Here is a 70,043-nt window from a genome sequence, read left to right as displayed (position 1 = left end):
GTCTGTGGGGAGCAGAGGCGGTCCTAGAGGTCTCCTGCTGTGGACCATCCGGCGCTTCTGCAGCTTCAGCCTGGATCTCTGAATGCTTCCAGCCACGAGCTGCTTCCACATCATTGGACGCTGCGTGGATCCAGACACTCCCTCCACTACAGGTTCCCAGGCTGGGAGGAGGGGCTCTGTGGGTGGGGGGGCTGACTCTTATTCCCAGTTCCAGTTCCAAACTGGAGCCCAGTTCAAGCACAGAGCTGCGGTTCATCCTCCGCTTCGCTTCTTTTCTCTTCCTTTCTTTCAGTTTTCTGTGATCCTGATGAGCATCAGGCTGAAAGAACAAAGGTTCCAGTGTTAGAGTGTCAGGGTTAGTTAGGGTTAGTTAGGGTGATCTCCACCATCTTTACTCACCAACTAGTCCGACTCCATCACCTTCTGTTGGGGACCAACGAGGCCCCTGGAGAATTGGCCCCTTTCATGCACTGACATTTTCATTTTCCTTATTTGACAGAAGTCTAATGATGGTTCCAGTCTGACGTGATGCCAGGGGGGAGATTGGCTCCTGAAGACATTTAAATTCTATTCAATTTATTTCTATTGCGCCAATTCACTGTGAATTAATCCATTGACATGTTTAGTGATCTGGATGAATTTTTATAGATCCAGGTCAACCAGATCATCCAGTCAGATTGATTCAAAGTTTTCTATCTAAGGAAAACCAGCTGATTGCATCGACTCATTGACTCTTCAGCAATCCCTCACACTAAGCATGCTTGTAGCGACAGTGGAGAGGAAAAACTCCCTTTGAACAGGAAGAAACCTCCAGCAGAACCAGGCTCAGTGTGAGCGGCCATCTGCTGAGGCCCACTGGGGTTCAAGGAGACAGAAGCAGACATAGAAAAAGAAGCATAGATACAAAAGGCAACCAGCTCCACAGGCGGCCCCGTCCAGGAAACACACAGCCAGGCAGACGAGCTCCGAGCCAGCTCCCATGTCAGAGGATGAAGAGAGCACATCCAGTTAGTCACAGTCAGAGAAACAGGACTACACTGGAAAACAGGCCAATCTCCAACATCTAGAAACAAAGGTGTTGATGGCAGCAGCACAGCTGATATTTCTCTCCAGGATGGAGTCACAGCCAAACAGGAACAGACCAGATGAAGCTACTATGAGAAAAAGCAGAGAGAGCAGAACGTTAGAGATTGAACTAACAGATTCTGCAGAGTGGGAGAATAGAGATAGAATGAAGCAGAATGATGAAAAAGGGGTCCCTATGTCCTCCAGCAGTCTAAGCCTATAGCAGCAGAACTATAGAGATAGCTCAGGATAACCTGAGCCACTCTAACTAGAAGCTTTATCAAAAAGGAAAGTTTTAAGCCTAGCCTTAAAAGTAGACAGGGTGTCTGCCTCACGGACTAAAACTGGGAGTTGGTTCCACAGGAGAGGAGCCTGAGAACTAAAAGATCTGCCTCCCATTCTACTTTTAGAAATTCTAGGAACCACTAGTAAACCTGCAGATTGAGAGCGAAGTGCTCTGTTAGGAACATAAGGAACAATCAGATCTCTGATATCAGATGGAGCTTGGCCATTTAAGGCTTTATATGTGAGAAGGAGGATTTTAAATTCTATTCTGGATTTAACAGGAAGCCAATGAAGAGAAGCCAGGATAGGAGAGATATGATCTCTCTTTTTCATTTTCATTAGAACTCTGGCTGCAGCATTTTGGATCAGCTGAAGGCTTTTAACTACAGTTTGTGGACTTCCTGATAGTAAAGAATTACAATAGTCCAGCCTTGAAGTAACAAATGCATGGACTAGTTTCTCAGCATCACCCCTGGACAGGATATTTCTAATTTTTGCAATGTTCCTCAGATGAAAGAAGGAAATTCTAGAAACCTCTTTGATCTGGGATTTAAATGACAGGTCCTGATCAAAAATAACACCAAGATTTTTTACTTTATTATCTGAAATCAGTTTAATCCCATCCAGATGAAATGACTGACTAATCAGCTTCTTTTTCAGAGACTCTGGTCCAAAGACTATAACTTCTGTTTTGTCTGCATTCAGAAGCAGAAAGTTAAGAGTCATCCAGGTTTTTATGTCTTCAGACATGCCTGTAATCTATGTAATGGGTTAGCTTCATCTGGATTATAGACAGATATAGCTGGGTATCATCAGCATAACAGTGGAAATTAATCCCATGCTGTCTAATAACTCTACCAATTGGGAGCATGTATAAAGTAAAGAGAATTGGTCCTAGCACTGATCCCTGTGGTACTCCACAGGTAACCTTTGAGCGTGTTGAAGATCTATCATTAACATGAACAAACTGAATTTGATCGGATAGACAAGATTTAAACCAGTCTAGTGCTGTTCCTTTAATTCCAACAAAATATTCAAGTCTTTCTAAAAGAATATTATGGTCAACTGTATCAAATGCAGCACTAAGATCCAACAGGACGAGCACAGATACAAGTCCATTATCTGAGGCCATGAGAATATCATTAGTGACTTTCACCAGAGCTGTTTCAGTGCTATGATGAGCTCTAAAGCCAGACTGAAACTCTTCAAAAAGTTCATTATGGTGGAAGTGATCGCAAACTTGTTTGGCAACTACTTTCTCAAGAATTTTGGATAAGAAAGGAAGATTGGATATAGGTCTATAATTGACCAAGTCATCTGGGTCAAGAGACGGTTTCTTAAGCAGAGGTTTAATTACAGCAACCTTAAAAGCTTTAGGTACATATCCCTGTAACAGAGATAGATTAATCACATCTACCGTATTTTCGCGACTATAAGGCGCATATAAACGTCTTTTTTTCCCCTGAAAATATCCGGCGTGCCCCATAGTGCGGTGGGTGGTGCGCCCTATGTGTGTTGTTACTGTGGACATTGTTGAGACCGCCATGAGAACGTTAAAGGGGGAAGCGTGGGCGTGGATTGGCTGCCACACAAATGGACAGAAACTGACGCCTATGGTGATTTTTAAGAGAAAGACTTTGCCTAAAGAGACTTTTTTCAGCTGGAGTCGTTATTAAGGCAAATTAAAAAGGCTGGATGGATGAGGAGATGATGAAAGAGTGGCTGAGGGAGGTGAATGTAAGGAGACCAGGTGTTTTTTTCCACGCATCACCATCGCTGTTAATCTGTGACTCCATGCGTGCCCATCTCACAGCTGATGTGAAAAAAAGGTGAATCAAATGAACGCTGTGCTCGCCGTTATCCCAGGGGTCTGACAAAGGAACTTCAACCGCTCGACATCGGTGTGACGCGGCCGTTCAAAGTAAGGCTGCGAGCGGCGTGGGAGCGATGGATGACCGACGGAGACCACAGTTTCAGGAAAAGTGGAAGGCAGCGCTGGGCAAGTTACGCCACCGTTTGCGGATGGATTGTTGATGCTTGGACTAACGTGTCTGCTGGCTCTGTTGTTCAAGCTTTCGCAAAAGCCGGCATTATTTCTGAGGAGCCGCGCTGCACGGAAAGTGACTCTGACAGCGAAGAATGGGAAACTGGCATGTCTGATTTAGCGCAGCTCTTTAATTCAGAAACAGAGGATGATCACTTTGATGGGTTTGATTAATACTTTGTATTAAATACATGAATAAAGCACAATCATACTCAGTTTTGCTCCCTCTCTATTTTTAAATACGCAGTAGAGGTATTTAAAGGTAGTAGAGGACATGTACCGGTATATAAAACCCGCGCCCTATAATGCGGTGCGCCTTATGTGTGTGTTAAATACAATAATGGGACACATAACTGAGACTGCGCCTTTTAGTACGGTGCGCCTTATGGTCGGGAAAATACGGTACAATGGAGGAGGAGATCAAAGGGAATACCTCCTTAAATAACCTGGTTGGAACTGGATCTAACATCCAAGTTGAAGGATTAGATGAAGACAATAGTTTTGCTATCTCTGAAAGTTCAACTGGATCAAAGCAGTCTAAACCCGGTTCAGATTCCATGACTACCTCAGTTCTAGTTCTAGAGGCAGATCACTGGGCTCCTCCTGATCCTCATCAAACACCAGCTGCAGCAGTTTGATGCATGCTGACTAAAGCTTAACCTACCCCAGAAGCCCCTCTGAGCCTCTACGGTCTGTCCACCGTCTGGCTGTGGTCCTTCCAAGGATCTATAGTGAAGGAGCCTCTGCAGTAGAGAAAATGTCCAGAAGGACACACAGGTAGTGAAAGCTGCTCCACATGGAGCTACAGACATGACCAGTCAGATGTTCCCTGCTGGGTTCCTGGTTGCCCTCAGTAGGAAGGTCTGAGGATGTTTTCAGCTGTGTGTGGAAGGATGTTGGTCTGTACCAAAGAAGGCTGTGCTACAACAACCACTCTGACCAGTTCACCTCAGGCCACCTGAAGCTCCACATTGAAGCCTGACAGACTGAAGCAGAAGTTTCCTTCAGTTCAAATCCTTTTTCTGTTCTCGTACGTCAGCGTCACCGACCCCATGCTAGGATGTAACCACTGCGCTTGTAGAAGCCATTATGTACAAGCTCTATAAAATAAGGGAAATGATGTGTGTATGGGCGTGTTTCACCGGAAAAGGCAAATCGGTTTGACCGCTTGGCGAGGAAACGCTGTCAACTCACAGCTGGCTGTTGCATCTTTTTGTTTTGTTTTGTAAGCAGCAAGAGTGGGAATAGACCGGCCTTAGACAGCAGGAACAGCGTCTGGACATTTCCTGTTCACCATCTCACCCCGGCTGGTCAGCCTGCTCCAGGAGGTCAGCCTGCTCCAGGAGGTCAGCCTGCTCCAGGAGGTCAGTCTGCTCCTGGAGGTCAGTCTGCTCCATGAGGTCAGCCTGCTCCAGGAGGTCAGTCTGCTCCTGGAGGTCAGTCTGCTCCATGAGGTCAGCCTGCTCCAGGAGGTCAGTCTGCTCCAGGAGGTCAGTCTGCTCCTGGAGGTCAGTCTGCTCCATGAGGTCAGCCTGCTCCAGGAGGTCAGTCTGCTCCTGGAGGTCAGCCTGCTCCAGGAGGTCGGTCTGCTCCAGGAGGTCAGTCTGCTCCTGGAGGTCAGTCTGCTCCATGAGGTCAGCCTGCTCCAGGAGGTCAGTCTGCTCCTGGAGGTCAGTCTGCTCCATGAGGTCAGCCTGCTCCAGGAGGTCAGTCTGCTCCAGGAGGTCAGTCTGCTCCTGGAGGTCAGTCTGCTCCATGAGGTCAGCCTGCTCCAGGAGGTCAGCCTGCTCCAGGAGGTCGGTCTGCTCCAGGAGGTCAGTCTGCTCCTGGAGGTCAGTCTGCTCCATGAGGTCAGCCTGCTCCAGGAGGTCAGTCTGCTCCTGGAGGTCAGTCTGCTCCATGAGGTCAGCCTGCTCCAGGAGGTCGGTCTGCTCCAGGAGGTCAGTCTGCTCCTGGAGGTCAGTCTGCTCCATGAGGTCAGCCTGCTCCAGGAGGTCAGTCTGCTCCTGGAGGTCAGTCTGCTCCATGAGGTCAGCCTGCTCCAGGAGGTCAGTCTGCTCCAGGAGGTCAGTCTGCTCCTGGAGGTCAGTCTGCTCCATGAGGTCAGCCTGCTCCAGGAGGTCAGTCTGCTCCTGGAGGTCAGTCTGCTCCTGGAGGTCAGTCTGCTCCAGGAGGTCGGTCTGCTCCAGGAGGTCAGTCTGCTCCTGGAGGTCAGTCTGCTCCTGGAGGTCAGCCTGCTCCAGGAGGTCAGTCTGCTCCTGGAGGTCAGTCTGCTCCTGGAGGTCAGTCTGCTCCAGGAAGTCAGTCTGCTCCAGGAGGTCAGTCTGCTCCAGTAAGTTAGTCTGCTCCAGGAGGTCAGTCTGCTCCTGGAGGTCAGTCTGCTCCTGGAGGTCAGTCTGCTCCAGTAAGTTAGTCTGCTCCAGGAGGTCAGTCTGCTCCAGGAGGTCAGTCTGCTCCAGGAGGTCAGTCTGCTCCTGGAGGTCGGTCTGCTCCAGTAAGTTAGTCTGCTCCAGGAGGTCAGTCTGCTCCTGGAGGTCGGTCTGCTCCAGGAGGTCAGTCTGCTCCTGGAGGTCAGTCTGCTCCAGGAGGTCAGTCTGCTCCAGTAAGTTAGTCTGCTCCAGGAGGTCTCCAGGAGGCCTGTTCAAAGGGAGTTTTTCCTCTCCACTGTCGCTACAAGCATGCTTAGTGTGAGGGATTGCTGAAGAGTCAATGAGTCGATGCAATCAGCTGGTTTTCCTTAGATAGAAAACTTTGAATCAATCTGACTGGATGATCTGGTTGATCTGGATCTATAAAGTGACCTGAGATGACATGATGTGAATTGGAGCTATAGAAATAGACTGAATAGAATTGAATAGAGGACAGTCTGCTCAGGAGGAAGTGGATCTGTGGTCAAACTGGTTCCACTGAACCTGTACCATGGGGAGCATGACCGACCCGCTCTCTGCTCCCCTCATGTCACTCAGACGTAAAGACGTTGATCCAGTAGAAACCACAGCATTGTGCCGTTCCTGCGTTAATGAATACAGACTCAGTCATATCTGCAGCGAGCTTCAGTGGTGGAAGGGTTCATCCAGACGCTCTGACACATTTCTCTCCACCGTTCCTGACATCAAGAGGTTTAGCTAGCACTACCTGACACCTGCTGTTAATCCCATTTCAAGCTGAACTCTCAACCATGAAATCCACTCAGTAGAATGAAAACACGCTGATGCAGAGCAGAGGTGGAACATAGATAATCTGTCCCCTGACACCGTTCTTCACCTGCTTCAAAGCAACAAAAGCTCCTACAATTAAACCCGGGGGGGGGACTTCTTCCTGGGACTCGCCGTGGAAGAGAGGGGATGAAGCTGTGAGGGAAAAACAGAAAGGAGAATAGAATCATAGAGTCAGAGGGCTCTGCTGGACAGACGGCAGACTGGAACGCTTCTATCCAACACTCAGACCTTTAAACCTCCTGATGCTGCTACAGAGTTCATCCAACTAACTCCAGCAGGCCTGTAGTCTGCTGACTCACTGACCCCCAAACTCAGGCGCAGCTGAGGAAGGAAGTCTTTCTGTCCGTTCAGCTCTCTGAGAACGGTGCAGACCTACCCACAAGGACAGGAAGAAACCTCCAGCAGAACCAGGCTCAGTGTGAGCGGCCATCTGCTGAGGCCCACTGGGGTTCAAGGAGACAGAAACAGACATAGAAAAAGAACACAGAAGTTCAGATAAAGTCCTTCTATCTGAGAGAAAAGTTAGTTAAATTAATGACATGTTAGAAACCTGCAGAGCTTTCAATGTTGAAGCTTTGACTCCTGACCAGTTAAGCTCAGAGTTTAAACCACAGTTTAAACAGTTCTCAGCTCTGACTGCTGCTGATCTATGGAGGCAGACGGAGCTGAACGTTTGCAGCTGCTGCTTTGATTTGTTCTGATTAAAGGAGAAAACATGATGATGTTTCACCTGCTCCTGCCCTCCAGGTGTTTCTGCTTTATAATCCATCCTCTGCTGACCTTCATCACCTTTGGTTTCCGCTCTATGTGCAGGTTTCCTCCAGACGTACCAAGCTGCACCTAGAACCCGTCCTTTCCTGGAGCTGCCTGCGTTTTTATTCTTCCATCTGCAGCAAAACCCTAATTTATGAACATTTACATTCAAGGTTGTTTGTTTTCTAGAAAGAAATGAAACACAGAATAATAATAACTAGATTGTTGTCATTAGATCTAATGTGAGCCTCCTAACCATCACCCTAATCTGGATCCGGGTCAGGTGGCTCCAAACCATTTATGCTTCATGTTGGTAAAACTATAGAGCGAATTTTGAAGCCTTAATAGGATTAACTACTCCTTTCAGACATTTTTAGGGGCGTTTAGGAAGCTGGGGGGCTCAGCCGCCCTGAGAACCCGACGCTGACGTAGAAAAAGACTGAGCTGCAGACAGGAGGCCATTCTAACCATCCTTTCCTTCTACAGTCACACAGAAACAAGCTCCTTCTTCCAGAACAAGGAGGTGGATATTTTTGGACATAAAAGCCCAAATCTGAGCTGAGGCGCGTCTCAGACACCAAGCAGATAAAGGTGGACATGATCGGATGAAGGGCTGACAGGACAGAGCCAGCTGTGACAGCAGACGGACGGTGGGTGTCACCAGGTACCGTCTTCCTGTGTCCCCAAACGTTCCGCCTGGCTGCTCAGGAACGACAGGGACGCTGCTCCCAACCTTCACTCAGCTGTCATACCGGGTCACAGCGACCGGGGGGGCATGCAGTCACACATGGCGTACAGCCCCGGACACACGCCGTCAGTTTCACCGCCGCTCATCATTTGCAGCTCCGTGAGGGACCGGGCGTGGGCCGACAGGAAATGATTCTGGTTTAATTTGGCCACAGCTCGCATAATGGCGACGGTTTAATGCAACGGAGAGAAAATGGAAGAATTAAAACATAACAACTTGGATTAGAGAGAAAAAAACATGGAGTTCAGAGGGTCGTATATCATTAAGCAATTGAGAAAGTTAATTAGGCAGCTCTGATAATTATTGCCATGGCAACCTGAGCGCACTCATGCAGATTTGATTAACGAGGTGCCATTTAATGGCAGAGCCAAGCAGCAGGGCCTGCATAGAGCTGGAGGGACCCCTAAAGGTGGGAGATCTGAAACGTTTCTCACTTTGTCTTCGTTACATCTAAGATTCAGACAGTCTGGATCTAAAAAAGCAGAGAAATCTGCAAAGCTCCTCGCTTTATAAGTAGAACCAATAGAAGCAGAAACCAGATTTCCCAAACATTCCTCCACTGATGATGAGCAGAGGCTCCAGAAGGAAGAGGAAGGATTGGTAATACCAGTTCCCATGATGCCCTCTGCTGGATGAACAGCAACACCTCCAGCCTGCAGCCTCATCTGGCTGAGCAGCCTCACAATGCTGCTGGGGGGGGGGGGGGGGGGGGTCTCTGGAGATCTAGAACAGCTTTCCTTCTTTCCCAGCCTGATGATGCAACAAACGACTTCATGGGTTTAGAAAGTGTTTAGGAAACAGTTCATTTCCCTGCTGGAGACGCAGCCTCACATCTTCTGCTGGCCTGTGGGTGGAGGCAGCTGATGGAGGCGGCTGATGAAGGAGGCTGATGGAGGCGGCTGATGGAGGCGGCTGATGGAGGCAGCTGATGGAGGCGGCTGATGAAGGAGGCTGATGGAGGCGGCTGATGGAGGCGGCTGATGGAGGCTGCTGATGGAGGCGGCTGATGGAGGCGGCTGATGGAGGCGGCTGATGGAGGCGGCTGATGGAGGCTGCTGATGGAGGCGGCTGATGGAGGCGGCTGATGGAGGCGGCTGATGGAGGCGGCTGATGGAGGCGGCTGATGGAGGCGGCTGATGGAGGAGGCTGATGGAGGCTGCTGATGGAGGCGGCTGATGGAGGCGGCTGATGGAGGCGGCTGATGGAGGAGGCTGATGGAGGCGGCTGATGGAGGCGGCTGATGGAGGCGGCTGATGGAGGCTGCTGATGGAGGCGGCTGATGGAGGCGGCTGATGGAGGCGGCTGATGGAGGCGGCTGATGGAGGCGGCTGATGGAGGAGGCTGATGGAGGCAGCTGATGGAGGCGGCTGATGAAGGCTGCTGATGGAGGCGGCTGATGGAGGCGGCTGATGGAGGCTGCTGATGGAGGCGGCTGATGGAGGCGGCTGATGGAGGCGGCTGATGGAGGAGGCTGATGGAGGCAGCTGATGGAGGCGGCTGATGGAGGAGGCTGATGGAGGCAGCTGATGGAGGCGGCTGATGAAGGCGGCTGATGGAGGTGGCTGATGGAGGCGGCTGATGGAGGCGGCTGATGGAGGCAGGTGATGGAGGCGGCTGATGGAGGCGGCTGATGGAGGCGGCTGATGGAGGCGGCTGATGGAGGCGGCTGATGGAGGCAGGTGATGGAGGCAGGTGATGGAGGCGGCTGATGGAGGCGGCTGATGGAGGCGGCTGATGGAGGCAGCTGATGGAGGCGGCTGATGGAGGAGGCTGATGGAGGCGGCTGATGGAGGCGGCTGATGAAGGCGGCTGATGGAGGCGGCTGATGGAGGCGGCTGATGGAGGCGGCTGATGGAGGCAGGTGATGGAGGCAGGTGATGGAGGCGGCTGATGGAGGCGGCTGATGGAGGCTGCTGATGGAGGCGGCTGATGGAGGCGGCTGATGGAGGCGGCTGATGGAGGCGGCTGATGGAGGCGGCTGATGGAGGCGGCTGATGGAGGCGGCTGATGGAGGCTGCTGATGGAGGCGGCTGATGGAGGCGGCTGATGGAGGCAGCTGATGGAGGCAGCTGATGGAGGCAGCTGATGGAGGCGGCTGATGGAGGCAGCTGATGGAGGCGGCTGATGGAGGCAGCTGATGGAGGCAGGTGATGGAGGCGGCTGATGGAGGCAGCTGATGGAGGCAGCTGATGGAGGCGGCTGATGGAGGCTGCTGATGGAGGCGGCTGATGGAGGCGGCTGATGGAGGCGGCTGATGGAGGCGGCTGATGGAGGAGGCTGATGGAGGCTGCTGATGGAGGCGGCTGATGGAGGCGGCTGATGGAGGCGGCTGATGGAGGCAGGTGATGGAGGCAGGTGATGGAGGCGGCTGATGGAGGCAGCTGATGGAGGCAGGTGATGGAGGCAGCTGATGGAGGCGGCTGATGGAGGCGGCTGATGGAGGCGGCTGATGGAGGAGGCTGATGGAGGCAGCTGATGGAGGCGGCTGATGAAGGCTGCTGATGGAGGCTGCTGATGGAGGCGGCTGATGGAGGCGGCTGATGGAGGCGGCTGATGGAGGCAGGTGATGGAGGCAGCTGATGGAGGCGGCTGATGGAGGCAGGTGATGGAGGCAGCTGATGGAGGCAGCTGATGGAGGCAGGTGATGGAGGCAGGTGATGGAGGCGGCTGATGGAGGCAGCTGATGGAGGCAGGTGATGGAGGCAGCTGATGGAGGCGGCTGATGGAGGCGGCTGATGGAGGCGGCTGATGGAGGAGGCTGATGGAGGCAGCTGATGGAGGCGGCTGATGAAGGCGGCTGATGGAGGCTGCTGATGGAGGCGGCTGATGGAGGCGGCTGATGGAGGCGGCTGATGGAGGCAGGTGATGGAGGCAGGTGATGGAGGCGGCTGATGGAGGCTGCTGATGGAGGCGGCTGATGGAGGCGGCTGATGGAGGCTGCTGATGGAGGCGGCTGATGGAGGCGGCTGATGGAGGCGGCTGATGGAGGAGGCTGATGGAGGCGGCTGATGGAGGCTGCTGATGGAGGCGGCTGATGGAGGCGGCTGATGGAGGCAGGTGATGGAGGCAGCTGATGGAGGCAGCTGATGGAGGCAGGTGATGGAGGCGGCTGATGGAGGCAGCTGATGGAGGCGGCTGATGGAGGCGGCTGATGGAGGCAGCTGATGGAGGCGGCTGATGGAGGCAGCTGATGGAGGCGGCTGATGGAGGCGGCTGATGGAGGCAGCTGATGGAGGCGGCTGATGGAGGCGGCTGATGGAGGCAGCTGATGGAGGCAGGTGATGGAGGCAGCTGATGGAGGCGGCTGATGGAGGCGGCTGATGGAGGCAGGTGATGGAGGCGGCTGATGGAGGCAGGTGATGGAGGCGGCTGATGGAGGCGGCTGATGGAGGCAGCTGATGGAGGCAGGTGATGGAGGCAGGTGATGGAGGCAGCTGATGGAGGCAGGTGATGGAGGCAGGTGATGGAGGCGGCTGATGGAGGCGGCTGATGGAGGCGGCTGATGGAGGCGGCTGATGGAGGCGGCTGATGGAGGCAGCTGATGGAGGCGGCTGATGGAGGCTGCTGATGGAGGCGGCTGATGGAGGCGGCTGATGGAGGCAGGTGATGGAGGCGGCTGATGGAGGCAGCTGATGGAGGCAGGTGATGGAGGCGGCTGATGGAGGCAGGTGATGGAGGCGGCTGATGGAGGCGGCTGATGGAGGCAGCTGATGGAGGCAGGTGATGGAGGCAGGTGATGGAGGCAGCTGATGGAGGCAGGTGATGGAGGCAGGTGATGGAGGCAGCTGATGGAGGCGGCTGATGGAGGCAGGTGATGGAGGCAGGTGATGGAGGTGGCTGATGGAGGCGGCTGATGGAGGCGGCTGATGGAGGCGGCTGATGGAGGCAGGTGATGGAGGCGGCTGATGGAGGCAGGTGATGGAGGCGGCTGATGGAGGCGGCTGATGGAGGCAGCTGATGGAGGCAGCTGATGGAGGCAGGTGATGGAGGCAGGTGATGGAGGCGGCTGATGGAGGCGGCTGATGGAGGCAGGTGATGGAGGCAGGTGATGGAGGCAGCTGATGGAGGCAGGTGATGGAGGCAGGTGATGGAGGCGGCTGATGGAGGCGGCTGATGGAGGCAGGTGATGGAGGCAGCTGATGGAGGCAGGTGATGGAGGCAGGTGATGGAGGCGGCTGATGGAGGCGGCTGATGGAGGCAGGTGATGGAGGCAGGTGATGGAGGCGGCTGATGGAGGCGGCTGATGGAGGCGGCTGATGGAGGAGGCTGATGGAGGCGGCTGATGGAGGCTGCTGATGGAGGCGGCTGATGGAGGCGGCTGATGGAGGCAGGTGATGGAGGCGGCTGATGGAGGCAGCTGATGGAGGCAGCTGATGGAGGCAGGTGATGGAGGCAGGTGATGGAGGCGGCTGATGGAGGCAGCTGATGGAGGCAGGTGATGGAGGCAGGTGATGGAGGCAGCTGATGGAGGCGGCTGATGGAGGCAGCTGATGGAGGCAGGTGATGGAGGCAGGTGATGGAGGCGGCTGATGGAGGCAGGTGATGGAGGCAGGTGATGGAGGCGGCTGATGGAGGCAGCTGATGGAGGCAGCTGATGGAGGCGGCTGATGGAGGCGGCTGATGGAGGTGGCTGATGGAGGCGGCTGATGGAGGCGGCTGATGGAGGCGGCTGATGGAGGCAGGTGATGGAGGCAGGTGATGGAGGCGGCTGATGGAGGCGGCTGATGGAGGCGGCTGATGGAGGCAGGTGATGGAGGCAGGTGATGGAGGCGGCTGATGGAGGCAGGTGATGGAGGCAGGTGATGGAGGCAGCTGATGGAGGCGGCTGATGGAGGCAGCTGATGGAGGCAGCTGATGGAGGCGGCTGATGGAGGCGGCTGATGGAGGCAGGTGATGGAGGCGGCTGATGGAGGCAGCTGATGGAGGCGGCTGATGGAGGCAGCTGATGGAGGCAGCTGATGGAGGCAGGTGATGGAGGCGGCTGATGGAGGCGGCTGATGGAGGCAGGTGATGGAGGCGGCTGATGGAGGCGGCTGATGGAGGCAGCTGATGGAGGCAGCTGATGGAGGCAGCTGATGGAGGCAGGTGATGGAGGCGGCTGATGGAGGCAGCTGATGGAGGCGGCTGATGGAGGCGGCTGATGGAGGCAGCTGATGGAGGCAGCTGATGGAGGCAGGTGATGGAGGCGGCTGATGGAGGCAGCTGATGGAGGCAGGTGATGGAGGCGGCTGATGGAGGCAGGTGATGGAGGCAGGTGATGGAGGCAGCTGATGGAGGCGGCTGATGGAGACGGCTGATGGAGGCAGCTGATGGAGGCAGGTGATGGAGGCAGGTGATGGAGGCAGCTGATGGAGGCGGCTGATGGAGGCGGCTGATGGAGGCGGCTGATGGAGGCAGGTGATGGAGGCAGCTGATGGAGGCGGCTGATGGAGGCAGGTGATGGAGGCAGGTGATGGAGGCAGGTGATGGAGGCAGCTGATGGAGGCGGCTGATGGAGGCGGCTGATGGAGGCAGGTGATGGAGGCGGCTGATGGAGGCAGCTTATGGAGGCAGGTGATGGAGGCAGGTGATGGAGGCAGCTGATGGAGGCAGCTGATGGAGGCAGGTGATGGAGGCAGGTGATGGAGGCGGCTGATGGAGGCAGCTGATGGAGGCAGGTGATGGAGGCAGCTGATGGAGGCGGCTGATGGAGGCGGCTGATGGAGGCAGGTGATGGAGGCGGCTGATGGAGGCAGGTGATGGAGGCGGCTGATGGAGGCGGCTGATGGAGGCAGCTGATGGAGGCAGGTGATGGAGGCAGGTGATGGAGGCGGCTGATGGAGGCGGCTGATGGAGGCAGGTGATGGAGGCAGGTGATGGAGGCGGCTGATGGAGGCGGCTGATGGAGGCGGCTGATGGAGGAGGCTGATGGAGGCAGCTGATGGAGGCAGCTTATGGAGGCAGGTGATGGAGGAGGCTGATGGAGGCGGCTGATGGAGGCTGCTGATGGAGGCAGCTTATGGAGGCAGGTGATGGAGGAGGCTGATGGAGGCGGCTGATGGAGGCTGCTGATGGAGGCGGCTGATGGAGGCAGGTGATGGAGGAGGCTGATGGAGGCGGCTGATGGAGGCTGCTGATGGAGGCAGCTTATGGAGGCAGGTGATGGAGGCGGCTGATGGAGGAGGCTGATGGAGGCAGCTGATGGAGGCAGCTTATGGAGGCAGGTGATGGAGGAGGCTGATGGAGGCGGCTGATGGAGGCTGCTGATGGAGGCGGCTGATGGAGGCGGCTGATGGAGGCAGGTGATGGAGGCGGCTGATGGAGGCAGCTGATGGAGGCAGCTGATGGAGGCAGGTGATGGAGGCAGGTGATGGAGGCGGCTGATGGAGGCACTTGATGGAGGCAGGTGATGGAGGCAGGTGATGGAGGCAGCTGATGGAGGCGGCTGATGGAGGCAGCTGATGGAGGCAGCTGATGGAGGCAGGTGATGGAGGCGGCTGATGGAGGCAGCTGATGGAGGCGGCTGATGGAGGCAGGTGATGGAGGCGGCTGATGGAGGCGGCTGATGGAGGCAGCTGATGGAGGCAGCTGATGGAGGCAGCTGATGGAGGCAGGTGATGGAGGCGGCTGATGGAGGCAGCTGATGGAGGCGGCTGATGGAGGCAGCTGATGGAGGCGGCTGATGGAGGCGGCTGATGAAGGCGGCTGATGGAGGCAGCTGATGGAGGCAGCTGATGGAGGCGGCTGATGGAGGCAGCTGATGGAGGCGGCTGATGGAGGCGGCTGATGAAGGCGGCTGATGGAGGCAGGTGATGGAGGCGGCTGATGGAGGCGGCTGATGGAGGCAGCTGATGGAGGCAGGTGATGGAGGCAGGTGATGGAGGCGGCTGATGGAGGCGGCTGATGGAGGCAGGTGATGGAGGCAGGTGATGGAGGCGGCTGATGGAGGCGGCTGATGGAGGCGGCTGATGGAGGAGGCTGATGGAGGCGGCTGATGGAGGCGGCTGATGGAGGCGGCTGATGGAGGCGGCTGATGGAGGCGGCTGATGAAGGCGGCTGATGGAGGCGGCTGATGGAGGCGGCTGATGGAGGCGGCTGATGGAGGCGGCTGATGAAGGCGGCTGATGGAGGCGGCTGATGAAGGCGGCTGATGAAGGCGGCTGATGGAGGCAGCTGATGGAGGCGGCTGATGGAGGCGGCTGATGGAGGCGGCTGATGGAGGCGGCTGATGGAGGCGGCTGATGAAGGCGGCTGATGGAGGCGGCTGATGAAGGCGGCTGATGGAGGCGGCTGATGAAGGCGGCTGATGAAGGCGGCTGATGGAGGCGGCTGATGGAGGCGGCTGATGGAGGCGGCTGATGGAGGCGGCTGATGAAGGCGGCTGATGGAGGCGGCTGATGAAGGCGGCTGATGAAGGCGGCTGATGGAGGCAGCTGATGGAGGCGGCTGATGGAGGCGGCTGATGAAGGCGGCTGATGGAGGCAGGTGATGGAGGCGGCTGATGGAGGCGGCTGATGGAGGCGGCTGATGAAGGCGGCTGATGGAGGCGGCTGATGGAGGCGGCTGATGGAGGCGGCTGATGGAGGCGGCTGATGAAGGCGGCTGATGGAGGCGGCTGATGAAGGCGGCTGATGAAGGCGGCTGATGGAGGCAGCTGATGGAGGCGGCTGATGGAGGCGGCTGATGGAGGCGGCTGATGAAGGCGGCTGATGGAGGCGGCTGATGAAGGCGGCTGATGGAGGCGGCTGATGGAGGCGGCTGATGGAGGCGGCTGATGAAGGCGGCTGATGGAGGCGGCTGATGAAGGCGGCTGATGGAGGCGGCTGATGAAGGCGGCTGATGGAGGCAGCTGATGGAGGCAGCTGATGGAGGCAGGTGATGGAGGCAGGTGATGGAGGCGGCTGATGGAGGCAGCTGATGGAGGCAGGTGATGGAGGCAGGTGATGGAGGCAGCTGATGGAGGCGGCTGATGGAGGCAGCTGATGGAGGCAGCTGATGGAGGCAGGTGATGGAGGCGGCTGATGGAGGCAGCTGATGGAGGCGGCTGATGGAGGCAGGTGATGGAGGCGGCTGATGGAGGCGGCTGATGGAGGCAGCTGATGGAGGCAGCTGATGGAGGCAGCTGATGGAGGCAGGTGATGGAGGCGGCTGATGGAGGCAGCTGATGGAGGCGGCTGATGGAGGCAGCTGATGGAGGCGGCTGATGGAGGCGGCTGATGAAGGCAGCTGATGGAGGCGGCTGATGGAGGCTGCTGATGGAGGCGGCTGATGGAGGCTGCTGATGGAGGCGGCTGATGGAGGCGGCTGATGGAGGCTGCTGATGAAGGCGGCTGATGGAGGCGGCTGATGAAGGCGGCTGATGGAGGCGGCTGATGGAGGCGGCTGATGGAGGCGGCTGATGGAGGCGGCTGATGGAGGCAGCTGATGGAGGCGGCTGATGGAGGCGGCTGATGAAGGCGGCTGATGGAGGCGGCTGATGAAGGCGGCTGATGGAGGCGGCTGATGAAGGCGGCTGATGGAGGCGGCTGATGGAGGCGGCTGATGGAGGCGGCTGATGAAGGCGGCTGATGGAGGCGGCTGATGGAGGCGGCTGATGAAGGCGGCTGATGGAGGCAGCTGATGAAGGCGGCTGATGGAGGCGGCTGATGGAGGCGGCTGATGGAGGCGGCTGATGAAGGCGGCTGATGGAGGCAGCTGATGGAGGCAGCTGATGGAGGCAGCTGATGGAGGCGGCTGATGAAGGCGGCTGATGGAGGCGGCTGATGGAGGCGGCTGATGGAGGCGGCTGATGAAGGCGGCTGATGGAGGCGGCTGATGAAGGCGGCTGATGGAGGCGGCTGATGGAGGCGGCTGATGAAGGCGGCTGATGGAGGCGGCTGATGAAGGCGGCTGATGGAGGCGGCTGATGGAGGCGGCTGATGGAGGCGGCTGATGGAGGCGGCTGATGAAGGCGGCTGATGGAGGCGGCTGATGAAGGCGGCTGATGGAGGCGGCTGATGAAGGCGGCTGATGGAGGCGGCTGATGAAGGCAGCTGATGGAGGCGGCTGATGGAGGCTGCTGATGGAGGCGGCTGATGGAGGCTGCTGATGGAGGCGGCTGATGGAGGCGGCTGATGGAGGCTGCTGATGGAGGCGGCTGATGGAGGTGGGTGATGGAGGGGGCTGATGGAGGTTAACTCAGGTGTGGGTGGTGATGAGGACAGGGCTGCAGATCAATCTGTCAGGATTCAGTCAGAATGACGCCACTGGACACTTTAAACAGAGGCTGCTGTGAACCATGGTTATCTCTAAAGAAACACCTGCAGTCATCATTGCACTGCACAAAGATGGCCGACCAGGAAAGAGAATGGCAGCTAGAGAGATTGCACCTCAGTCAGCAATCTATGGCATCATCAACAACTTCAAGGAGAGAGGTTCCATTGCTGCCAAAAAGGCTCCAAGAAAGACCAGCGAGCGCCAGGACCGTCTCTGAAAAGTGTTTCAGCTGGGGGATGGGGCTGCCAGCGGTGCAGAGCTTGCTCAGGAATGGCAGCAGGCAGGTGTGAGTGCATCTGCACTGTGAGGCGAAGACTCTTGGAGCAAGGCCTGGTCTGAAGGAGGGCAGCAAAGAAGCCACTTCTCTCCAGGAAAACCATCAGGGACAGACTGATATTCTGCTAAAGGTCCAGGGAGGGGACAGCTGAGGACTGGGGGAAAGTCATCTTCTCTCAGCAATCCCCTTTTCCATTGTTTGGGACATCTGGAAAACATCTGGTTGGGAGAAGACCAGGTGAGCGCTACCAGCAGTCTGGTCTCATGCCGACTGTAAAGCATCCTGAAACCATTCATGGTGGGGTTGCTTCTCAGCCAAGGGAGTCGGCTCTCTCCCAGTCTGACCTAAAAACAGCCATGAATAAAGAACGGAACCAGAATGTCCTCCCAGAGCAACTTCTCCCAACCGTCCCAGAGCAGTTTGGTGATGAATGATGCCTTTTCCAGCATGATGGAGCACCTCGCCATAAAGCAAAGCTGGTATCTAACTGGCTCAGGGAACAAAACAGAGAGATGTTGGGTCCATGGCTTGGAAACTCCCCTCATCTTAATCCCATTGGAAACTTGAGGTCAATCATCAGGAGACGGCGGACAAACGGAAACCTTCTGACTAAATGCAAACATTGATGGAGCAGAATGGACGCTATCAGTCAGGATTTGGTCCAGAAGCTGATTGACAGCAGCCAGGGAGAAATGTCCTGAAGAAGAGGAGTCACCACTGCAGATATTGACCTGCTGCTTTAACTCATTCTGTCATTAAAAGCTTTGGTTGCTCAGAATATGATGCAACATCTGACATGAACACCAGAGGGCAGCAGATCAGCTGAAAATAGAATATTTCACATGATAATCTGACATCCTGCACATGCATGACTGTGGGTATGCTGGTCTGACGGGGTATGCTGGTCTGATGGGGTATGCTGATCTGACGGGGTATGCTGGTCTGATGGGGTATGCTGATCTGATGGGGTATGCTGATCTGAGAGGGTATGCTGGTCTGACAGGGTATGCTGGTCTGACGGGGTATGCTGGTCTGATGGGGTATGCTGATCTGACGGGGTATGCTGGTCTGACAGCGTATGCTGGTCTGATTGGGTATGCTGGTCTGATGGGGTATGCTGATCTGACAGGGTATGCTGGTCTGACAGCGTATGCTGGTCTGATGGGGTATGCTGGTCTGACGGGGTATGCTGGTCTGACGGGGTATGCTGGTCTGTTGGGGTATGCTGATCTGACAGGGTATGCTGATCTGATGGGGTATGCTGATCTGATGGGGTATGCTGGTCTGATGGGGTATGCTGATCTGATGGGGTATGCTGGTCTGATGGGGTATGCTGATCTGACAGGGTATGCTGGTCTGTTGGGGTATGCTGGTCTGACAGCGTATGCTGGTCTGATGGGGTATGCTGGTCTGACAGGGTATGCTGGTCTGACGGGGTATGCTGATCTGACAGGGTATGCTGGTCTGACAGGGTATGCTGATCTGACAGGGTATGCTGATCTGACGGGGTATGCTGGTCTGACAGGGTATGCTGGTCTGACGGGGTATGCTGATCTGACAGGGTATGCTGGTCTGACAGGGTATGCTGGTCTGACGGGGTATGCTGATCTGACAGGGTATGCTGGTCTGACAGGGTATGCTGGTCTGACGGGGTATGCTGATCTGACAGGGTATGCTGGTCTGACAGGGTATGCTGGTCTGACAAGGTATGCTGGTCTCACAGGGTATGCTGATCTGATGGGGTATGCTGGTCTGATGGGGTATGCTGGTCTGATGGGGTATGCTGATCTGACAGGGTATGCTGGTCTGACGGGGTATGCTGGTCTGACGGGGTATGCTGATCTGACAGGGTATGCTGGTCTGACAGCGCATGCTGGTCTGATTGGGTATGCTGGTCTGATGGGGTATGCTGATCTGACAGGGTATGCTGGTCTGACGGGGTATGCTGGTCTGATGGGGTATGCTGGTCTGACGGGGTATGCTGATCTGACGGGGTATGCTGGTCTGATGGGGTATGCTGATCTGACAGCATATGCTGGTCTGACGGGGTATGCTGGTCTGACAGCATATGCTGGTCTGATGGGGTATGCTGGTCTGACAGGGTATGCTGGTCTGATGGGGTATGCTGATCTGATGGGGTATGCTGATCTGATGGGGTATGCTGGTCTGATGGGGTATGCTGATCTGACAGGGTATGCTGGTCTGACGGGGTATGCTGGTCTGACAGCGTATGCTGGTCTGATGGGGTATGCTGGTCTGATGGGGTATGCTGGTCTGACAGCGTATGCTGGTCTGATGGGGTATGCTGATCTGACAGGGTATGCTGGTCTGACAGGGTATGCTGGTCTGACAGCGTATGCTGGTCTGATGGGGTATGCTGGTCTGAAGGGGTATGCTGGTCTGACGGGGTATGCTGGTCTGACAGCGTATGCTGGTCTGATGGGGTATGCTGGTCTGAAGGGGTATGCTGGTCTGAAGGGGTATGCTGGTCTGACAGCATATGCTGGTCTGACGGGGTATGCTGGTCTGACAGCATATGCTGGTCTGATGGGGTATGCTGGTCTGACAGGGTATGCTGGTCTGATGGGGTATGCTGATCTGATGGGGTATGCTGATCTGATGGGGTATGCTGGTCTGATGGGGTATGCTGATCTGACAGGGTATGCTGGTCTGACGGGGTATGCTGGTCTGACAGCGTATGCTGGTCTGATGGGGTATGCTGGTCTGATGGGGTATGCTGGTCTGACAGCGTATGCTGGTCTGATGGGGTATGCTGATCTGACAGGGTATGCTGGTCTGACAGGGTATGCTGATCTGACAGGGTATGCTGATCTGACAGGGTATGCTGGTCTGACGGGGTATGCTGGTCTGACAGCGTATGCTGGTCTGATGGGGTATGCTGGTCTGATGGGGTATGCTGATCTGACGGGGTATGCTGGTCTGACAGCATATGCTGGTCTGATGGGGTATGCTGGTCTGACAGCATATGCTGGTCTGACCGGGTATGCTGATCTGACAGGGTATGCTGGTCTGACAGGGTATGCTGATCTGACAGGGTATGCTGATCTGACAGGGTATGCTGGTCTGACGGGGTATGCTGGTCTGACAGCGTATGCTGGTCTGATGGGGTATGCTGGTCTGAAGGGGTATGCTGATCTGACGGGGTATGCTGGTCTGACAGCATATGCTGGTCTAATGGGGTATGCTGGTCTGAAGGGGTATGCTGGTCTGAAGGGGTATGCTGGTCTGACGGGGTATGCTGGTCTGACAGCGTATGCTGGTCTGATGGGGTATGCTGGTCTGAAGGGGTATGCTGGTCTGAAGGGGTATGCTGGTCTTACAGCATATGCTGGTCTGACAGGGTATGCTGGTCTGATGGGGTATGCTGGTCTGATGGGGTATGCTGGTCTGACAGCATATGCTGGTCTGACGGGGTATGCTGATCTGACAGGGTATGCTGGTCTGACGGGGTATGCTGGTCTGACAGCATATGCTGGTCTGACGGGGTATGCTGATCTGACAGGGTATGCTGGTCTGACGGGGTATGCTGGTCTGACAGCATATGCTGGTCTGACGGGGTATGCTGATCTGACAGGGTATGCTGGTCTGACAGCGTATGCTGGTCTGACAGGGTATGCTGGTCTGACGGGGTATGCTGGTCTGACGGGGTATGCTGATCTGACAGAACACTGGGGTGGATCTGGGATGCTGGAGTTTCTCCAACCATCAGTCTGCTCCAGATGTTTCTGGAGGCCATCTCTACATAAAGATGTCTCTGAATTCGTCTCTTCCTGCTCCATCTGTTCTAGAATAAAAACTCTGCTCAGGCCTCTAAGATCTACACCTGATGCTCAGTCCAGATTCATGCAATAATCCAGACCTCCTCCTCAGAGCTCATGCTCATGGTTCTGGTGCAGCTCCCTGAAAGAGTCACACCATGACTGGGCGTCAATGGAAGGCTGCACTAGTAGAGCTCCAACGCCCAGCAGGTTCTATAGCTAACATAATAGCTGCCTTCCAGCCTGGATCAGAGATCACTGATGGATCTGATGCTAAATGGACGTGAAGCAGCCGGAACCATCCATGATCCTCAGCAGCGTGAGGCCTGTGGCTCGGTCCGGTCCGGTCCGGTCCCAGGGCTGATTATGAGCGCCTCAGAGGCAATGATGGACATTCATCTAAAAACAGTCAGTATTTATACCAGCTAAGGCTTGACTTCGACCTCTGTGATGGAAATCCATACATCAGCTTTATGCTCTTTAATCTATTTTTTTAGTATTGGGGTTTAGAAAAATATCCCTTTGAAAAAGAACCTAAAAATAATGATGGTCTCCAGGTAACCATGAATAAAGTCCAATAGGTGATCTGAGCTCAGATGAAGCTGTCAGAACTGAGGACAGAAAGGAGAGGGGCTCTGGATCTTCACTGGATATTTTTATCAACACATTAAGACCATTATCATAACCAGCTAGCTTAGAAATAGAGAAAAATGTATAAATTAGCATCCCCAGGGCTTTCTATTAGCATAGACAGCAGCACTCAGCCTAAAGGAGAAAGATGGAAGAAATGGAAGCTCAGCAGGAGGTCCCTCCAGGGAATTACTGATCCTCCATCGTTCCTCACTCTCTGATTTTACTTTAATACAAAGATTAGAGACAGATGAGCACCAAGAGGAGTCACTTCATTGGTTCATCACTGCGTGGCTGCAGGATGGATGGATGGATGGATGGATGATGGATGGATGGATGGATGGATGATGGACACACCCAGCTTCATAACAACCATAGAAATAAAATGTATAGAACTGAGTAAGAGCAGCAATAACCTGACTGAAGGCAGTGAAGCTAAAGAAGATTAACAGGCAGCTTCAGAGCTACTAGAACCTCCTGGACCTCCTGAGTCTGCAGACCTTTGCACCAGGAGCACCACCAGCATCAACGATGCAGGAACAAAGGAAAGCTTTCCGCTGACAGATGAAGATTTAAAAACAAAGACTCCAAGCTGCTCAAAAAACAAACTAAAGTTTTAATATTTCAATGAATTTCAAACAGATCAGGAACCGGGATCAAAGAAAAACTCTAAACAAAGATGGCCGCTTCTGGCAGAAAGCGCTAAATAATCATTGATTGCTTTGTTTCAGAACTGGTCCAGGACCAGTTTCCTTCATCTTCCACTGGGAGCCGATCTTATGCAGACTTGAAATGATTCTCATCAATGGTGTAAAAGATGTGACCTTCGTTTAGGAGGAACTCCAAGGAAGACCTGAATGAACAAGAACAGATTAAATTAGTTAGAACATCTGGGTCTGACTGTAGATTAGAGACCAATGTCCTGTTAGCTGCCTGCTAACGCACAGCCAGGAATCCCATCATTGGTAGAGTTCAGCAGTTAATCAGAGGGTGGATCTGATGGGTGGGAAACCAGTCTAAACCAGAACATTCCAGACCATCACATCCAAACATCTCTTGTTGCTCACAGAGGCAGAGTTAGAATCCAGCGGCTGCGTCCTCCGAAGGTCAGATTCACAGGCTGATTACATCATAGCTCGTCGCCGAAGCGCCTGATCGGATTGGAGGACCTCCCGTTATGCGGCCGATAAACGCAGCCATCGTTTTGAAGGATGGGTCCGCTGTCACCTCCATAGCCTTGGATATCCCATGATTCATTGCGAGTCCAAGCAAGCCGTCTGCTCCGTGGTCAGAGGAAAAAGGGGAAATGGCGCCAAACAGTGGTGAGTATTGGAAGTTTAGATTAATATAATCCAGTCAGTGAATAAGTTCCGTCTGAAATGAATGAAAATAGTTGTTTTAATGGTTATTGAGTCAGATATTTGACGGGTAAAGATTAGTTTATCTAAAGTTTTTATCTTTCCCTAAATGGTTCTGGCTGTAATTGAAGCTCAGATTCTAATATCTGTGCAGAGTGGGGATTATAGATGTGATATCTGAGAGGACAGCACTGCTGCTGAAGCTCCTCAGGAAAGTAATCAGCACCCAGAACAGCAAGGAGGACTTTAGCACCCATTCTTTCCCTGCTGTGTGTGGCAATGGTCACGGTTGCTAGGCAACAGAACGAACGTAGAGTGAGGGGTGGGTTAGGCTGCAGAAGGCTGGACCTGTTTGATTCCATAGCTGAACTCACAGCAGACCCAGTCCAAGTATCCAGGTAGACCGGGTCCTTGGAGGACGCAGCTGCCGGATTCTAACAGAGATTATCCTGATCGGAACAAATCTTTGTTTTGATTTCATGGCGTTCTGCTTTGTTCATGTCGAATCTTTCCAAAGCTTTAAAGACAGACTTCTGGCTGCTGGAAAGTAGCGACTGAAAAGTTTGAACATTCGTGGAGGTTTGTCAGCCGTCTGACAGCCAGGAAGTTTAACTACAGCTGGTTAATAACGGCGGGGGGGTACCTGATGTCTGTCATGCTGATGTGATCCAGCTGAGTTCTCAGGTAAGACAAAGCAATGCCTTCATCGTGGACAGAGAACACCCGGATCAGATGCAGAACCTCAGAGGAAAAGACAAGAAAACAGATCAGTTGTTACTCCCTCAGTCCGCTATGCACTGTTGGAAATCATCAGGACCCCACTAAACCATCATTCATTCATTCATTCCTGATGATTGAATTTTTCAGAGCTAACGTATAAACAGGTAGCAGAGGGAGGGAGGGAGGGAGGGAGGGGATAATTAAAGGGACGGTCTAAACTTCTAAAGCTGAGGTCTGCTTCAGGTTTAATGAAAACTCTGCTTATCAAACATAAGATAAAAAGTTTTTCCTTTCTCTAAGAAAGTTATGCACCTCAACAATTCAAACAAAATACATTTTTTTATACCTAAAAGAAACATTCTGGGTGTCTAAAAATAAATGGCAGATCTCTTTATTCCCATCATTTTTATTATTTTAGAAATACATACATTTATTCAAGTCGATTAATGTGAAAACAGCCTGCCGTAGCTGACTAGATACTTAGACGTTAACTCACTGGAAACCTATTTTATTGATCTACAGATGGAAAAACAGCAGCTTAATAAATGACACAGCTGCTTGCCATAATATGCCAGATATAAACCTGCTGCCATCTTGTCCTGCTGCATCTCCTGCAGCTTTAGAACTGTTGCTCTTTTTAATCTCATGCTCCAATATTTTCGTTATTGTCATGGATTACAGTCTGAGTTTGATGAAGATGCTTTGTAAAAAAGACCCTTATAAGTTCAGAGGTCCGGGTGGTCAGCACAGGGCAGGGACACTTTAACGGGTCGGGGACATGTCTACAGGACAGGGACATCTTTACCGGGTGGGGGGGCGTCTTTACAGGGCGGGGACACTTTAACGGGTCGGGGACATGTCTACAGGACAGGGACATCTTTACACAAACTCAAGTTCTCAGAAAGCAGAACGGATCCCAGGCCTATTTTATTTTAATATCCAAGAAATAAAATATTTTCATTTACCCCTTGCAATACCCTGGCAGACCACTAGGGGTCCGTGCATCGCCGGCTGGGAAACTGATTTCACTTCTGGTTGTACGCACACTTTTGAAATCCTTGATCTGCCCCTGGCTTGCAGTCGGGTGGAGGGGATAGAAGGGCGTGGCTGGCATGCCGCGCTCGGCTTAGGGGGGCTGGGTCCCCGGACAGTGCTTGCCTGGGGCTCCTCTCCTAAAGTAGGGTCTGGTGTGTTGTGTTCAGGGCAAGGGTACTTGGATTCTTGTCCCTTTGGTTGGGGTCCAGGCCCTCATCAGGTCTACCTTGGACATCACGGGCTGCCATGGACCTGTGGGACCACAGCAATATGGCCTCTGGGGATTGGCCCCTCGAGGACTGGGTCCCTTTGGGTTTGGCCCCCTCGGGGGTCGGTCTCCGGGGGCTCTCGTCTGCCCTTCTCTGGTGGGTGTGGCCATCCTTATGAATGCCCTCCTTGTGTCCCAGTGATCTGGGTCCCACTGGGTATCTGGGGCCAGGATCACCCATTTATCCTTAGATAGAAACTTTGAATCAGTCTGACTGGATGATCTGTTGAACTGGAAAGTGACCTGAGATGACATGATGTGAATTGGAGCTATAGAAATAAACTGAATAGAATAGAATTGAATCCATCCTGGGCCCTGTAGGGCGAGTCTGGGGCCACTCACACCTGTTATTAAGTCATATTTTTAGGTTTTTTTCTCTCCCTTTAGTTCTTATCCCTCCTTTCTGTCTCAGTCTCTGTTGTACGATTTTACTTCCTAAATACGTTTTAATAAAGTTTCACGTTGAACTACCAAGCAAAACCTTATGTCAGCAATAAAGCAGTTAGCTATCAGCTAGCTCTGGAACATCTACTGCCAGAGCCATATTGGCTAAACAGGACATAAAGATAAAATAATGAGGCAGGTATAGACATATTTTTACAGCATAAACTGGAGGTTCTGGTTGAACTTTCCTTCTGAAACCACTAACCTGGTCCTGGACCGTGGACAGACCCGCTTGGAGATGCACCCCGCTGCTCCAGTCAGGCCGCGGCACCACGGTGCTGTTCATGTTCACATCAAAGACCTGAAGCAAACAAACAGGAACCTGCAAAACCAGTTGCTGTCCAACACATACTGGTAACCATAAAGTTATGATCCAGAGACCAGAAAACATGGCTTCAGTTGATGCTTTCCAATCCCATCGGCAGAGCAGACAGGAACAGCCTTATTCCAAAGAATAAAAAGGGTTATTGAGAAAAACTTTCAGTCTAGTCCCAGATGGCCAATCAGCAGCCAAATTGGTAACAGAACCAGTTTGGAAATTGGTCTGTGGGCCAACCTGTCATCAGGAAACTTAGAAAGACTTGTTAAGACTCACGGCCAAAACGTCTTTGGTTCCACCATCAACTGCCAAATAATCTAAACACCCACAAACAAACGGTGAGCATAAAGAAATGAGAAAAGTTCTGATTTTCCAGCGTCCTGCTGCAGCCAGCCGTGCATCAGTGTCAGCCCTCTGTGGTTCTGCTTAAATGGCTGTAATTCTCATTACTGTTAAGCTGTAATACCCATCGGCCACCCCCAGGGGTCAGCAGCCCAGGAAGCAGCTATGCTGCAGCGACCTGCAGGCGCTGTGCTGTTACACACATACCGTCTGCTTAATCCATGCTCCCAGCAGAAGAACATGGCGGCGGCTCAGAGATCAGCTGGGCTGAACTGTGACTCTGAGCAGTTAGTCTTAGTTCTGCAGTAGTTATTACCTTCCTGCTGAGGTGCAGATGAGCGTGCACCACTTCCAACATGTGGGAGCTGATCTCGTTCAAGTCTGAGACGCACCGGATGTTCATGGCCAGCAGAGACCTTTGTCCCTGTTGATGGAGAGAAGAAAGGCCATGGTGGCATTTATTTTCCCGCTGCTGACAGCCTGCTTTGCTAGGTTAGCTTACAGCGTGGGTGCGTAGGCTTCCGATGACCTTAACATACGAGCCTGGAGAAGCTGAGGCTGGCAGACAGTCCTGTAAAGACCAGAGTTTAGAACCGAGCCTGGCTTCGCCCAGCGTCCTGCTGTCTATAGTAAACCAGTCAGACACTGACTTCCATGGTAATCCACAGCTTCACATTCATGGGGGGACCGGTCATGTCGTCCACCAAGTACTGAACATTGGTCAGAAACGGAGCGAATCCTCTCACGATTCCAACAATAGAAACCTGAAATAGGAGAAAAGAAGCTGAAGCTGAGAGACGTGATAAACAGCAGAATAAAGACAACATGATGCTGGAGGTGATGGGGATCTGCTGCTGCGCCGTGGACCGCTGGGCCCTCTGGGTCCTGGTGGGGTTTGGGACTTGGACCGCTGGGCCCTCTGGGTCCTGGTGGGGTTTGGGACTTGGACCGTTGGGCCCTCTGGGTCCTGGTGGGGTTTGGGACTTGGACCGTTGGGCCCTCGGGGTCCTGGTGGGGTTTGGGCCTCAGACCGCTGGGCCCTCTGGGTCCTGGTGGGGTTTGGGCCTCAGATTGTTGGGCCCTCGGGGGTCCTGGTGGGGTTTGGGACTTGGACCGTTGGGCCCTCTGGGTCCTGGTGGGGTTTGGGCCTCAGACTGTTGGGCCCTCGGGGGTCCTGGTGGGGTTTGGGACTTGGACCGTTGGGCCCTCTGGGTCCTGGTGGGGTTTGGGCCTCGGACTGTTGGGCCCTCTGGGTCCTGGTGGGGTTTGGGACTTGGACCGTTGGGCCCTCGGGGTCCTGGTGGGGTTTGGGACTTGGACCGTTGGGCCCTCGGGGTCCTGGTGGGGTTTGGGCCTCAGACTGTTGGGCCCTCGGGGGTCCTGGTGGGGTTTGGGCCTCAGACTGTTGGGCCCTCGGGGGTCCTGGTGGGGTTTGGGACTTGGACCGTTGGGCCCTCTGGGTCCTGGTGGGGTTTGGGACTCGGACCGTTGGGCCCTCGGGGGTCCTGGTGGGGTTTGGGACTCGGACCGTTGGGCCCTCTGGGTCCTGGTGGGGTTTGGGACTTGGACCGTTGGGCCCTCTGGGTCCTGGTGGGGTTTGGGCCTCAGACGGTTGGGCCCTCGGGGGTCCTGGTGGGGTTTGGGCCTCAGACTGTTGGGCCCTCGGGGTCCTGGTGGGGTTTGGGCCTCGGACCGTTGGGCCCTCTGGGTCCTGGTGGGGTTTGGGACTTGGACCGTTGGGCCCTCTGGGTCCTGGTGGGGTTTGGGCCTCAGACTGTTGGGCCCTCTGGGTCCTGGTGGGGTTTGGGCCTCAGACTGTTGGGCCCTCTGGGGTCCTGGTGGGGTTTGGGCCTCGGACCGTTGGGCCCTCTGGGTCCTGGTGGGGTTTGGGACTTGGACCGTTGGGCCCTCTGGGTCCTGGTGGGGTTTGGGCCTCAGACTGTTGGGCCCTCGGGGGTCCTGGTGGGGTTTGGGACTCGGACCGTTGGGCCCTCTGGGTCCTGGTGGGGTTTGGGCCTCAGACTGTTGGGCCCTCGGGGGTCCTGGTGGGGTTTGGGCCTCGGACCGTTGGGCCCTCTGGGTCCTGGTGGGGTTTGGGACTTGGACCGTTGGGCCCTCTGGGTCCTGGTGGGGTTTGGGCCTCAGACTGTTGGGCCCTCGGGGGTCCTGGTGGGGTTTGGGACTCGGACCGTTGGGCCCTCTGGGTCCTGGTGGGGTTTGGGACTTGGACCGTTGGGCCCTCTGGGTCCTGGTGGGGTTTGGGCCTCAGACTGTTGGGCCCTCGGGGGTCCTGGTGGGGTTTGGGCCTCAGACTGTTGGGCCCTCGGGGGTCCTGGTGGGGTTTGGGACTTGGACCGTTGGGCCCTCTGGGTCCTGGTGGGGTTTGGGCCTCAGACTGTTGGGCCCTCGGGGGTCCTGGTGGGGTTTGGGACTCGGACCGTTGGGCCCTCTGGGTCCTGGTGGGGTTTGGGACTTGGACCGCTGGGCCCTCTGGATCCTGGTGGGTTTGCAGTCAAAGGGTGATTGTGTCTCTGATCCCTCCTTGCTGCTCCAAAGTTTCTTGGTTCTAGAGTGAAGGTCCGGATGCATCCAGAGCGTCTCCAGGAGAATCAACCACCCACCGACACATTATGACTCCCATTCATTTCAATGGCCTGACCAAGCCAGTAGAACTATAGAAAGTAGATCAGACAGCTGATCCAGACGCTGCTGCCTGCCTCCTCACTAGAACTATAGAAAGTAGATCAGACAGTTGATCCAGATGCTGCTGCCTGCTTCCTCACTAGAACTATAGAAAGTAGATCAGACAGCTGATCCAGACGCTGCTGCCTGCGTCCTCACTAGAACTATAGAAAGTAGATCAGACGGCTGATCCAGACGCTGCTGCCTGCCTCCTCACTAGAACTATAGAAAGTAGATCAGACAGCTGATCCAGATGCTGCTGCCTGCTTCCTCACTAGAACTATAGAAAGTAGATCAGACGGCTGATCCAGACGCTGCTGCCTGCGTCCTCACTAGAACTATAGAAAGTAGATTTTGTTCAGATTTTAAAATCCTTCTGTCAGTCTAGAAATCACTGAATGGCTAAATTACACAATCCATTCCAGACTGGTTGGCAGGGGATCAACAGCCAGACCTATGAGGTCTACTGGATCAGAACCAAACATGGAGAAGCAGCATTTAGTTCTTCTGCTCCAATTATCTAGAATAATCTTCCAGAAAACTGTAGATGCTCTGAATTCCACTACTGGATTAAATGTAGATTAAAAACGTAGCTGAAACCTCTAACTGATATCTGAACATTATCCACCATTTTTATACTTAAGTAATCTTCTCATTTTAATTGAACCAGATTTTCATTAATCGTTTGATTTAGTTTCACTGCCACATACATCTGAGGCTCTATGTTTTCCTTGTTCAGAACTTTAAACGGCTTCTTAAACGTTCTACTGAAATAATCCTGCCTCGCTTGAACCACTCGTTCCCCAGCAGTCGGCCATCACGACCTTATATATGAAACTGATCCTGTTCAAATGAAATCATTATTCCCATTTTAGCAAACTATAAAAACAGAACCAATAAAACCTCTCTGAGGGGTTCGTGGGGCGCTGAGCTGCTCTAGGTTTGGTTTCTAGAACAGACAGATGAGCAGAGAGCTGCAGTGGTTAGCAGTGACCAGTCGGCCATGCTGGGAGGCCCCAACGCAGTCAGACAGGAAGAGCCTCAAACTGCGCTTTTCATTATCCTCATTTTTTTCATCTCAATTTAAATACAAATAATATTATATTACATCAGTAAATCAATCATTAAATTATCTATGGTGATAAAGTTAATCAGACTTTTTTTCCCTCCGAGTCTTGGCCCCCCTTTAGGGCCCTCAGGGGCCACAGCCCCCACTTACACTGGCTATCCTAAAGCTGCTATAGGCTCATGCTGCCGGAGGACATGGGGACCTCCTGGCGTCTGAGTCACAGGTGTTCCTCTGCTCAGTAGGGCGGACTGTGGCGGTTAGTGAAGATGAAGGACATCATACAGCAGGGCAGCAGCTACCAGAAGCTACACTCCCTCCTAGCTTAAAGACATATGATTAAACAACTGATAAATATATGTTTATCCTTTACTGAAGTAATCAGGGTGGATTGCTGCGGTTTTTTCAAGGCTGATCCTTAATATCTCCAAGCTAGCCCAGTTTAGCCTTCCTGGGTTTCAGCTCAGGTTTAACTGCAGTTAAACCTCCTCTCTGGTCAAACTTACCGAGTCGTTTTTAAAGGGCTGCTAACATGCTAACAGTTAGCCTATTCTGCACAGGTGAAAAAGGTGTGCAAGGAAAAATAAACTGATGTTTCCAAGGTGAGAACGGAGACAAATTAACTTGGAAATGTTACCAAGAGCTCTTTATAAAGTTAGTTGGAAAAAAGCAAACTTATTGGAGATGTTTTCATCACATCAGGATTTTGAAGTGAATTCTTTCAATCCAATGAAAGCAGTGGAGACCCTGCAGCTTTATTCAGAGTGGCGGAACCACAGGGACTTTCTCCACTAGACAGAGTTTAGACGTATGGACTTGGATGAAAGGAGGACTGACCTGGTTGAGCTCAAAGTCCCAGACTGAGAAGCAGTCATTGCTGAGCTGAGCGGCAGTGTGCAGCTGGGACACGGTGCAGGGGAAGACCTGAAGGTGGGCCCTCTGTGCTCAGAGAGAGGACAGCAGGAACAGGTGAGATGTTCCTCTGAGAAATCAAAGGTGGTGTTACTACATGCAGCAGACATCTACCTTTGAGGGAGCAGCTTTCTGGCTGGAGTGACTGCAGCCTGTTGGAGCAACAAGGGTCTGAAGAGGTCCAGCAGGTGTCTGAGATGATGATGATGTTCCACTCACCTGGATCCCACATGTCCACCAGGACCAAACAGCCTGAAGCATCTAACAGAGGAGCTGACTGAGCAGGCAGCTCAGCAGCAGCTGGGTGGAGTTAAAGCAATCAGACAGCAGAGCCTGCTGACTGGCTCTGGTTCTCTGAACGTTCCTCTGGTTCCCTGAACGTTCCTCTGGTTCTCTGAATGTTCCTCCTGTTCTCTGAATGTTCCTCTGAACGTTTCTTCTGTTCTCTGAACGTTCCTGACTTCTACAGCACAACAGATCAATGAACTTTCATCATTCTGCTTCATTCTCTCTCTGTTCTCCTATTCTGCAGAATCTGTTAGTTCAATCTCTAACCTTCTGCTCTCTCTGCTTTTCCTCAGAGTAGCTTTGCCTCGTCTGTTCCTGTTTGGCTGTGACGTCATCCTGGAAAAAAACATCAGCTGTGCTGCTTCTATCAACACCCTTGTTAATAGATGTTGGAGATCGGCCTGTTTTCCAGTGTGGTCCTGTTTCTCTGACCGTGACTGAGTGGATGTGCTCTCTTCGTCCTCTGGCATGGGAGCTGCCTTGGAGCTCGTCTGCCTGGCTGTGTGTTTCCTGGACGGGGCCGCCTTTTACAGCTGCTTTTTGTATCTCTGCTTCTGTCTCCTTGAACCCCAGTCGGCCTCAGCAGATGGCCGCTCACACTGAGCCTGGTTCTGCTGGAGGTTTCTTCCTGTTAAAAGGGAGTTTTTCCTCTCCACTGTCGCTACAAGCATGCTTAGTGTGAGGGATTGCTGAAGAGTCAATGAGTCGATGCAATCAGCTGGTTTTCCTTAGATAGAAAACTTTGTATCAATTTGACTGTATGATCTGGTTGAACTGTAAAGTGCCTTGAGATGACATGATGTGAATTTGGCGCTATATAAATAAACTGAATTGAATTGAACTTTTATCTTCATTAATTTGTTATCTTCAAAGGAGGCCGATCAGTTAGATGATCAGGAGGCGCCTTTGATCTCATTTTAATGACATCATAAAAGAGTCAGAGATAATCTGATAATAAATCTTTAAAAGACCAAAAAACATTTTATAACCTTTCAGATTTTACAGTTTTATTCACATTAAAAACCATTTAAGTTGAACTCAAACTGGATGAAATATTAATATGATAAATACGTTTTATATTATAACATATTATACAAATTTATAAGATACTTATACAGAATTTTGTTATTCAGTATTTTAAGGATTGCTCTTTGATCAGTTTTCTGATCTTCAGTGGAAATGTAACTAATGTGATTTACAAAATTAAGTTATTTTTTTCATTGTCCTGACTTCTTGTGAAATCACTGAATGCTAAATTTATGTGTCAAACTAAAAGGTTTTTTTCCTTATGGTTGTCTAAATTTTCTATTATTTATGGAAATGTGAACCTTTCTTGTTGAATCATTAATGTGACGCAGGTCCAGAGTCTCCCTGATGTAAACAGTCGTTCACTGATGCCGGCAGATCAGAGAAATGATCTGAGTTTAGACTCTGCCAGGTGGAGCTTTATGCTGGTGGAAGCTCTGATCAACCAGTGATCCAGGACACTGGTTGATCAGAGCTGATTGGATCAGTCGCAGAAGTTCCTCTGGTTCCTCTCTGGCAGGGGCGGAGCTACAGCTGCAGTTTATATCAAAGCTGATGGAACATCGAGCTAAGATGATGGAAAATAAAATAAAGTTCTGACCTTGCTGTGAAATCAGCAGGTAAAGTTTGCTGCTGGGATTTTATAGATGTTGATCACCTGATGGCTGAAAACATCTAATCAGCATAAAATAATCGATCTAATCAGCATAAAATCCACCCTGGACATTTTGGCAAAATTAGTGATGAAAAATAAACTCAAAAGGATGTAACTGGAAAAAGGAACGAGATGATGGATGTAATGCAGCCAAATTTGATATTTCTAAACGTGTGAGCGATGAAATGACTGAAAAATGGAGCTAAATGAGCCAAAATAATAGTTCATTATTAAAGGTTATTAGCAGGTCTGCTTCACCTGCTCAACAGCCTCAACAAATGATGGATGCTGCAGACAGCAAGAGGTGGGGGAGGGGGGAGCCGGTTCCAGGTCAGTGCTGCAGAGGAGGAACAATGAAGCAAGAATGTTTTTAAAAACCCACTTTATTTCAGAAACGACCCGATCAGGCAGAAAGCTTCATCCATCTTTACATCTGATGTTTCTGACACCAAACCACAAACATCCAGCATCCTGGGGGGGCCGGGGCCCTGATGCACAGGGGGGCCGATGCACCTGGAGCCCCGATGCACCGGGGGCCTCGATGCACCTGGAGCCCCGATGCACCTGGAGCCCTGATGCACAGGGGGCCTCGATGCACCTGGAGCCCCGATGCACCGGGGGCCTCGATGCACCTGGAGCCCCGATGCACCGGGGGGCCGATGCACCGGGGGGCCCCGATGCACAGGGGGGCCGATGCACCGGGGGGCCGATGCACCGGGGGGCCCTGATGCACCTGGAGCCCCGATGCACCGGGGGACCCGATGCACCCGGAGCCCCGATGCACCTGGAGCCCCGATGCACAGGGGGGCCGATGCACCGGGGGGCCCTGATGCACCTGGAGCCCCGATGCACCGGGGGGCCGATGCACCGGGGGGCCCCGATGCACAGGGGGGCCGATGCACAGGGGGGCCGATGCACAGGGGGGCCGATGCACCGGGGGGCCCTGATGCACCTGGAGCCCCGATGCACCGGGGGCCTCGATGCAGAGTCAAAGAAAAGCAAAGTGAAGAACTGAAACATTGAGGCTCTTGAAAACAGAGCTCAGCATCAGTCCAGGATCTGTACAATATTTACACTGTGCAAAACAAATCAATGGGGGGGGGATTACCCATCATGCTCTGCTCTGCGTGGAGCTCAGAGGATGACGGGTGAAGCACCTGGAGAAGGAACAGAGCAGCAGCTTAGAAGGGCTGAACAGAACGTTCCACTAGAACCCAGCAGGTTCTGGTTCAGCTGTCAGGGAGCATGAGGAACCGGTCCGGTCCGGTTTGGTCCGATCCGGCCTCAGAACGTCTCCTCCTCCTCCTGAGGACCTCCATGATGGTCCACCTGCAGCTTCTACTTCATATTATTACAGCAGCTTCTGAAGAAACACTGAAGGACGCCTCCGTTTCCTGTCATGGTTCTGATCCGATCCGCTGCAGCGTCACCACAGTCTGACAGAACCAGCGGCTCAGCCTGGACCCGTTGGTCCTCTGCTGTGGTCCGTGACCCGGCTGGACCTGGATGTGTTCTGTCCTGTTGGCCTGGTACTGGTCCTCCAGAACAGCCCAGCTCTGTTCACCATCACAGAGTTCACTGAGCTCACAAGCGTTTCCTCATTTAACTGTTCAGGCCCGGTTCTATTCGCTCCAGAACCAGGAACCAGGAACCACAAGGTCCAGAGACGAATGGAGCGAGCTACAGAAGCAGACAGCGGTCGATTGGTTAGCTTAGAACGTTAAGACTGGGATAGTGCTAACCGTGCTAATGTTTAGACTGGGCTGGCGCTAACTGTGCTAATGTTTAGACTGGGCTGGCGCTAACTGTGCTAATGTTTAGACTGGGCTGGCGCTAACTGTGCTAATGTTTAGACTGGGCTGGCGCTAACCGTGCTAATGTTTAGACTGGGCTGGCGCTAACCGTGCTAATGTTTAGACTGGGCTGGCGCTAACCGTGCTAATGTTTAGGCTGGTTAGAATAGACGCCTCTTTTCGAAAAAGTCAGTTATTGTAGTTTAGGACAATCATCAATTCTTTTGACTGAGACAACATTCCCAAAAGGGAACACAGGCTGGGATAGAACCAGCCGCGATGAGCTTAGAACCAGCCGCGATGAGCTTAGAACCAGCCGCGATGAGCTTAGAACCAGCCGCGATGAGCTTAGAACCAGCCGCGATGAGCTTAGAACCAGCCGCGATGAGATTAGAACCAGCCGCGATGAGATTAGAACCAGCCGCGATGAGATTAGAACCAGCCGCGATGAGATTAGAACCAGCCGCGATAAGATTAGAACCCGCCGCGATGAGCTTAGAACCAGCCGCGATGAGCTTAGAACCAGCCGCGATGAGATTAGAACCAGCCGCGATGAGCTTAGAACCAGCCGCGATGAGCTTAGAACCAGCCGCGATGAGATTAGAACCAGCCGCGATGAGCTTAGAACCAGCCGCGATGAGCTTAGAACCAGCCGCGATGAGCTTAGAACCAGCCGCGATGAGATTAGAACCAGCCGCGATGAGATTAGAACCAGCCGCGATGAGATTAGAACCAGCCGCGATGAGATTAGAACCAGCCGCGATGAGATTAGAACCAGCCGCGATGAGATTAGAACCCGCCGCGATGAGATTAGAACCCGCCGCGATGAGCTTAGAACCCGCCGCGATGAGCTTAGAACCAGCCGCGATGAGCTTAGAACCAGCCGCGATGAGCTTAGAACCAGCCGCGATGAGATTAGAACCAGCCGCGATGAGATTAGAACCCGCCGCGATGAGCTTAGAACCCGCCGCGATGAGCTTAGAACCCGCCGCGATGAGCTTAGAACCAGCCGCGATGAGCTTAGAACCAGCCGCGATGAGCTTAGAACCAGCCGCGATGAGCTTAGAACCAGCCGCGATGAGCTTAGAACCAGCCGCGATGAGCTTAGAACCAGCCGCGATGAGCTTAGAACCAGCCGCGATGAGCTTAGAACCAGCCGCGATGAGCTTAGAACCAGCCGCGATGAGCTTAGAACCAGCCGCGATGAGATTAGAACCAGCCGCGATGAGCTTAGAACCAGCCGCGATGAGATTAGAACCAGCCGCGATGAGATTAGAACCCGCCGCGATGAGCTTAGAACCCGCCGCGATGAGCTTAGAACCCGCCGCGATGAGCTTAGAACCAGCCGCGATGAGCTTAGAACCAGCCGCGATGAGATTAGAACCAGCCGCGATGAGCTTAGAACCAGCCGCGATGAGCTTAGAACCAGCCGCGATGAGCTTAGAACCAGCCGCGATGAGATTAGAACCAGCCGCGATGAGCTTAGAACCAGCCGCGATGAGATTAGAACCAGCCGCGATGAGATTAGAACCCGCCGCGATGAGCTTAGAACCAGCCGCGATGAGATTAGAACCAGCCGCGATGAGCTTCGAACCAGCCGCGATGAGCTTCGAACCAGCCGCGATGAGCTTAGAACCAGCCGCGATGAGCTTAGAACCACCCGCGATGAGCTTAGAACCAGCCGCGATGAGCTTAGAACCAGCCGCGATGAGCTTAGAACCAGCCGCGATGAGCTTAGAACCAGCCGCGATGAGCTTAGAACCAGCCGCGATGAGCTTAGAACCAGCCGCGATGAGCTTAGAACCAGCCGCGATGAGATTAGAACCCGCCGCGATGAGCTTAGAACCAGCCGCGATGAGCTTCGAACCAGCCGCGATGAGCTTCGAACCAGCCGCGATGAGCTTAGAACCAGCCGCGATGAGATTAGAACCAGCCGCGATGAGCTTAGAACCAGCCGCGATGAGATTAGAACCAGCCGCGATGAGCTTAGAACCAGCCGCGATGAGATTAGAACCCGCCGCGATGAGCTTAGAACCAGCCGCGATGAGATTAGAACCAGCCGCGATGAGCTTAGAACCAGCCGCGATGAGCTTAGAACCAGCCGCGATGAGCTTAGAACCAGCCGCGATGAGATTAGAACCAGCCGCGATGAGCTTAGAACCAGCCGCGATGAGATTAGAACCCGCCGCGATGAGCTTAGAACCAGCCGCGATGAGATTAGAACCCGCCGCGATGAGCTTAGAACCAGCCGCGATGAGATTAGAACCAGCCGCGATGAGCTTAGAACCAGCCGCGATGAGCTTAGAACCCGCCGCGATGAGCTTAGAACCAGCCGCGATGAGCTTAGAACCCGCCGCGATGAGCTTAGAACCAGCCGCGATGAGATTAGAACCAGCCGCGATGAGCTTAGAACCAGCCGCGATGAGCTTAGAACCAGCCGCGATGAGCTTAGAACCAGCCGCGATGAGATTAGAACCAGCCGCGATGAGATTAGAGCCAGCCGCGATGAGCTTAGAACCAGCCGCGATGAGCTTAGAACCCGCCGCGATGACCTTAGAACCCGCCGCGATGAGCTTAGAACCAGCCGCGATGAGCTTAGAACCAGCCGCGATGAGCTTAGAACCCGCCGCGATGAGCTTAGAACCAGCCGCGATGAGCTTAGAACCAGCCGCGATGAGCTTAGAACCCGCCGCGATGAGCTTAGAACCCGCCGCGATGAGCTTAGAACCCGCCGCGATGAGCTTAGAACCCGCCGCGATGAGCTTAGAACCAGCCAGTTCAGCTTCCCTGGACGCCTCTGAGGCTGGGACCTTGTGCCTTCTGGTCAGCTGCTTCTGGAACCGGCCCACTGGTCCAGGTTAGGAGAACGCTGTGATTCCAGAACCACTGGTTTGGGTCCAAAATCCAAAACAAACACTGATACCAGAGAGGACACCTGTCTGCAGACAGCATCGTGTTCACAGCACCTGAGCTTTAGAGAAGAACTGGATCTGAGCCCAAACCGTCCCCCTGCTGATGGTGCAGACCGGACTGAGAGGGTTCTGACCCGGCCCAGCGGACACAGCAGAACCACAGGACTGTGTCACGTATTGCATTTAGTAGGAATGATGGTACCTGCAGACAAGTGGAGGAACTGTGGGGCGGTTCTGTTGGACTAAGAGGTGGGTGGCGGTCTGGAGCCGCAGCTGTGGCCCCTCCCTGGTCTTTCAGCTAGCAGAGACAGGGGTGGGACAGAGACAGGGGTGGGACAGAGACAGGGGTGGGACAGTGAGTGGACGTCTGACTGGGCAGAACCTCGCAGGTTAACTCGCTCTTTATGTCCAGCAGCAGAGGAGAGGTGTTGAGGCGCTCCACGCGCCCCGTTCATGGCGCGCCCCGTTCATGGCGCGCCCCGTCCATGGCGCGCCCCGTTCATCACGTGTCCCAGTCCAGCTCTCTGCAGGCGATCCGGACCAGCCGCAGCTCCAGCTCGAAGGCGTCGGGCCGCTCCTGAGGGTTGGCGGCCAGCATCTCCCGGATCAGCTGCTTCATGTGGCTGTTCATGCTCTTCTTGCGGGCCGGGATCAGCAGCTCCATCTTGGGGTTCTCCAGCAGGGCCTCCCCCAGGGGGACGATCTCGGAGCCCTGCTGGACGTAGCTCCCCAGCAGCTCCTTCTGCGTCTCCACGTCCACGAAGGTGATGCGCTCCACCATGGCCCAGAAGATGACGCCCAGGGCGAAGATGTCTGCTTTGGCCGTGTAGTGGCCCTCCCAGACCTCCGGCGCCATGTAGAAGTCCGTCCCGCAGGCCGTGGACAGGAAGCACTTGTTGACGCTGGCCGGCTCCTCGGCGTTGAGCCCCGAGGCGGAGCAGACCTTGCTGAGGCCGAAGTCCGCCACCTTGAGGGTGGGCTCCGAGGAGCCGGCGGGCGTGCACGCCTGCGAGATGAGGATGTTGTCTGGTTTGAGGTCTCGGTGGATGATCTGGTTCCGGTGCAGGAAGGCCAGGGCGCTGCCCAGCTGCAGCATGAAGCTGGTGTTGGTCTTCCTGCTGGGCTTCCGGGACAGAAGGTAGGCGTTCATGTCTCCTCCGTCACAGAAGTCCATGACGAACCACAGGTAGTAGGCACAGCAGGGGTCAAAGGTTATCTCACCCTTCAGGGAGGTCTCCACCAGCTGCAACACAGAACCACAGGAGAGGGGTTACAGACCGCCCTCTGGATCAGAACCACAGGAGAGAGGGGTTACAGACCGCCCTCTGGATCAGAACCACAGGAGAGGGGTTACAGACCGCCCTCTGGATCAGAACCACAGGAGAGAGGGGTTACAGACCGCCCTCTGGATCAGAACCACAGGAGAGGGGTTACAGACCGCCCTCTGGATCAGAACCACAGGAGAGAGGGGTTACAGACCGCCCTCTGGATCAGAACCACAGGAGAGGGGTTACAGACCGCCCTCTGGATCAGAACCACAGGAGAGGGGTTACAGACCGCCCTCTGGATCAGAACCACAGGAGAGAGGGGTTACAGACCGCCCTCTGGATCAGAACCACAGGAGAGAGGGGTTACAGACCGCCCTCTGGATCAGAACCACAGGAGAGGGGTTACAGACCGCCCTCTGGATCAGAACCACAGGAGAGAGGGGTTACAGACCGCCCTCTGGATCAGAACCACAGGAGAGGGGGGTTACAGACCGCCCTCTGGATCAGAACCACAGGAGAGAGGGGTTACAGACCGCCCTCTGGATCAGAACCACAGGAGAGGGGTTACAGACCGCCCTATGGATCAGAACCACAGGAGAGAGGGGTTACAGACCGCCCTCTGGATCAGAACCACAGGAGAGAGGGGTTACAGACCGCCCTCTGGATCAGAACCACAGGACAGTAGGTTACAGACTGCCCTATTGGATTAGAACCACAGGAGAGCAGGTTACAGACCGCCCTCTGGATCAGAACCACAGGAGAGAGGGGTTACAGACCGCCCTCTGGATCAGAACCACAGGAGAGGGGGGTTACAGACCGCCCTCTGGATCAGAACCACAGGAGAGAGGGGTTACAGACCGCCCTCTGGATCAGAACCACAGGAGAGAGGGGTTACAGACCGCCCTCTGGATCAGAACCACAGGAGAGGGGTTACAGACCGCCCTCTGGATCAGAACCACAGGAGAGAGGGGTTACAGACCGCCCTCTGGATCAGAACCACAGGAGAGGGGGGTTACAGACCGCCCTCTGGATCAGAACCACAGGAGAGAGGGGTTACAGACCGCCCTCTGGATCAGAACCACAGGAGAGGGGTTACAGACCGCCCTATGGATCAGAACCACAGGAGAGAGGGGTTACAGACCGCCCTCTGGATCAGAACCACAGGAGAGAGGGGTTACAGACCGCCCTCTGGATCAGAACCACAGGACAGTAGGTTACAGACTGCCCTATTGGATTAGAACCACAGGAGAGCAGGTTACAGACCGCCCTCTGGATCAGAACCACAGGAGAGAGGGGTTACAGACCGCCCTCTGGATCAGAACCACAGGAGAGAGGGGTTACAGACCGCCCTCTGGATCAGAACCACAGGAGAGGGGTTACAGACCGCCCTCTGGATCAGAACCACAGGAGAGGGGTTACAGACAGTCCTATTGGATCAGAACCACAGGAGAGAGGGGTTACAGACTGCCCTATTGGATTAGAACCACAGGACAGTAGGTTACAGACCGCCCTCTGGATCAGAACCACAGGAGAGAGGGGTTACAGACTGCCCTATTGGATTAGAACCACAGGACAGTAGGTTACAGACCGCCCTCTGGATCAGAACCACAGGAGAGAGGGGTTACAGACCGCCCTCTGGATCAGAACCACAGGAGAGAGGGGTTACAGACCGCCCTCTGGATCAGAACCACAGGACAGTAGGTTACAGACTGCCCTATTGGATTAGAACCACAGGAGAGCAGGTTACAGACCGCCCTCTGGATCAGAACCACAGGACAGTAGGTTACAGACTGCCCTATTGGATTAGAACCACAGGAGAGCAGGTTACAGACCGCCCTCTGGATCAGAACCACAGACGAGAGAGGTTACAGACCGCCCTCTGGATCAGAACCACAGGACAGTAGGTTACAGACTGCCCTATTGGATTAGAACCACAGGAGAGCAGGTTACAGACCGCCCTCTGGATCAGAACCACAGGACAGTAGGTTACAGACCGCCCTCTGGATCAGAACCACAGGAGAGAGGGGTTACAGACCGCCCTCTGGATCAGAACCACAGGAGAGCAGGTTACAGACCGCCCTCTGGATCAGAACCACAGGAGAGAGGGGTTACAGACCGCCCTCTGGATCAGAACCACAGGAGAGGGGTTACAGACCGCCCTATGGATCAGAACCACAGGACAGTAGGTTACAGACCGCCCTCTGGATCAGAACCACAGGAGAGAGGGGTTACAGACCGCCCTCTGGATCAGAACCACAGGAGAGCAGGTTACAGACCGCCCTCTGGATCAGAACCACAGGAGAGAGGGGTTACAGACCGCCCTCTGGATCAGAACCACAGGAGAGCAGGTTACAGACCGCCCTCTGGATCAGAACCACAGGAGAGAGGGGTTACAGACCGCCCTCTGGATCAGAACCACAGGACAGTAGGTTACAGACTGCCCTATTGGATTAGAACCACAGGAGAGAGGGGTTACAGACCGCCCTCTGGATCAGAACCACAGGAGAGAGGGGTTACAGACCGCCCTCTGGATCAGAACCACAGGACAGTAGGTTACAGACTGCCCTATTGGATTAGAACCACAGGACATTTCATCACAGCGCTGTGTGTCCCGAGCCCGTAATATCATCAAAGACCCCTCACACCCCCACCATGGACTGTTCTCCCTGCTGCCCTCTGGAAAGAGGTTCCGCAGCATCCGCTGCAGATCCACCAGGTTGTGCAACAGCTTCTTCCCCACTGCCATCAGACTGTTGAACCTTTGATCCACAATCCGAACTCTGCACCTATTGCACATTATCGGGCATCAAATGCTGCTGAACTTTTAACTTTTAGCCCTTTAAATTGTTCATCTCATTGTATTTTTCAATAACGCATTTTTTGCACAAATGCCATTTTGCACTGAACCACTGCAACTTGCACACTGTCTCTTATCCTCTGCACTGTTCACACTTTGACCACTGCTGCACTTTTTGTATTTTTCTATAACTCGTGCCATTGTGAAATATCAATGCAACGTTCATAAGCTGTATGTAACGCAATTTCGTTCTGTATGCACCCTGTGCATACAAAATGACAAATAAAGAAGTCTAAGTCTAAGTCTAAGACAGTAGGTTACAGACTGCCCTATTGGATTAGAACCACAGGAGAGAGCAGGTTACAGACCGCCCTCTGGATCAGAACCACAGGAGAGGGGTTACAGACCGCCCTATGGATCAGAACCACAGGAGAGAGGGGTTACAGACCGCCCTCTGGATCAGAACCACAGGACAGTAGGTTACAGACTGCCCTATTGGATTAGAACCACAGGACAGTAGGTTACAGACCGCCCTCTGGATCAGAACCACAGGAGAGAGGGGCTACAGACCGCCCTCTGGATCAGAACCACAGGAGAGCAGGTTACAGACCGCCCTCTGGATCAGAACCACAGGAGAGAGGGGTTACAGACCGCCCTCTGGATCAGAACCACAGGAGAGCAGGTTACAGACCGCCCTCTGGATCAGAACCACAGGAGAGCAGGTTACAGACCGCCCTCTGGATCAGAACCACAGGAGAGAGGGGTTACAGACCGCCCTCTGGATCAGAACCACAGGACAGTAGGTTACAGACTGCCCTATTGGATTAGAACCACAGGAGAGAGGGGTTACAGACCGCCCTCTGGATCAGAACCACAGGAGAGCCGGTTACAGACCGCCCTCTGGATCAGAACCACAGGACAGTAGGTTACAGACTGCCCTATTGGATTAGAACCACAGGAGAGAGCAGGTTACAGACCGCCCTCTGGATCAGAACCACAGGAGAGGGGTTACAGACCGCCCTATGGATCAGAACCACAGGACAGTAGGTTACAGACCGCCCTCTGGATCAGAACCACAGGAGAGAGGGGTTACAGACCGCCCTCTGGATCAGAACCACAGGAGAGCAGGTTACAGACCGCCCTCTGGATCAGAACCACAGGAGAGAGGGGTTACAGACCGCCCTCTGGATCAGAACCACAGGAGAGCAGGTTACAGACCGCCCTCTGGATCAGAACCACAGGAGAGAGGGGTTACAGACCGCCCTCTGGATCAGAACCACAGGACAGTAGGTTACAGACTGCCCTATTGGATTAGAACCACAGGAGAGAGGGGTTACAGACCGCCCTCTGGATCAGAACCACAGGAGAGCCGGTTACAGACCGCCCTCTGGATCAGAACCACAGGACAGTAGGTTACAGACTGCCCTCTGGATCAGAACCACAGGAGAGAGGGGTTACAGACCGCCCTCTGGATCAGAACCACAGACGAGAGAGGTTACAGACCGCCCTCTGGATCAGAACCACAGGAGAGAGGGGTTACAGACCGCCCTCTGGATCAGAACCACAGACGAGAGAGGTTACAGACCGCCCTCTCGATCAGAACCACAGGAGAGGGGTTACAGACCGCCCTCTGGATCAGAACCACAGACGAGAGAGGTTACAGACCGCCCTCTGGATCAGAACCACAGGAGAGGGGTTACAGACCGCCCTATGGATCAGAACCACAGGAGAGAGGGGTTACAGACCGCCCTCTGGATCAGAACCACAGACGAGAGAGGTTACAGACCGCCCTCTGGATCAGAACCACAGGAGAGGGGTTACAGACCGCCCTATGGATCAGAACCACAGGAGAGAGGGGTTACAGACCGCCCTATTGGATTAGAACCACAGGAGAGAGGGGTTACAGACCGCCCTCTGGATCAGAACCACAGGACAGCAGGTTACAGACCGCCCTATTGGATTAGAACCACAGGACAGCAGGTTACAGACCGCCCTATTGGATTAGAACCACAGGAGAGGGGTTACAGACCGCCCTCTGGATCAGAACCACAGGAGAGAGAGGTTACAGACCGCCCTCTGGATCAGAACCACAGGAGAGAGAGGTTACAGACCGCCCTCTGGATCAGAACCACAGGACAGTAGGTTACAGACCGCCCTCTGGATCAGAACCACAGGAGAGAGAGGTTACAGACCGCCCTCTGGATCAGAACCACAGGAGAGCAGGTCACAGACCGCCCTCTGGCGGACAGATGAGGCCATAGAGGCGGCGGCGCCCTAGAAGCCAGCAGAAGCGGCGTCCTGCCTCCTCCTCACCTCCAGGTAGAGCGGCGAGCTGGATCCGTGGTTCATCCTCTGGGCCAACTGGTCCCGCTGCAGGATGCACTCCTCCAGGTGGATGACGTTAGGATGCTGACTCTGGATGCTGCTCAGGGCCCAGAACTCCCTGAGGGCCAGCTCTACGTTCTCTGGAGAGTGGCAGCGGATCTTCTTCACCGCCACCCGGGCCCCCGAACGCCTCACCGCCGCCTCATAGACCACGCCGTAGCTGCCGCGCCCCACCTCCTGGATCAGCTCGTACTTCGGCTGGCTGCTTACCATCCTTCCATCGTCTCTGTGGAGACAGAGAGGGACAGGTGAGGACAGGAAGAGGCGGTCTGCAGGGAGGGACAGGTGAGGACAGGAAGAGACGGTCTGCAGGGAGGGACAGGTGAGGACAGGAAGAGACGGTCTGCAGGGAGGGACATGTGAGGACAGGAAGAGACGGTCTGCAGAGAGGGACAGGTGAGGACAGGAAGAGACGGTCTGCAGGGAGGGACAGGTGAGGACAGGAAGAGACGGTCTGCAGGGAGGGACAGGTGAGGACAGGAAGAGGCGGTCTGCAGGGAGGGACAGGTGAGGACAGGAAGAGACGGTCTGCAGGGAGGGATAGGTGAGGACAGGAAGAGATGGTCTGCAGAGAGGGACAGGTGAGGACAGGAGGAGACTGTCTGCAGGGAGGGACAGGTTAGGACAGGAAGAGATGGTCTGCAGGGAGGGACAGGTGAGGACAGGAAGAGACGGTCTGCAGGGAGGGACAGGTGAGGACAGGAAGAGACGGTCTGCAGGGAGGGACAGGTGAGGACAGGAAGAGACGGTCTGCAGGGAGGGACATGTGAGGACAGGAAGAGACGGTCTGCAGAGAGGGACAGGTGAGGACAGGAAGAGACGGTCTGCAGGGAGGGACAGGTGAGGACAGGAAGAGACGGTCTGCAGGGAGGGACAGGTGAGGACAGGAAGAGGCGGTCTGCAGGGAGGGACAGGTGAGGACAGGAAGAGACGGTCTGCAGGGAGGGATAGGTGAGGACAGGAAGAGACGGTCTGCAGAGAGGGACAGGTGAGGACAGGAGGAGACTGTCTGCAGGGAGGGACAGGTTAGGACAGGAAGAGATGGTCTGCAGGGAGGGACAGGTTAGGACAGGAGGAGACTGTCTGCAGGGAGGGACAGGTTAGGACAGGAAGAGGCGGTCTGCAGGGAGGGACAGGTGAGGACAGGAAGAGACGGTCTGCAGGGAGGGACAGGTGAGGACAGGAAGAGACGGTCTGCAGAGAGGGACAGGTGAGGACAGGAAGAGATGGTCTGCAGGGAGGGACAGATCTGAGGACGCACAGCTCCTGATCAAAGGAGTGTGGAGGAAGGTGGAGGAGCTTCTGGTTGGTCGTAGTAAAATCAGAGCTCCTCCCTGATTGGACTGCCAGGTGTATGGCAAACCATTAAACATTCATTCCCCCCACAGAACAACCCAGAGACCAGCAGCTTCCCCTGGTTGTTCTGACAGCAGAATGGGATGAGTGATGCTGCGGGCCGTTACAAAGACCTCTGAACGCCACGAGTCAGCAGCTGAGCTAATCCACTGGTTCAACTGTTCACTCAGAACAAAGCCGCTGAGGTCCATGAGTTCACATCCCTGGTAAAGATGGCGGCATGGACCCCTGAAACAGAGCTGCGTGTTTGAGCGTCTGGCTGAGTTCCCGCTGCGCCGATTCCTCCTGATCTACTTCCTCATTTTATCACGTAAACAGAGGAAGAAACAGAAGGACGGACTTTAGGAATCAGCACAGGAGAAAAACTGATCAGCCCTAAACTGATTAATTGACTTTATTGATCTGACAGCAGAGAAATTTACTGATTTAGGAGGACAAAGATGGATGATATGTAGACAATATGCAGCAGGTCCTCAGAGGACGGCTTAAGGACCTGCAGGTCCTCAGAGGACGGCTTAAGGACCTGCAGGTCCTCAGAGGACGGCTTAAGGACCTGCTGGTCCTCAGAGGACGGCTTAAGGACCTGCTGGTCCTCAGAGGACGGCTTAAGGACCTGCAGGTCCTCAGAGGACGGCTTAAGGACCTGCAGGTCCTCAGAGGACGGCTTAAGGACCTGCTGGTCCTCAGAGGACGGCTTAAGGACCTGCTGGTCCTCAGAGGACGGCTTAAGGACCTGCAGGTCCTCAGAGGACGGCTTAAGGACCTGCTGGTCCTCAGAGGACGGCTTAAGGACCTGCTGGTCCTCAGAGGACGGCTTAAGGACCTGCTGGTCCTCAGAGGACGGCTTAAGGACCTGCTGGTCCTCAGAGGACGGCTTAAGGACCTGCTGGTCCTCAGAGGACGGCTTAAGGACCTGCTGGTCCTCAGAGGACGGCTTAAGGACCTGCTGGTCCTCAGAGGACGGCTTAAGGACCTGCTGGTCCTCAGAGGACGGCTTAAGGACCTGCTGGTCCTCAGAGGACGGCTTTACTTATTGAACTTCTGAGAGCCTCTGAAGTTTGTTTCTGAACATTTTATTTTCTCAGAGAAATAAACAACTAAAATGAGGTAAAATGTTTCAGGACTGCTTCCCAACATCTTGGCTTAGCATCTCTGCATCCTTTCATCTTTATCCACTCAGGAAAACATTTTAACCTCTAGATTTAATGAGCAATAATTTCACTCTTAGCATCACTAGAAATATAATCCTACAGTAGATTCCACTTTGAATCAAACCAGTCAGCAGACCGACAGGCAGACCTCCCACTCCGGGTATCCTGCTCCTTGACCTGAGGGACAGGTGGACCAGCAGAGGGGGTGTCCTCCTCCTCCCTGACCTGGGGGACAGGGGGACCAGCAGAGGGGGTGTCCTCCTCCTCCCTGACCTGGGGGACAGGGGGACCAGCAGAGGGGGTGTCCTCTTCCTTCTCCTCCTCCCTGACAGACAGCTCAGCCTGCGGGCTGATGAGGCTCTGACCTCGGTGTTTGGCTAACAGCTAACAGCTAGCAGCCTGGCCGTTAGCTGCTAGCTGTTAGCTCCGCAGCTCCAGCAGCTAACAAAGCGTCCAGCGGCTCCTTCACACCCAGAAAACGGCCTCTGCTTCAGGCTGCGCTGCTTCCCTGCCGGACCCGTCGGTCCGCGGCTTCCCGCAGGACCACCCATGCTAACCGGACAGGGGGCGCTTCATTGTCCGCTCTACGTGCCTCTGCTAGCGGATCCGGGACACCTGCCAGCCGGGCGGAGCGGGGAGGACAGGGACAGTCAGCGGGGACATGTCCCGGTGGGACAGCGGCTCACCTGAGAGTGTCTTCTCGGAGGTTCATTGGTTGTCTTCCTCCCTTCCTTCGGCAGCCATTACAGCCGCTCCGCTGCTCGGGGTGTCAGACGCTGGACGTGAGCGCGTGCAGCTGCTGCGCCGCCCGTGAAGCGCACAGCGCGAGCGGCGGTGACAGCTTCCGGTTCTTTTCAAAATAAACTCGGACTGCTAGCTTCCGGCTCTTTTCAAAATAAACTCGGACTGCTAGCTTCCGGCTCTTTTCAAAATAAACTCCGACTGCTAGCTTCCGGTTCTTTTCAAAATAAACTCGGACTGCTAGCTTCCGGCTCTTTTCAAAATAAACTCCGACTGCTAGCTTCCGGTTCTTTTCAAAATAAACTCGGACTGCTAGCTTCCGGTTCTTTTCAAAATAAACTCGGACTGCTAGCTTCCGGCTCTTTTCAAAATAAACTCCGACTGCTAGCTTCCGGTTCTTTTCAAAATAAACTCGGACTGATAGCTTCCGGCTCTTTTCAAAATAAACTCCGACTGCTGCCTGAAGGCTCCTGTATTCCTGGTCTTTATCTAACTAGATGTTCTTTTCATTTCGGGTCAGAGTTCAGAAACATGTTTTCTACAGTTTATTTCTTTCTTTGCTGTCCTTCTTCTCTGAAGTATACAGCGGCCTCCATCTGAGCTTCAGACAGAAGGCATGTCCAGGGGAATCTGGCTGTTATGCAACCTTCCGCCAGCAGGTGTCGCCTTTGAGCAGATGAAGCGGGCTCATTAAGGGCAGAATATTTCCAGCAGTCCAATTCCCAGGAGGATCAGATTCAGAGAAGCTTTAATTTTTAGTTCTGTCAGTTAAACAAAAACCGCTTTGATTAAATGAAATATATAGAAGTTTAACAGAAACCTTAGAAATGTTTGACCTCTTGACAAACTAATTAATGCCAAAAACAGAGAGAAAACACAAAGAGCTACAAATCAAATAAAAACTCTAAGAAAGAGTTATGCTGAAATATTCCCTCCATTTTTTGACTTTCTTAACGATTAAAATACTTTACAGTATTTTATTATTTATCTTTTAACTCTTCACTATTATGTTATTCTTATACATTTTTCTAAGGTCAACATTTGGTCGACCATTTTTTCTATAATCTTTTTGCTGCTGGAAACACCAGAAATTCCCCACTGAGGAACAATTAAGGGATTTTTTATTCTATCAACTATTTCAGACAAATAGGTTGGTAAACCATACCGACTTTACCTTTGATGCTCCGTATCATCTCTAAAATGCTGTATAAACATAAATCTGGCAAATTTGTAAAAACGTATGTTTATAGGCTGAAAAATTTAGACCTATTCAAACATTGTGTTCTGAGGTATGCAGGTGTTTTTCTAAATTGTTAACGTTCTATTGAGTCCAAAGAAGCTCCAAATGAAGCCATTTCATGTCATCATATCAGATAAAATCAGGTCTTTGTCGAACCGTTCCTTTCTGAAGATGGATTTAGGATGAAGCCTGATTACTCTGGGCTTCCATAGGGGGGAGCTATGGGGGGGAAAGCTGTGGGTCAAAATCATTTTCCAAAACTTAAATATTTCAGTTCTATTCAGTTTATTTCTATAGCTCCAGTTCACATCATGTCATCTCAGGTCACTTTATAGATCCAGATCAACCAGATCATCCAGTCAGATTGATTCAAAGTTTTCTAAGGAAAACCAGCTGATTGCATCGACTCATTGACTCTTCAGCAATCCCTCACACTAAGCATGCTTGTAGCGACAGTGGAGAGGAAAAACTCCCTTTGAACAGGAAGAAACCTCCAGCAGAACCAGGCTCAGTGTGAGCGGCCATCTGCTGAGGCCCACTGGGGTTCAAGGAGACAGAAGCAGACATAGAAAAAGAAGCATAGATACAAAAGGCAACTGTCAACCAGCTCCACAGGCGGCCCCGTCCAGGAAACACACAGCCAGGCAGACGAGCTCCGAGCCAGCTCCCATGTCAGAGGATGAAGAGAGCACCTCCAGTTAGTCACAGTCAGAGAAACAGGACTATACTGGAAAACAGGCCAAGCTCCAACATCTAGAAACAAAGGTGTTAATGGTCTATTTTGATATAAATTCAAAATAGACATATACCAAAAACCAATCGAACGTATACTAAGTTATCACACCTGTATATTTATTTGAGTGCCAAAAAAAAAAAAAAAAAAAAAAATTATAAAAACACTATAAAATTAAAACAATTTCCCATCCAGCTTTACATTTAGTCCGAAAATCTTTCCCTTCTGAGGCTTTGTGAAGGTAAATCCAACATTGTGTCACAAACCTAAAATTATAATGTACCAGTTTAATAAAGGAGAAGCTATTAGTCAGCTTTAGATTTTTGTAATATATAAAAACTGTTTATTTTCTGAGAATGTGTTTATTTAAAAGCAACTATTCAACTGAACAAACATCTAGAAAAAGTAGACTATTTCTATTATTTTCCATGTGAATCCCAGATTGTTCATTCTTCTTTGCCTTTTCTAAAAGTGTTTTAGATCGGGTGTGCTTTGGTGGCGCAGTGGTTAGCACCAAAGACCACAGGCCTTAGTCCTCGACGCGGGCGACCCGGGTTTAAAAACGGCCTGTTGTCCGATCCATCAAACTTCTTTACTGTCAACTACAATTTACATTGCAATCAAAATGATGTTTATTTATATCAGTAGGTGAAATTCCTCCCTGCTTTACAACACTGTTGAGCAGAAGTGGGTGAATGTAAGTACACTGCAAAAAATAGAAATCTCAATAAGTTATTTTTTCTTAAAATAAGTGTGTTTTCCCTTGATTTGAGGAGGTAAGTAAGACACTTTGCCAATGGAACAAGACAATTTCCTTTTAAAATAAGAAAAAACTATTTTATCGTCTTATTTCAAGTAAATATTATCTAACTATCTTATTTTAAGACTAAAAATACTCATTCCATTGGCAGATCATCTTATTTACCTGCTCAAATTAAGGCTAAATATACTTAATTTAAGCCATTTTTTACTTATTTCTGGATTGTTTTTGCAGTGATAGATGGTCGTTCTCCTGAATTCTGAAGGATGTTCAGGTATTGTGCTTACAACTCTTCACCTTCTTGTATCGTTCCAAAGGCAGAATCTAATATATTCAGCGAAACCATTGGTAATGTGTTGGGGCTTAAACCTCTGACCTAATCAGCTGCAGGTGAGGACAGGCTCTCCGTGATTCGTCTGGTAACATGCAGGTTTGGGTCAGCAAGCAGAAGCCCAGATTTAAAATCAGCTTCGTTACTTGGCTTAGGAAGCCTTCCAGAGAAAGACGAAGCGAGGCTGAACCAGTCAGATCAGTGCTTCGGAGCACATGTTCAACAACAACTCATTGTACTGAAGGTGGATTGAGCTCATGGTGGACAGTGAGACCCTTGGAGCTGGTCCTGTTTGCCTTTCACGGGGTCGTTTTCAACTATTCATCCTAGTTAAATAAACAGAGATCGATGGATTTCACTCAGTCGGCACATTTATTCATATCTTTGCAAAGAGAGAACAGTTGATCATACGTTCCTTATTGCACGGTAATCAGCCCTGTTCTGATCTGAGCAGCGTTCGTTCCTCCTTACTGACAATAATGGAAAAGTATTCAGAGTCAAAACTAATTACAGACACTTTGGTTAAACAGTAACATGTTATGAATAAACCTGGAGAAAGAATCTGGTTTGTTATGAAAGAAGCTATGTCTGGTCTACAAACACCATCCTGCAGAGAATGGTGTGGCCTTCAAGGTGAAACAGGCTGAGTGAAAACTTTTATTGTGAGTAAATGGGATAAATTAATATATAATAGAAGAGAAATCTACATTTTCAAACAACAGAGGGGGTCTGAATCACTGAGGGAGGCGTTATATAGGTTGATGACCACAGGTAGGAATGTTTTCCTGTGGCGCTCTGTGGTGCATCTGGGTAGGAGGAGTCTTCTGCTGAAGGAGCTCGTCTGCTGGACCAGTGTGTCGTGGAGAGGATGTGAGTCATTGTCTAAGATGGACTGAAACCTGGACAGCATCCTCCTCTCTGCCACGGTGGTCAGGGTGTCCAGCTGCTCCCCCACAACATCACCGGCCCTCCTGATCAGTTTGTTCAGTCTGTTGTTTTCAGCGACCCTCAGCCCACTGCCCCAGCATGTGACAGCAAAGAAGAGCGTGCTAGCAACAACTGACTCATAAAACATCCTCAGCATGGTCCCACAGATGTTAAAGGACTTCAGCCTCCTCAGGAAGAATAGTCGGCTTTGGCCCTTTTTGTAGACCGCCTCGGTGTTTCTAGTCCAGTCCAACTTATTGTTAGAGTACACTCCCAGGTACTTATACTCCTCCACAGTGTCAACAGGAACCCCCTGGATGGAAACAGGGGTCACAGGTGTTTTTGTCCTCCTCAGATCCACTATGAGCTCCTTAGTCTTTGTCACATTGAGCTGCAGGTGGTTCAGCTCACTCCAAGTGACAAAGTTGCCCACCACAGTCCTGTATTCACTCTCCTCACCCTTTTCAATGCAGCCGACAATTGCTGAGTCATCAGAAAACTTCTGAAGGTTGCAGGACTCAGAGCAATAGCTGAAGTCCGAGGTGAAAAGGGTGAAGAGGAAGGGGGAGAGGACAGTCCCCTGAGGGCCCCAGTGTTGCTGACCACCCTGTCAGACACACAGTTCTGTAGGCGTACATACTGTGGTCTGCCCGTCAGGTAATCAACAATCCAGGACACGATGGGGGCCTCCACCTGCATCGCAGTCATCTTCTCACCTAGTAGAGCGGGGCGGATGGTGTTGAAGGCGCTGGAGAAGTCAAAGAACATGATTCTCACTGTGCTCGCCGGCTTGTCCAGGTGATTGTAGACTCTGTTCAGCAGGAAGATGATGCTGTCCTCAACTCCCGGGCGGGGCTGGTAGGCGAACTGTAGTGGATCAGTGAAGGGCCTGACCATGGGCCTTAGCTGCTCCAGGACTAGCCTCTCAAAGGTCTTCATGATATGGGACGTCAGTGCTACCGGTCTGTAGTCCTGAGGGTCACTAGTGCGCGACGTCTTTGGCACCGGAACGAGGCAGGACGTCTTCCACAGCACGGGGACTCTCTGGAGGAGCATGCCCAGACTGAAGACTAGGCTAAATATTCCACACAGCTGGTTGGAACAAGCTTTGAGCACCCAGGGGAGAACACCATCGGGGCCCGCAGCTTTGCCAGAGTGGAGTCTGGTTAGCTGTCTTCTCACCAGGTCAGGAGTGAGGGACACTGTAGAGGTAACTGTAGGGGGAGGGGTGAGGTCCTCATGTTGTGGAGGACATGATGTGAAGCGGGGGGGAGGGGTGGAGTCGGTGGATGTGGATTGAGGTGGTGAAAAGCAAACAGGGGGTCTGGAATGAGGAGGAGGGGGAGAAGGTGGAGTGGTTTTAGGTTTTTTTAAAAAGTGCTCGAGGAATCAGTAGTACGATTAAGTTTCCCATAATTAGAGGACGCTGGCGTGGAGAGAGGACGCTGGCGTTGGCTGTTCGCCGCTTCTCTGCAAATCCGTCAAAATCTGTCCTTTTCTGCAAAATCCATCCTACTGTACCGTATTCTGGGAACTCAGTTACTACAGTAAGAGACAGATTATTTTGTAGTACACACCGAATTTGTTGTGGTACCCTGGACTTACCTGTCACTACGCTGGACACTGCTTGCTAAGTGAATCGTCCTTTTCTCTGGGCTTCAAATCCCCCAATCCTGCTGCTTCCTTTTGTTTCCATCAAACTGGATTATTCCTACGGAGATGTCTAAGTGCTTCATGCCCTCCCTGGATTATCTCTGCACGTCGGCCTGTTAGCCCGTGGCAACTTGTTTGGGTTGGCTACGCTAACAGAGTTAGCCGGAGCAACTCTTCTGTTTACAGAGTCCTATCAGCACCATCAGTCTTCATAAATCTTCCAGTGCCTCCGCCTTCCAGCGGAGGTCTGTGAATGGAACACCACCTCTGTTGAAGCTGTGGATCATCCTTCTGGGTATGGCTTTTTTCCACCGCTGCTCACCTGGATCCTGGCTAACTGTTAGCACCGGCACACCATCACGCCACTTGTTGCCCATCGACACCACGATACAACCACTTCGGATTCTCAACATCAACAGAGCTCCATTGGATCTTCCACGTCGACCCCGTTACATCCACCGGGGATCCGGGCGCCGCCTTGTAATGTCCAAACGCGGTGACCACAGCTCCATCGCATCCTTCTGGTCGGCATCACGTCCTGTCGCGCAACAGGTACGTCACCATCTGCGTCATCTGAGCGCCGCTATGCCTACCTCAGATATGGCTGAGTTGGACCGGCGAACTGGAAGACCTGGAGTGGATTTCAGCGTTCTCCGCTCTCTGCATAAACTGGACTCAAATTCCCACATCACAATGGAACAGCTTAATGTGCAGTCACTGTCAAAGAAATCCGGATTCATCCACGATCACATTCTGGACAAAGAAATAGACATTCTCTGCCTCACAGAGACTTGGCAACAGCCCGGTGTCTACAGCTCCCTGAATGAGGCCTGCCCACAAGGGTACTCATACCTGGACAAAGCCCGCACAACTGGGCGGGGTGGGGGCCTTGCTGTTTTATTTCGCAGCTACTTTGCAGTGTCCCTCCTGTCTGTACCCGGTGCTTCCTCCTTTGAAAGCCTTGTTTTTAAATGCAATAATCCTTTCTCTGCTACAGTAGCTGTCATATATCGCCCCCCTAAACCACAACCAACTTTCATTTCTGACATTCATCAGTTCCTAATCTCTCTCTGCACAGCACACTCAAATATTCTTGTAATTGGTGATCTCAATATACACATGGACTCACACACTTCCCGTCTAGCTGCCGAATTCAAACAGGTTTTGGACTGTCTAAATCTTCAACAGCTGACAGATGGCCCCACCCACAGCAAAGGGCATACTCTGGACCTTGTTATAACTGACTCCCTTCCACTCACCAGCATCAACATATACGATGTTGGTGTCTCAGATCACCTGGCAGTTACATTTAGACTCCCAATAACCTTTTTCACCAAACCAAAACGCCATATCACTTTCAGAAACATCAAAAACATTGATTCCTCATCCTTCAGCTCACATCTTCAGCATCTTTCCCCCTCTCCACTCTCATCAGCCAGTGACTTAATGGACTTCTACAACACAAGCCTCAACTCCATCCTGGATACTCATGCTCCTGTAATAACCCGGACTGTCACATTCACACGTTCCGCTCCTTGGTTCACCAAAGAGCTAAGGCAAATGAAGAGGTCTGGCCGTGTCCTGGAGCGGGCATATAAAACATCTGGCCTGACGGTGCATAAATTGGCCTACCGGGAACATCGCAGAAATTATGCAACAGCCCTCTCCAAGGCCAGGTCCAATTACTACTCCTCGCTCATCAACAATAACCCAGGTAATTCCAGAAAACTCTTTTCCACAATCAGCCATATTCTCAAACCACAGGTCTCCTCATTCTACAACCACACAGATATAAACTGCAACCGGTTTCTGGACTTCTTCATATCAAAAATAGACAGCATCCGCTCTTCACTTTCACCTTCAAACAGCACCACTATTGATACCCCTGAGACATCTCCCACACAACTCCTATCACACTTCTCTCTGCCAACGCAGCAGGAGGTCGAGAACATCATCCGCAAATCTAAATCATCCACCTGCTCTTTAGATCCCCTCCCATCCCCTCTGCTCAAAACTCACCATCAATCCATTAGTCATCTCATAACCAAAATAATAGCCAGTTCGCTGGAAACGGGTACCGTCCCATCTACCCTTAAAACTGCCCTCATTAAACCCCTCCTAAAAAAAACCACCTTGGACCCTGAACCTCTGTCAAACTACAGACCCATTTCAAACCTCCCATTCATCTCCAAACTCCTAGAAAAAGTTGTTTCCACCCAGCTCCACAACCACCTTAAATGCAATAATCTGTATGAAAAATTCCAATCTGGTTTTCGCCCCTCCCACAGCACAGAAACAGCTCTCATCAGAGTCACCAGCGATCTGCTGATGGCCTCTGATTCCGGTTTCACGTCCCTCCTCATTCTTCTTGACCTGTCTGCTGCGTTTGACACAGTAGATCACCACATCCTCCTCCACCGCCTCCAGCATTTCATTGGTCTCTCTGGCACTGCCCTCCACTGGTTTCACTCCTACCTCACTGACAGGACCGAGTACGTGGCCCTGGGGGAGGCAAAATCCAGACCTCACACTGTCACCTGTGGGGTCCCCCAGGGCTCCGTGCTCGGCCCTACCCTGTTCACCATCTACATGCTCCCCCTTAGTTGTGTCGTCGGCAGGCATGGGGTCAACTTCCATTGCTATGCTGACGACACACAACTTTACATTAAAATGACTCCTCCCAGCTCCCCCGCCAACTCTGTCACCCGCCTCAGCTCCTGCCTGGAGGATATAAAGGCGTGGATGAGTCAAAACTTCCTGCAGCTTAATGCCTCAAAAACAGAGGCCATCCAAACTGGTACTCCTCATCAACTCCGTTCCTCTCCTCTCACCTCTGTTTCATTCTGTGGTCATACCATTCCCCTCTCTCCCTCTGTTACAAGCCTTGGGGTCAAGCTTGACCCCCACCTCTCCTTTGACAATCATGTCACCTCCATCTGCAAAACGTCCTTCTTTCACCTCCGTAATATCTCTAAACTCCGTCCCTCCCTATCCCTCCCTGCTGCAGAGAAGCTCGTCCACGCCTTCGTCTCCTCCAGGCTGGATTACTGCAACGCTCTCCTCGTCGGGATCTCTGGCAGGAGCCTTCAGAAGCTCCAGTATGTACAGAACAGCGCTGCCAGGGTCCTGATGAGGGTGAGGAAACACCAGCACATCACTCCCATCCTTCACACTTTACACTGGCTACCCATTCACGCCCGTATAGAGTACAAGATTCTTCTGCACACCCATCACTGTGTGCACGGTGCGGCCCCCATGTATCTCACTGAACTGCTCACACCACACACCTCTTCCCGGACCCGGTCAGGCCAACAGCACCGTCTGGCCCCACCCAGGACACGGCTAAAAACAATGGCCGACAGGGCCTTCGAAGCCGCAGCTCCCCGTCTGTGGAATGCCCTCCCAGACCACCTTAGGGCCCCACAGACGGTGGATTGTTTTAAGAAAGGACTAAAAACTTTCCTTTTTAGAAATTCCTACAAATGTTGATTTTAGATTTTCTTTAATAGGCTACGTATGCCTTTTAATGTATTGATTTTAATGACTGTCTTTTTACTCTGTTTTTAATGTTATGGTCTTTTAAACTTGTTTTGTAGCACTTTGAGATTTGAAATCAAATGTAAAGTGCATGATAAATAAAATTCATTATTATAATTACTTTAGCAATCGAGGGTTTCCTCATCAGTCTTGGTAGTAACACCAGAAATCATCACTGACTGTGATACATTTACACCAGATTGTGCAACAAAATCCATCTTTTATTGTTTTATTTATTTTAATTATTTTGCTCAATAAATGTTCAAAAATTTAAATGAGTAACCAAGAAAAATATATTCACACCGACAGTCTCCTGGCTAGCTCGCCACGTGAAACGCACATATGGCTAGGCGCCTGACTGCGGCCATAGATGTTAGAACGGATGTCAGATAGATTCGACTATGGAGCCTGTGGGTGAATAATTTACAAAGCAACAAGTAGTTGGTTTGAGTAAAGTCTGAAAGGAAAAAAAAAACAAGAAATAAGAAATGGAGTAAAGAGAGGGTAACAGTAGAGAAGCTGCAGAGAGGTCTGTTAAACTACAACTCTGCTTCCTGGTCTGCACCAGCGGCGCAACTACATATTTTTGAGGTGGATGCGAAAACACATAATCCCCCCCCCCCCCCCCCCCCCCCCCCGTACAGTAACCAATCTCGTTCAACTTTCTCTCCATTAGGCAGTAAACAAAAACAGTATCCTTTGGAAAAACACCTCTTACTCTTCTCTGCTCTTGGATATGGGCCATCAGAAACTTTGGGTGGGTCATTTTCAACCATGTAGCCTAAATATGTCCCCCATTTTTGTGTGGTAAAGACCATTCAGATGGATGTTCTGATAAAAGCCTTGTCTCAGCACTCTCCTCTGCAGCCCTCTGCTCCTCTCCCTCCTCATCATCTGAACCTCTATCCTCCTGTCCCTCTTCTTCATCATCTGAACCTCTATCCTCCTGTCCCCCTTCTTCATCATCTGGTCCTCTCTGCTCCTCTCCCTCATCTGCACCTTTCTGTTCCACATTCTCCTTTGTGGGGATTGACTCACCATGTTTGCCTGCATTAATTTTCCCAAAAAAGAACACAATGAGAGATGGTCATCAGAAATTCAAACCATTATGGTATAAATGTTTTTGCTGCCTCCCTAATGTATTTATTCCTACCTGATGTCCTCACTTGTCTCTTCTATCAGCAACCTCACGTCTGTCTCCTTCACCCCTTATCTGTGGCGTTCTCCACGAAGTCGGGACACGCAGCGCTGAGATGAAATGTCTTTAATGGAGGGAAGAGGAGCCCCCATGATCCTCTCTGCTGTTCTCACCTTCTTCCAGTCTGAGGCGCTGCAGCCTCCACACCACACAGTGAGACAGCTGCTCAGAACGCTCTCTATGGTGCTTCTGGAGAAGGTGGGGAGGATGGGGGGGGGGCAGGAAGTCCAAGCGCTTCTGGGCCCTTTGGACCAGTGAGGTGGTGTTTCCAGTCCAGGTGAGGGTGTCTGTGATGAATGTGGTGCTGCTGACCACCTCTACAGCTGAGCTGTTGATGAGCAGTGGAGCGTGGTTAGGCCGCTTCTTCCTGAAGTCCACCATGATCTCCTTGGTCTTCTCCACCTTCAGGATCAGGCTGTTATCTCTGCTCCACCAGCTGCTCCACCTCCTCTCTGTAGTCCAGGTCGTTGTCGTCTCTGATGAGGCCCACCACCGTGGTGTCGTCTGCAAACTTCACCATGTGATCGGTGGTGAACCTGGGGACGCAGTCGTGTGTCATCAGGGTGAACGGCAGGGGGCTCAGGACGCAGCCCTGAGGGGGGAGTATAAATCTGAGATGATGGTACTGCTGCTGAAGCTCCTCAGAAATGCTATTAGCTCCCAGAACAGCAGTGTGAAGTTCTGTATCCATTCTCTGCCTGCTTTCTGGGTCAACTGTAATGGTTGCTAGGTGACAGAACGTACGCAGATTGAGGGGTGGTGGAGGCTGTAGAATGTTGGACCCTTTGACATATATGTCTTTCCATCCGCTACCAGCCTTATCAACAAGGCCCAGAGACCCCCGTCACACTGACACTGTCTGTCTCCCCTTCCCCGTTCAGGAGCTCGAAGCTACACCAGTGTAGCATGTCCAGACCTCCTGCATTACATAAAGACACAATCTACTGTGTATAGCTCTAGATTCTGCATTATGTGTGTGTATTTATAAACCTGTATAAATGTGTTTGTGTTTATAGTAATAAATGCCATGCTCTCATGCTCTCAAATATATATTAATGTCTGAGTGGCTGTGCTTTGCAACATGCATCCATCCTATCAGAATATTCTATGACTCTTAATCCCACTAAGAATATTTAAATCAAACTGAACCATTAGTTTATTTTCCTGATCGAATGATGATGAAAGGTCAGCGCTCTGACATTTTCCCTCTGGAGAAACTACGGGAAATGATTAGGTCCAATCTTCTTCTCTCTGATGTTAGTGGTTCAGAGATGATATCTCTCCTATCCTAGCTTCTATTCATTGGTTTCCTGTTAAATCCAGAATAGATTTAAAAGAAAGTTAGAGTGGCTCAGGTTATCCTGATCTATCTCTATAGTTCTGCTGCTATAGGCTTAGACTGCTGGAGGACATAGGGACCCCTTTTTCATCATTCTGCTTCATTCTATCTCTATTCTCCCACTCTGCAGTATCTGTTAGTTCAATCTCTAACGTTCTGCTCTCTCTGCTTAGTGTGAGGGATTGCTGAAGAGTCAATGAGTCGATGCAATCAGCTGGTTTTCCTTAGATAGAAAACTTTGAATCAATCTGACTGGATGATCTGGTTGGTCTGGATCTATAAAGTGACTGAGATGACATTATGTGAATTGGAGCTATAGAAATAAACTGAATAGAATTGAATAATTGGTTTTATTCTTCAAGTGACAAACAAAATGAAAACAAACCTAAAAGTCTTTCTAACATGTTTTTCTTTTAGAAACCTTCCCAGTACTGTTTACATCTATAAACTGAAACAAAAAGATTAATCAGTTAATACCAGATAATGCAAATAATTTATTTTTCCATATTCTTTGACCATGAATGCAACAGTATAATTTCATATTAAAATTCTTTACTCATCTAAAAGGGAAGTGAAATGTTGGCTTAATGGTAGGACTTTGTTAGAGATGCTGTTAGTGTCTGTTTTTCTGGCTTCTTTGGTTTGGGGCTGATGTTGGATTGATCTGCAGAGCAAAGCATCCTTTAATGCTGCATTCATGGTAATCGGAGAAGGCAGGGTGCGTTCGCTGGCTGCTAAGGGGTCAGAGTTTCTGATGGAGCTCCTCCTCCTCCTCCTCCTCCTCCTCCTCTTCCGGTCTGCCTCCATCCTCCCGCAGCAGCTCGATGGGGAGCAGGGGGGAGGCTGAGATCTGGGTGATGGTGATGGAGGGCAGCAGAGAGCAGGTCCAGTGAGCCTCTTCAGGACCACGGACAGCGACCATGACGCGGATGCGCAGGAAGGCGGCCGTCGCGCTCCTCCTCTTCACCATCTTCATCTTCGGAACCATGATGGGACTCAGGACGCTGAAACCCAGCGACGGCTTCTCGGATCTGGCCCCAGGCATGGAGCGGTTCGGGGACAGGCCCGACAGGAAGCGGCTGGACGGGAAGGTCGCTCTGGCGTCGCCGGACCTGTTCCGCTCCGGCGGCAGCGACACCAAGGTGGTTTTCACCAAATCCGACCGAGATTCGAGCATCTTCTATGACGTCCACATCTTCTACTACCTGTGGTACGGCTCCCCCGCCATGGACAACAAGTACATCCACTGGGATCACCCGCTGGTGCCGCACTGGGACCCCAAGATCGCCGCCAGCCACGCGCAGGGGAGACACGCTCCTCCCGAGGACATCGCCTCGAGCTTCTACCCGGAGCTGGGCCCCTACAGCTCCAGGGACCCAAACGTTCTGGAGGCTCACATGGCCCAGATCGAGGAAGCTGCTTCAGGTAAACACTGAGGGACTGGGAATCCGCCCAGGCTGGCCCCCACCTCTGCTGGTCCACTGGTGGGGACAGGAGTATAGAACTATAGCGACCAGAATGGTCTATTGGATCTCTATGCTTCTCTTTAGTCATTTCATAGCACTTTAAAAATACCTAAATATACTGATAAAACGTGATGATTTAAAGAACCATTAAAAATGCTCCAAAGAGCAAAATGATGCGTTCAAAGCCAGTCTGCTAAATATTCAGAATAAACAAAAACAGCTTTTCTAAAAGTTGGTTATATCATAATTTAAAACTCTCCCGTCAATAAACTCCTCAATTAGAACTAAGAACATTAATAAACTAATGAGTGACTGATGGCAGAGAAGAACAGTCTAACTGATAAACTTACTATATAATAACATCATAGCTTAGCAGCCATGTTTAGCGTCATGCGTTCTTCTCTGTGGGGAGGGGCTGCCTAGTGGTTACAGCACAGAGGTTCTGAGTTCGAGTCCCACTCCCACAGCCTCCACTCTGGGTCCCTGAGTAAGACCCTTAACCCCACACTGCTCTCTGGGCGCCGCACAATGGCGGCCCACTGCTCCCTAAGGGGAGGGGTTAAATGCAGAGAGGGAATTTAGTTGCTCTGTTTCTGACAGCGGAATGAGAATAAAAGCTGGGAAAAAAGATATGTTAAGATAAGATGAGGCCAAATTAGCTCTAATGCTAACAAAGAGCTACAGCTGCTAGGTTCTCTGTCAGCTCATGATGCAAAGCAGAAGGAGAAACAAGACATTAGGAACCACAAAGGACTCAAGATGGAGACACCTTTGGTGTCCCATCCAGGATGATGTTAGAATTAGCAGAGCGTTAGCATTATCCACTGGAATTAAATGCAGTCATCTTTCCTGTTTCCTCAGATATTAGAGGACTGATCTATAGAACCGAAACAATATCGTCAGTTTCAATACCAGAGTTATTAGAGATGATATCCTACAAACCATCCATCCATCCATCCTCCATCCATCATGGATGAAGGATGGAGGATGGATGGATGAATAATAATGGATGGATGATGGATGGATGGATGGATGGATGAACACCAGCTGCATCCCAGCAGTCTCCAGAACCAGCATAGCTGTAGGTTCTTCCATCCTTCCTCCACCAGTGGATCCTCTGGGTACCTCAGCAGCGCCATCTATGACCTCCAGGCCAGAGGTGGAAGCCATGCCCACACCTGGAGCAGAGAGGGATCAGTGGATGGCTGAGTCCTTCTCTACCCCAGAGTGTCCAAAATGAACTTTGACCCATGGACCTGGAGCCAAGTAGACCACAGAGGCTGACATAGACCAGAGAACTAGTCTAGGGTTAGAACCTTGTTCCTGAACAGCACCTGAGGTGGAAATGTCCTGACATTGCTCAGATTCAGATGGAGGAGGTTCCTCCCAGTCTAACAAGCACCACCAGTGCCTCCAACATGATCTAAAGCCAACTCCAGGGGTCCACAGAGTGAAGATCTGGTTATCCAGCTCCAGGGGTCCACAGAGTGAAGATCTGATTATCCAGCTCCAGGGGTCCCTTGTAATGGATCTACCACCAGGAGAAAGGCATGGCATGGCCTGGGGGGCCTAATCTGATTTTGGAGTATTCTGATGTTACTATGGATACTATAAAATCCTTCCAGGTGACTAAGGGGTGTTTGACCTCTCTGATATTGCTTGACCTACAGGCCCCCAGCAGCCTGACAGACCTTCTTCTCTGGTCTCTTACTGTGAGTGTGCAGGAGTGCTGGTGTTGTCATGGTATCCCCCTGGGGTGGCAGATGATCATGGGGAGCCCACTGAGGACCTGGTTCCTGCTGTCCTGGACGCGGCCCAGAGGCACAGCATCAAGGTAACTGGTGAGACAACTGCTGTTTATAACTTTCTGACTGGATGATGATGGATGGATGGATGGATGGATGGATGGATGGATGGATGGATGATGGATGGATGATGGATGGATGGATGGATGGATGGATGATGGATGGATGATGGATGGATGGATGGATGGATGGATGCATGGATGATGAATAGATGGATGATGGATGCATGGATGATGAAGGATGCATGGATGGATGATGGATGGATGGATGATGGATGCATGGATGATGAATGGATGGATGATGAATGGATGGATGATGGATGCATGGATGATGGATGCATGGATGATGAATAGATGGATGATGGATGCATGGATGGATGATGGATGGATGGATGATTAATAGATGGATGATGGATGCATGGATGGATGATGGATGGATGGATGATTAATAGATGGATGATGGATGCATGGATGGATGATGGATGCATGGATGATGAATGGATGGATGATAAATGGATGGATGATGGATGCATGGATGATGAATGGATGGATGATGGATGCATGGATGATGAATAGATGGATGATGGATGCATGGATGGATGGATGGATGATGAATAGATGGATGATGGATGATGAATGGATGGATGGATGGATGATGGATGGATGGATGGATGATGAATAGATGGATGATGAATGATGGATGGATGGATGGATGGATGCATGGATGATGAATAGATGGATGGATGGATGGATGGATGGATGATGGATGGATGATGGATGGATGGATGGATGGATGATGGATGGATGATGGATGGATGGATGGATGGATGATGGATGGATGGATGATGGATGGATGGATGGTGATGGATGATGGATGGATGGATGCATGGATGGATGATGGATGGATGGATGATGGATGGATGGATGATGAATGGATGGATGATGAATGATGAATGGATGGATGGATGGATGATGAATGGATGGATGATGAATGGGTTGAATGGGATAAATACTGACAGGGTCATCATAGTGGGAGATTTTAACATCCATGCTGACATTGAAGGCGATAGCTTAAGAGCAGCCTTTAATGCTATCTTAGACACTATTGGCTTTGTTCAAAATGTGAATAGTCCCACACATTCTCATCTTCATACTTTGGATCTTGTGCTGACATACGGCATAGAATGTGAAGAAATAACAGTATTTCCTCACGACCCTGTCCTCTCTGACCACTTTCTAATAACCTTCAGGATTACTTTAACAGAGTTCTCCTCCCCCAAAAGAAGGTTCAATTTTAGTAGATCTTTATCAGATAGAGCAGTTATAAATTTTAAAGAATCTGCTTCACTTTCTCTCTCCTCTGTGTCACTGAGCAGTGCTGCAGAGTGCAAAAGCATAGCTTATTCCCCTTCACAGGTTGATGATTTTGTTGATGGGGTTGCTAGTTCTCTGCGTATTGCCTTAGACAACGCAGCTCCTTTGAAAATGAAAACCGTTAAAAATAGAAAGCTTGCTCCTTGGTTTAATGCAGAGCTGCGTACTTTGAAGCAAAATGCTAGGAAACTGGAGAGAAAATATCGCTCCACAGGCCTGCGAGAGTCCTTCCTAGTCTGGAAAAATGGTTTACTGCTGTATAAGAGGACCCTTTGTAAAGCAAGAGCAGCATACTTCTCCTCATTAATAGAGGAGAATAAGAATAATCCTAGATTTCTTTTTAATACAGTTGCCAAACTCACCCAGAACCATAGCTCTGTTGAACCGTCCATTCCACCTGCTCTTAGCAGCAATGATTTTATGGGATTCTTTATAAATAAGATTGATCTTATTAAACATAAGATCATAAGCACTCCTCTATCCGCGATTGTACCTGAGGTAGTCATGGAATCTGAACCGGGTTTAGACTGCTTTGATCCAGTTGAGGTTTCTTCCTGTTAAAAGGGAGTTTTTCCTCTCCACTGTCGCTACAAGCATGCTTAGTGTGAGGGAGTGTATTTGAGTCAATGAGTCAATGCAATCAACTGGTTTTCCTTAGATAGAAAACTTTGAATCAATCTGACTGTATGATCTGGTTGAACTGTAAAGTGCCTTGAGATGACATGTGTTGTGAATTTGGCGCTATATAAATAAACTGAAGTGAATTGAATTGGATGGATGGATTATGGATGGATGGATGATGAATGATGAATGGATGGATGATGGATGGATGGATGGATGGATGGATGATGAATGGATAGATGATGAATGATGAATGGATGGATGATGGATGCATGGATGATGGATGGATGATGGATGTCCAGCTGTTGCCCATGTAGACGGATGTCTTGTTGCTACAATGTCTTCTTCATGTGTCTTCATTCAGGTGGCCTTCCACATTCAGCCATACAAGGGACGGACGGACCAGAGCATGCATGACAACATCAAGTACATTATTGACAGGTAAGCTGGTTGTAGTCCAGTTGGGATTCTGGTAGAGGTTTTCTATAACCAGGGGTGGGGGGGTGGGTCTGATATTATCAGAACAAAAAAAGTAGATCTAGAACTTCTTAACTTCACTAAAGGATTTGGGGAAAGTTCTTGTGTGTCATAACTGAATGCAGTTTTTCTTCTGAACGTCAGACATTGATCAGGTCCATCTGTCTCCATCTGTCTCCATCTGTCTCCATCTTCCTCCTCAGATACGGGAAGCATGAAGCCTTCTACAGATTCAGGACCAGCACAGGGCAGATCCTGCCTCTGTTTTATGTCTATGACTCCTATCTCACTCCTCCTGACTCCTGGACAGAGCTTCTGACCCCCACGGGTTCCCAGAGCGTCAGAGGAACGCCGTACGATGGGGTGTTTGTTGCACTGGTGGTGGAGGAGCGCCACAAGCACGACATCCTTGCCAGCGGCTTCGACGGGATGTACACCTACTTCGCCTCCAACGGGTTCTCCTTCGGCTCGTCCCACCAGAACTGGAAAGCCATCAAGGCGTTCTGTGACACAAACAATCTGCTATTCATACCCAGCGTGGGTCCAGGGTACGTGGACACCGCAGTCCGACCGTGGAACAACCACAACACCAGGAACCGGGTCAACGGCCGTTACTATGAGACGTCCCTGCAGGCGGCGCTGTCTGTCAGACCCGAAATCGTAACCATTACCTCCTTCAACCAATGGCACGAAGGCACTCAGATAGAAAGGGCCGTGCCCAAGAAAACAGCGGAACGTTTATATCTGGACTACCTGCCAAACCAAGCAGACCATTATCTGCAGCTGACGCGCCAGTGGGCCCAGACCTTCAGCAGAGAGAAGGACAAGTGGCTGATGTGAATCTGGGAACCAGTTTGACTCTGCTGGTGACCCTGGCTATAGACCAACAGCTGCTCCTCAATCTTTCCTCTTTATCTGTTGTTTTCCTTCCTCTGAAATAAAGACTGTTACTTCCTGTCCTTTGGTCTGTTTACTGGCGGACGGTTCTACGTCCCACCTGAAGGGAAGCAGCTTCCTGTTCCTCAGCTGGCTCCTCCCACTATGAAGATAACGCCTGTAGGCTTTGGTCATGTTCAAGTCATCTTTTCTTGAAATAATTTGTTCTTGGATTGACGAGGTAAAAGAGACATTTTGCCAATGGAACAATTTACATTTAAAATCAGAAAACTAAATACTATCGTCTTATTTCAAGTGTATATTATCTAATGATCATATTTTAAGAGTAAAAATACTCATCTCATTTACCTACTCAAATTAAGGGTAGATTTTTACTTATTTCTAGATGTTTTTTTCCAGTGAACTTGTTCCGTACCTCAGTCCAATTGGCTGAGAGCAGGTGTATCTCCTCTAAAGGTCAGAAGAAAATCTCCATCAGGTTCCTCACTACTTGACAGACTGACGTTGGTGAAACGTTTCCTTCCTCACGCCTCTCATAGTGGTTTGTGGGAACGTTGGGTCCTTCCCCCTAACAGAAGCGGTCTAAATGGACCCGCCTGCAGCGGTGGAGGGTTGTGGGCTAGATTCTGACTTCTGCAGCCAAACCCAAACCCTGTACGGACTCACCTTTAGGCTCCACCAATCAGTATATTCCTGATCAGAGCCGACCTTTATTACAACATTCCAACATATGAAGAATTTTCCAGGGAGGTCCGGTGCGCTTCATCAGGTCAGGAAGCAGAAACCAACATGCAGAGTAACTGCTGCTAGCTGCTGATTGGTCAGGCTATTCAAATAGACCAATGAGCAGCTCTTAAAGAATGTGAGTAGATCCACACATTGGGCCTTATGCTGATATCTGGCATTGAATGTGAGGACATGACAGTACTCCCTCACAACCCTGACCACTTTATAAGAACCTTACTATAACAATTCTATTCAGTTTATTTCTATAGCTCCAATCCACATGTCATCTCAGGTCACTTTATAGATCCAGATCAACCAGATCATGCAGTCAGATTGATTCAAAGTTTTCTATCTAAGGAAAACAGCTTATTGCAGGAGGCTACAGAAACTTTTTAGCAGGGCCAGGCCACCTCCCTAGGAGAGGGAGAGAGGACACAAGGGAAAGGACACATATGGAGAGGAAGAATGGACACTAAAAAGATAGGAGGACACAAGGAGAACATTCTCGGAGCACTCATAGATTTCCTTAATTATCCAGATCTAGGGAAACAGAATTACAGCTGTAGACCCAGAGCAGAGCCTGAACCAGTTGGGGGTGTGGTACCATGGTACCTAGAGCCCTGAGACTGACCTCAGAACTATTTGAAGGGGAAGTTCTTCTGGGCTGGTTCTGAAGCACCGCTCCTCCAGCCAGATGGTCTTTGTCTTTAAATAAAAGCAAAACCCTGCTGGAGGCGAAGGCAGCCATTTTTTTTTTTATTAGAAAAATGAGGCTGGTTCTCAGTACGGACTTGTATCCTCGCCAAGTCAGTTCTTTAGAAGAACCCAGGAAAGTCTGGACTCGAGGAGAACTGGAGCACGCAGAATAAATCTGGGTCAGCTGGAAGAGAAGCGTACTGATGACATCACCACATTCAAAGCTAGTCTGGAGCTGCATTTCTCCTCCTGGTATCAATAATCTCTAGATTATAATAAATTAGGACTTTTTTTATGGGCTACTCAGTGGAGCAATGTATAGCACTGCTGCTTTGCAGGAAAAAAGGGTTCTGGGTTCAATTCCCGGCCCGGGGTCTTTAACCAGGGTGGGCTAACATTAAGCCTGGTTTATCCTCAGAAACCATGTCGTCTGCGTGTGTCGCAGTTAATGCTGATATGCCCCGCCCCTTCCTTGACACTCACCTCTCCAAAATTGTAGGTGACCGCAGACAGGAGGCCTCTGATTGGTCAATTCTCCATCCGCTCTACTCTATATGTATTTCCTGTTTGGTTCCTTACCGCCTTGTTCTGTTTGTCTGACCGCCATGTTGGAAAACGACTGGTGAAGATGGAGCAGCTAGCAGAGCGAGGTGAGAACGCTGGGAGCCTTTTCCCACCTGGATCTCCGCTCTTTTTGGCCCTCATGTCCCTCCGTTGTCGCACAAACTTGCCCCCACTTCCTCACCACCTCGGCCGTATCTAGACCCACAGCTAGTTCCTGATTGGCCCTCTGGCGTTGTGGCGTGGAATAACAGCGCAGACCACGCTTCCATATGGGGCAGAAATAGAAAATATCTGCGACACGCTGCTGAGGAAGAACTTTAACTTAACGCTCTGAGCTCTGTGAGCGCTAACCTGGAAGCTGCTGCCGCAGTGCATGCTGGGACAGCTGTCAGTCTGGAGAACGGACAAGTCTGCTCTGATGCATGCTGGGTAAAGAGTGAGGGGCTGTTCTCGGTCTGCTGTTCCAGGCTGAATGCGTAGTTACACGTACCGACCGTCAGGAACAAAGTTTTCTATTTTTTTCTAAAGGAATGAAGAAAATGTTCCCGACGATCCGAGCTTCATTTTCCATTCACAGGTCCGCCTGGATGCTTCTGCTTTCCTTCGTTTCCAGGAGGGGTGGTGGAACAGCGCCCCCTGGCTGTAGACCTGATCTATGGCTGCTTCAGAAGCACAGGAGTAAAGTGAGGGTTTGATATGAAGTCTGGATCAGAACCTCTGGATCCACTTCCAGGAACAGAGCAGCCACAGAAAGACAGAGACTAAAGTCCTCAATTTATTTCAATCATTTTACAAACTATAAAAGAGGAGGAAGAGGAGGAGGAAGAGGAGGAGGAGGAAGAGGAGTTCTTCTTCCAGCCAAACATCAGGAATAGAACCAAAACACATAGAGAAGAACCGGGTCCTACAGCAGCCCCTGTCTCTTCAGGTCCTCATACGTCTTCTTGTTGACCACATTTCCAATGGAGTCCTCATACTCCTCCTGAGGGGACAGCAGCAATGAGACATGGGGACAGACAGTAGAGTCCAACAGGTCCTGGTCTCAACGTTAGCTCACCTCGGTGTCTGGCTGCCACCGCTCCAACGCCTTCTGGGACTTCAGCTTGGCCCACACTGAGGAGGACAAACAGAAGCTCAGGACACTGGTCCACAGAGACGGACGCTGCTGCTGGGAGAGGGACTTACAGGAGACGGCGTCCTCTATCTGCGTGACGTTAGCAAAGTGAGCCGTGTTGGGGATTCCCAGACAGCGCATCCCGTGTGCGTGGCGCCACTCCTGGAAGGGAACCACGAGACGTTAGTCCTCTAGGTCTGACGGCGTCCAATCAGGGAGACACTGTCCCCCAGAGGGAGAGAAGAGGAGGCCGTCCCCCAGAGGGAGAGAGGGAGGAGGCCGTCCCCCAGAGGGAGAGAGGGAGGAGGCCGTCCCCCAGAGGGAGAGAGGGAGGAGGCCGTCCCCCAGAGGGAGAGAGGGAGGAGGCCGTCCCCCAGAGGGAGAGAAGAGGAGGCCGTCCCCCAGAGGGAGAGAAGAGGAGGCCGTCCCCCAGAGGGAGAGAGGGAGGAGGCCGTCCCCCAGAGGGAGAGAGGGAGGAGGCCGTCCCCCAGAGGGAGAAAAGAGGAGGCCGTCCCCCAGAGGGAGAAAAGAGGAGGCCGTCCCCCAGAGGGAGAGAGGGAGGAGGCCGTCCCCCAGAGGGAGAGAGGGAGGAGGCCGTCCCCCAGAGGGAGAGAGGGAGGAGGCCGTCCCCCAGAGGGAGAAAAGAGGAGGCCGTCCCCCAGAGGGAGAGAGGGAGGAGGCCGTCCCCCAGAGGGAGAAAAGAGGAGGCCGTCCCCCAGAGGGAGAGAGGGAGGAGGCCGTCCCCCAGAGGGAGAGAGGGAGGAGGCCGTCCCCCAGAGGGAGAGAGGGAGGAGGCCGTCCCCCAGAGGGAGAGAGGGAGGAGGCCGTCCCCCAGAGGGAGAGAGGGAGGAGGCCGTCCCCCAGAGGGAGAGAGGGAGGAGGCCGTCCCCCAGAGGGAGAGAAGAGGAGGCCGTCCCCCAGAGGGAGAGAGGGAGGAGGCCGTCCCCCAGAGGGAGAAAAGAGGAGGCCGTCCCCCAGAGGGAGAGAGGGAGGAGGCCGTCCCCCAGAGGGAGAGAGGGAGGAGGCCGTCCCCCA

At 51.9% G+C, this 70,043-nt stretch overlaps 4 protein-coding genes across 5 annotated transcripts in view; 1 reads left to right on the top strand and 3 right to left on the bottom strand.

Moving 5' to 3' along the window:
• Positions 1-22,672: 22,672 nt before the first annotated feature.
• On the bottom strand, positions 22,673-31,417 carry LOC119777414 (replication protein A 32 kDa subunit-like). The gene is made up of 9 exons (XM_038276282.1): positions 31,399-31,417; positions 31,294-31,331; positions 31,105-31,206; positions 27,170-27,283; positions 27,022-27,090; positions 26,836-26,943; positions 26,064-26,159; positions 24,035-24,132; positions 22,673-22,886 (listed from the first exon to the last, which is right to left on the bottom strand). Exons 1-9 carry the CDS (start codon positions 31,409-31,411, stop codon positions 22,811-22,813), a joined length of 714 nt encoding a protein of 237 aa, XP_038132210.1. The 5' UTR covers positions 31,412-31,417; the 3' UTR covers positions 22,673-22,810.
• Positions 31,418-38,181: 6,764 nt separating this feature from the next.
• On the bottom strand, positions 38,182-47,681 carry pdik1l (PDLIM1 interacting kinase 1 like). Its single transcript, XM_038276288.1, has 3 exons — positions 47,497-47,681; positions 44,232-44,529; positions 38,182-39,096 (listed from the first exon to the last, which is right to left on the bottom strand). Exons 1-3 carry the CDS (start codon positions 47,520-47,522, stop codon positions 38,356-38,358), a joined length of 1,065 nt encoding a protein of 354 aa, XP_038132216.1. The 5' UTR covers positions 47,523-47,681; the 3' UTR covers positions 38,182-38,355.
• Positions 47,682-60,054: 12,373 nt separating this feature from the next.
• On the top strand, positions 60,055-65,970 carry LOC119777417 (glycoprotein endo-alpha-1,2-mannosidase-like protein). 2 transcript variants are annotated; one of them, XM_038276284.1, is made up of 4 exons: positions 60,055-60,694; positions 62,406-62,569; positions 64,899-64,975; positions 65,215-65,970. In XM_038276284.1, the coding sequence occupies exons 1-4, from the start codon at positions 60,190-60,192 to the stop codon at positions 65,849-65,851; spliced, it is 1,383 nt and encodes a 460-aa protein (XP_038132212.1). In that variant the 5' UTR covers positions 60,055-60,189; the 3' UTR covers positions 65,852-65,970. The 2 variants fall into 2 exon arrangements, with proteins under 2 accessions (XP_038132212.1, XP_038132213.1); XM_038276285.1 differs by having other exon boundaries at positions 60,056-60,694; positions 62,460-62,569.
• Positions 65,971-68,651: 2,681 nt separating this feature from the next.
• sf3a3 (splicing factor 3a, subunit 3) overlaps positions 68,652-70,043 on the bottom strand; it is an 11,694-nt gene continuing 10,302 nt past the window's right edge. Inside the window, exons 15-17 of the mRNA XM_038276283.1 lie at positions 69,080-69,170; positions 68,952-69,007; positions 68,652-68,876 (exon numbers count right to left, since the gene is read on the bottom strand). Coding sequence (XP_038132211.1) covers positions 68,799-68,876; positions 68,952-69,007; positions 69,080-69,170 — 225 coding nt within the window. The 3' untranslated portion in view covers positions 68,652-68,798. The remainder of the gene's footprint in view (positions 68,877-68,951; positions 69,008-69,079; positions 69,171-70,043) is intronic.

The sequence above is a fragment of the Cyprinodon tularosa genome, unplaced genomic scaffold (assembly GCF_016077235.1).
Source record: "Cyprinodon tularosa strain WSP-4 unplaced genomic scaffold, ASM1607723v1 ctg1239, whole genome shotgun sequence".
NCBI lineage: Eukaryota > Metazoa > Chordata > Actinopteri > Cyprinodontiformes > Cyprinodontidae > Cyprinodon > Cyprinodon tularosa.
Note: the sequence above shows the minus strand (reverse complement) of the source record. Positions and strands in the feature narration are given on the sequence as shown.

Coding starts and splice junctions, on each gene's coding strand:
- LOC119777414 (XM_038276282.1), bottom strand. Junction 27,091..27,169: donor AGCTGTGGATTACCATGGAA/GTCAGTGTCTGA, acceptor TGGTCTTTACAG/GACTGTCTGCCAGCCTCAGC. Junction 22,887..24,034: donor ATCAGCATGACAGACATCAG/GTACCCCCCCGC, acceptor TTGTTCATTCAG/GTCTTCCTTGGAGTTCCTCC.
- LOC119777417 (XM_038276284.1), top strand. CDS start 60,190: ATGACGCGGATGCGCAGGAAGGCGGCCGTCGCGCTCCTCCTCTTCACC. Junction 62,570..64,898: donor CCCAGAGGCACAGCATCAAG/GTAACTGGTGAG, acceptor GTCTTCATTCAG/GTGGCCTTCCACATTCAGCC. Junction 64,976..65,214: donor ATCAAGTACATTATTGACAG/GTAAGCTGGTTG, acceptor CTTCCTCCTCAG/ATACGGGAAGCATGAAGCCT.
- pdik1l (XM_038276288.1), bottom strand. CDS start 47,522: ATGAACCTCCGAGAAGACACTCTCAG. Junction 44,530..47,496: donor CTCCGAGAAGACACTCTCAG/GTGAGCCGCTGT, acceptor CTGTCTCCACAG/AGACGATGGAAGGATGGTAA. Junction 39,097..44,231: donor GCTCGCCGCTCTACCTGGAG/GTGAGGAGGAGG, acceptor TCTGTGTTGCAG/CTGGTGGAGACCTCCCTGAA.